Here is a 71933-nt window from a genome sequence, read left to right as displayed (position 1 = left end):
CCTCCTCAGGGCAACGTTGCCATATGGATGTTGTGGACAATATAAGTTAGGCTTGGTTAACAGCATGTTTCAGTGTGTAGGTCACTCCAAATCAGCAACCTCATTAAACAACTTGCATCCTGTTCCTGCAGCAAAGCGGTTGTAATCTTGGAAAGTTGATGTACCTGTTTAATACATTGTCGAAAGGTGCCGTACTTTTTCTGCAAAAACCATTGAGCAGCCTGGAGATTGGAATAGCAACAAGGTGATAAGCCTTAGACATCTCATTGGGATCTGAACGACCATGTTGAACCACATGCCTGAGTAACTTTCACAGTGAACTCCATATCAGAAGAAAAAATTAAAAATTGGGTAACTTCAGATTTCCTATTTGGAGCATATCTCCAATGTCCATATTCATATTTGTGAGATGGGGCCGAGGGAGTAGAAAATGATTTAGGAACCATGGCAAACTGTGCATGGTCCATTTCAGGCATTCGTGGGACCCAGAGTGGAACGAACTGGAGGGACAGTCAAGGAAGGGAATGGAGGCAATTCACTCAACCCTAGAAGGAGCTCAGCGTTCCCTATGCCAGCATGAACTGCCTGACTGCCCACTTGGTTCTAGTCCAATAACCCAACAGAGCTTGAAGACGGCTATATAAGAAAGGCAGAGAGCTCCATCCCTGGCAGAGAAGAGACAAGTGACAACTCTCCTACTCTTCTGTTCCTTTTTGCCAGCTAAATCAGGGCACCCTGAATTTGAAGTCTCGGCTCATCATGAAGTCTTGGCCCATCCTGCTAGCTGTAATGCTGCTGGCTTTGAGTACAAGCACGTTGGGTAATTTTGATGCTGATCTGTTGGACAAGGATGGAAACCAAGTTAAGACACAGTCTCTGGACGAGGACCAGGATGAAGATCATGGCGAGGACATACATGGGTCCAAGTGCAATTTCAGGTCCCTGTTCAATCGCAAGCACAGATCCAAGTGTGGGCTGCGTGACTATATAAAGGAGTGGATTGTGAAGAAGGTCGACAAGCTGATCGAAAAATTGATTCATTCAAAGTTTGGGGATAAATTACGCAATCTCAATGACCCTGAAATGAAGAATATATTCAAGAAAGTTTTGAAAACTGTGAGTAAAAATAACACTAATTACATTGTGTGTTACAGATAGGTAGCCGTGTTGGTCTGCCATAGTCAAAACAAAACAAAATTCCTTCCAGTAGCACCTTAAAGACCAACTAAGTTAGTTCTTGGTATGAGCTTTCGTGTGCATGCACACTTCTTCAGATACCAAGATACTTCAGATACTTCAGATACATTGTGTGTGCATGCGTATGTGTGAGTGTATTTGAGAAGGAAGGTGCTGTTTGTCTGAAACCCCACAAGGTGTTCAGTAAAGATCCGCCCCCCCAAATGCCAAACAGATAAGGTTGTGAGTGGCAAAAAGGAGTCTGGGTTGTATCCAAAGTTAGTCATATTCAGAATAGAAACACAGAAATTAATGGACTTTTTAATAATAATAATAATAATAATAATAATAATAATAATAATAATAGTAGTAGTAGTAGTAGTAATATTAGTAATAATTTATATCCCACCCAACTGGTTGGGTTTCCCCAGCCAGTCTGGTTGGCTCCCAACAGAATATTCAAAACTCAATTAAATATCAAACATTAAAAACTCTCATAAACAGGGCTGCTTTCAGATGTCTTCTAAAAGTCAGATAGTTGTTTATTTCCTTGGCATCTGATGGGAGGTCATTTCACAGGGTGGGTGCCACTACTGAGAAGGCTCTATGTCTGGTTCCCTGTAACCTCACTTCTCGTAGTGAGGTAACCACCAGAAGGCCCTTGAAGCTGGACCTCAGCTTATTTAGGGCCAGTTTAACCAGTGGGCCTAATCTGTGGAAATCTACACACACACACACACACACACACACACACACACACACACCTCCTTTCCCAGAGGAGGCACTGACCTCTGTTCTTCTTTCTACAAACAGACTTTAGATATCTTGAAAGATGTCTGGAAGAATCGTGACAAGCCTATTAGTGATATAGTTGCTGCTGCCATCAAAATAATACTGAAAAGATTACAGTCGTCTGGTGAAATATCGGAAAAGCTTGTGGAATCCAACGGAGGAAAGCCTGACCTCGATGAAACTGAATAGAGCACAAATGCACAGCAAATAATAAAACTTTCTTTGTTTTAATTTCTATGGTATACAGACAGTGGTGTAGAAGTTTTGAATAAATGGTGGGTGTTTTCATTTCCTGTATTTAATAAAAATGGGATTCATTCTCAAATCTCTGCTTTCCCTATTTTTGCTGCACAGTACAATGTGAAAATAACAACATGCAAAAGCTGTCTTTGTGAGATCTTTCTCTGAAGACTTGACCCCTGCTTCATTCACAGATAAAGCAAACTGAAATTCACTTCCACAGGAGGCAGGGATGGCCACCAACCTCTGATGAGTTTTAAGGAGAATGAGACAAAGTTAGAGTGGAGAAGGCCATCAATGGATTGTGGAGAATGGTGAAGAATGATGGTTAATGAATGGAGAATTGATGGGGTGTGTGAGTAAGTTGGTTGAGGTATAGCTGTGTAACGAGGGGGTGGAAGTGTATTGTGAAGCAGGGGAAAACTTAGGTTTTAAATGCTGTTAGACCTATCTTATATACGTCACCCTTTTTTTGTTATCTCTCCTGCTTTGAAAACTTCTTTGCCAAGTGTCTCAATGAAAAGTGGTCTATAAGCGCTGGGAATGCAATCAAATGAACCCAAGTAATGCCCCCGCCATGCTAAGGTCCGAATCCTGACTAGGGAGTGTTCATGCTCTATTTTAATTATAAATAAACATATTTCTCCAGTGTCAAACGCCAGGATAAAGAGGTGTCAGGCTTCAAGGAATCAGATCCCTCCCCTGGTGGCAGTAAATAAGCAGATCAAATGAAAGGACCGTTACCAGATAGGTTCTTTAATAATCACAGCAAGAGACAAAGATATACATATCTCTCTTAAAAAATGGTGCTGCTCCCAGTAAAGGTTTACCCCCTCCGTCTCCATTAATCTACTTCACTCCTACATCAGGTAATCTGAGCTTGTTGCCAATAGGCTTTCTGTTCTATTACTTTCTAAGCCTGACTAACCTTGGGCGAATGGGGGGTCAGGAATGCTGTCCAAGGACACTGAACCTCCCAGCTGTCTGTCTCTTGGCATTTCCTCTTCTAGCCGTTCCTCACCCAGTATTTCCCAGCTTCCCCCCCTCTGGACTAATGCCCTTTTGCAAACCACTGTTGTAAAACATTACTGTCTTCCTGCCCTTGGGAAGGCTCAGAAAAAGGGAGGCAGTGGCTCTTACTGTCAGGAAGTACTGTCGAACAGCTCTTACTGTCAGGAAGTTCTTCCTAATATTTAGGTGGAATCTGCTTTCTTGTAGTTTGGATCCATTGCTCCGTGTCCGCTTCTCTGGAGCAGCAGAAAACAACCATTCTCCCTCCTCTATATGACATCCTTTTATATATTTGAACACGGCTATCATATCACTTCCTGACAGTAAGAGCTGTTCGACAGTGGAATTTGCTGCCAAGGAGTGTGGTGGAGTCTCCTTCTTTGGAGGTCTTTAAGCAGAGGCTTGACAACCATATGTCAGGAGTGCTCTGATGGTGTTTCCTGCTTGGCAGGGGGTTGGACTCGATGGCCCTTCTGGTCTATTCCAACTCTATGATTCTATGATCACCCCTTAACCTCCTCTTCTCCAGGCTAACATGCCCAGCTCCCTTAGCCGTTCCTCATAAGGCATCGTTTCCAGGCCTTTGACCAAGAAGAAGAAGAACAAGAAGAACAAGAACAACAATGAAGAAAAGAAGAAAGGTTCTCACAACATAGATGGTGACGATGACAACGATGATATTGATATTTATGTTGATGATGATGACTAGGGTAACCCTCAGTGCAGATGTTTCTCCTTGGCACCTCAAGAAGGATTACAGAATCCCATACAGTTCCAACTTTCTCCTTCCACTGGATCCCCACCATTTCATACATCACCCATGCATCTGAGGCTCTCCATTCTTATTGAGTACACAAACTCTAATTTTGGGTTGTGGATGTAAGTTTTTTCCTACACACACACACACACACACACACACACACACACACACACACGGAGCCACCCGCCCCAGCCCCTGCTTTTATCAATTGGCTCTTCCAGGAATGGCTTTTGCACCTGCTTTGGAAATGGATGGGCATGGCCAGTGCTGCACAACCTGCACCCACATATCACAGTGGTGGTAGAATGAGGGCCTCAATGGAAGCTGTTTAATGTTCACCTATGTACCTGCTCATTTATGTACAATCCTATGTGTGGAAAATCTATCTTTAATATTATTGAATATAACTCGTGTGCAATGCAAATAATGACACATTACTTTTTAAAATTTCTGTTTTACTACCCAATAGCGAAGCAATTTACGCATTTTTCAGAACCACATCAGAGTTGGGGCAGAATTGATCAGATATGGGTTTCAAGAGAACTTTCGATAAGAACAATGAAATGTGAAATAGAACCCAGAACCCTTTCCGATCATAACCCAATTGTTTTGGAAATAAAATGCAAGTCATTAGGACCATATAGGTGGAGAATGAATGAATACTTACTTGAAAATGATGAGATTATTGAGAAGGCTAAAAGTACCCTGAAAGACTATTTCGACTTAAATTTAAACAAAGAAACCAAAATCAATATAGTTTGGGACGCAAGTAAGGCAGTTCTTAGAGGTTTCTTAATCCAACAGAACAGCTATAGAAAGAAACTAAGAGAATCAAAGAAGGAAGAAATAGTCAAACAATTAAGAGATTGTGAGAAAAAATTAATAATAAATCCTGGGGATGAAAGGACTAAACAAATCTCTAAAATGCTGCAAACACAATACTCAACATTAATAAGTCAAGAAGTAGAATGGAGAATAAAATTAATGAAGCAAAAATATTTTGAATCTGCAAACAAAACGGGGAGATTATTGGCATGGCAATTAAGAAAAAGGAAAAAACAAAATGTGATTAACAAAATTAAATCAGAAGAGCAAATAATAGAAGACCCCAATGAAATAAAGGAAAAGTTCCTTCAATTCTATGAAACCTTGTACAAAAAAAAAAAGGATGAAGACATAGTAGAAATAGAAAAATATCTGGAAAGGAATGGAGGTGAACAGTTGACAGATGAAGAAAAAATCCATTTAAATAAATTAATAACAGTAGATGAGGTCAAGGAGGCAATTAAGAAAATGAAGCCAGGGAAAGCACCAGGTCCAGATGGTCTGTCACAAAAATATTACAAAGTCTTAGAGGAATATCTGGCCCCGGTTTTACGTGATGTAATGAATAACATCTTACAAGGAGGGATGATACCTGATTCCCGGAGAGAGGCACACATCACGTTAATACCCAAATCAGACGCGGACAAACTTGATATAAGAAATTATAGACCAATATCACTACTTAATAATGATTATAAAATCTTTGCCGAAATAATGGTGAACAGATTTAAAAAATATTTGATAAAGTCTATCCACAAAGACCAAGCCGGATTCCTCCCTAACAGGCAACTAAAGGACAACGTAAGGCATATAATAGATATCATTGAATAATTGGAATTTAAGAACGACATTCCCGCAGCACTAATCTTTATCGATGCCGAAAAGGCTTTAGACAATGTATCCTGGAGCTTCTTATTAAAATGTATGGAGAGGGTAGGGATAGAGGGGCCCTTGAAAGGTATAAAAACGATTTATTCAAGCCAAAGGGCTAAACTAATTATTAACAATAATTTAACCAATTCGTTTGTGATTTCAAAGGGTACAAGACAGGGGTGCCCTCTGTCCCCTCTCCTATTTATTATGGTATTGGAAGTAATTACAAATAAAATAAGGGAAACTCCGGAAATAAGAGGAATCAGAATTGGAGCAAAAGAATATAAATTAAAGGCATATGCCGATGATTTAGTAATATCACTAGAAGAACCAACAAAAGGTATCGATAAAGTTTTAGAGCTACTTGAAGAATTTGGAAAACTGTCCGGGTTTAAGCTAAACAAAGTTAAAACTAAGATGCTGACAAAGAATTTGGCTGAAGATCTAAGAAATCAGTTAGAGTTGCAAACAGGGATTAAGGTAGTGAAAAGGATGAAATATTTGGGTATTTGGGTTTCCACAAAAAATATAAACTTAGTAGAAGACAACTATACCAGGACCTGGAGGGAGATTAAAAAAGATTTAGACATCTGGAGCAGAATAAAACTCTCCTGGTCGGGTAGAATGGCGGCAGTTAAAATGAGTATTCTCCCAAGACTGCTGTTTCTATTCCCAAACATCCCGGTGATCAGAGGTATGACAATGTTTAAGGATTGGCAGAAGACCCTGTCTTGATTTATTTGGCAGGGCAAAAGAGCAAGAATTAAATTTAAATTACTTACAGACCGAAGAGATAGAGGAGGTTTTGCCGTCCTGAATTTAAGATTATACTATGAGGCCTCGTGCTTGTGTTGGATCAAGGACTGGATAGTTTTGAAAAATACGGATTTGTTGGATTTGGAGGGATTCAACGCCAGATTTGGCTGGCATGCATATCTATGGCATGATAAAGAAAGGGTTCATAAGGGATTCTCCAACCATATTATTAGAGGAGTGTTGCTAGAAGTATGGAACAGAAATAAGAGATTGATAGAAAAAGACACCCCCTGGTGGTTATCACCAATTGATATCCTAACAATTAAAAAACTAAACATGGAAAGTCAAAGGTGGACCTATGAAGACCTCTTGGTAAGATCAGATAAAGGATGGAAAATCAGACCATATGAAGAGTTAAAGGATAAATTAACGGGATGGTTACAGTTTCATCAAATTAATGCCTTATGGAATGAGCATAAAAAAATAGGGATGAATGAGAAAAAATCCAAATATCAGGTGGAAATACTAGAAGGAAACGCCAAACTTTTATCCAAAATGTATAGTCAATTACTAGATTGGGATACCAAGGATGAAGAGGTGAAGGAGGTCATGATCAAGTGGGCCATGGATCTTGGATATAATCTAGATAACGACAGGTGGGTGAAACTTTGGAAAAAGGACATGAAATTCACAGCTTGTGTTGGACTCCGAGAAAATATGGAAAAAATGATGTACCGATGGTACATCACCCCAGTGAAATTGGAAAAAATGTATAAGACCGGGGACAAAACTTGCTGGAAATGCAAAACAAAAGAGGGTGATTTCCATCACATGTGGTGGGCCTGTGAAGAAGTGAAAAGGTTTTGGGGTCTTATTTACGATGAACTAAAAAAGATTTTGAAATATACTTTTCCTAAAAAACCCGAAGCCTTTCTTCTAGGAATGGTCGGAGATGAGATCAGGAAAGAAGACCAAACCATGTTCCAATACGCAATGGTAGCAGCCAGGATATTGCTGGCGCAAAACTGTAAAACACCTAATATCCCAACTATTAGAGAATGGCAAATTAAGTTATTTGAGTATTTAGAATTAGCAAAGATGACACAGAAGATCAGGCATCAAAAAAACGAAAAATTTATTAACGATTGGAATAAATTTATTATATACATGGAAACAAATTTAGGAAACATTAAAATCACAGTAGGTGCAACATAAAACCTGTGATGTATAGATAAAGGTTGTAAAAGGATACTGCAGAAGATAATGTGGGGATATAGCTCAAATCGTGGTGGAGGGAAGTCAATTTAACGTTACGCTATGAATTAATGTTTTCTTTTGTTTATTTATGTACTTCTGTTCTTTTTCTTGGTACGTTCGTGGTTTCGGTTTACTTTATGTTGTTTTTCTCTTTAAAAAAAACAAAAACAGCTTAATAAAAAGAATTTTTTAAAAAATTCTGTATTACTACCAATGATGAGATGATTGATTAATTAACACAACAACGGGGAAATCTTTAAGGGTTACTGTGATGTTTTCATTTCCTGTACTTAATAAAGGGAGGAGACCATTGATTGTCACATCAACTCAATTTTCTCTTCCTCCTTAAGTGTTTCATTCCTGATAATCTTAAAGCCCTTAAAGGATAGAGAAAGGGAAACAAGATAATGCTAAGTCACAATTAAACCAGAAAGTGAAACAATATAATTTGAAGGTTGCATTCTGGGGGTGAGCAGAAACTTGGACAAGAGGAATAAAAGACTCACCAGTTCCCTTCTAAAATCCAGATTCGTGCTGCATCATAGTTGCTAAGGTTGTGTGTTTCTTCTGTAGTATAAATGCTGTTGCTTCACACTTCCACTTGCCCCACCACTTGTACCCAGCCAACTCTAGGAGGCCCTGGCAAGTAGGGCACCAATAACAAAAAAAAATTGTGTGGGCACTCAGCACCCACACCATGGGGCTCCGACACAACCTCCCAGGTAACTTTAAGGCCATGCCAGGCCTCCAAATGCAACATCCAGTATAAACTGGAAGTTGTATCAAAGGTCTCGTGAGGTATCAGACATGACCTTCGAGACCCCACAAGGCCCAAATCAGCGCTCCTGATCCCCAAGAATCAGAACCAAAGTTAACCAGGGTTTCTCTGGATTGATAAATGCTCTGATTTAGTGATAAAGAGCAGATTTTCTTGGGGAAAGCGGTGGGACAAAGGCAAAGCCGCTTGGAATAGTGCCAAGAAGGCGCAGGACAAGCAGGAAGCCACTCAGCCCCATACTTTCTTGGTATGAAACAAGCAGAAGTGTGGATGAGCACTGGCGGAGGAACGGAAGTGGACCACCACCGGCACCACTATTCTGGGAGGGTGCCATCACGGCGGCCCCCCTGACACATGCACCATGCCCCTGGGGCACACCAGCCATGCCCCCGCACGCTCTCCAGCCCTGGTAGTGGAACATGCAGCTTCGCCACTGTGGATAATAACAACAATAACAACAACAACAACAACAACAACAACAACAACAACAACAACAACAATAATAATAATAATTTATACCCCGCCCATCTGGCTGAGTTTCCCCAGCCACTCTGGGCGGCTCCCAATCAAGTGTTAAAAACAGTACAGCGTTAAATATTAAAAACTTCCCTAAACAGGGCTGCCTTCAGATGTCTTTTAAAGATAGGATAGCTGCTTATTTCCTTCACATCTGAAGGGAGGGTGTTCCACAGGGTGGGCGCCACTACCGAGAAGGACCTCTGTCTGGTTCCCTGTAACCTCACTTCTCGCAATGAGGGAACTGCCAGAAGGCCCTCGGCGCTGGATCTCAGTGTCCGGGCTGAATGATGGGGGTGGAGACGCTCCTTCAGGTATACAGGACCGAGGCTGTTTAGGGCTTTAAAGGTGAGCACCAACACTTTGAATTCTGCTCAGAAACGTACTGGGAGCCAATGCAGATCTCTCAGGACAGGTGTTATGTGGTCCCGGCGGCCACTCCCAGTCACCAGTCTAGCTGCCGCATTCTGGATTAATTGCAGTTTCCGGGTCACTTTCAAAGGTAGCCCCACGTAGAGCGTGTTGCAGTAGTCCAAGCGGATGAGCCTTTGGTAGAAAAGCAATAAAGATAGGTTTAAAACCCAGAGTTAGGCTTGGGATTCTGAAGGCATCTCAGCCACTGCAATTTGGTGTCTACTCTTAAATAAATAAATCTGTCACATTGGCATTGTATAAAACAGATTAGAGTTGTGTTACATCAGGCGACAAGGTTAGTTTTATAACAATCTACCCTCCCAATACTGACTGAATAATTGTATTTGTTTTCCTTCATTGTTGGAGCTCCCTAAACATTTTATCATATGCTCAAGATACATTTTCTGTAGTGGCTCCCCAGTTGAGGAATGCTCTCCCTGGGGAGATGTAAGAAGAGCCCTGCAGGATCAAGCTGAAGGCTCAGCCAGTCCAGCATCCTCATGGTCACCAATCAAATGTCCAGCATGGGAAGCCCCAGGGCTGGCTCCATCTTTCTGGGGGCATTTGGGTACAGGGTATCAGTGGGGTCCTTGTCCTAATAACAACATCAGAACACAAGAAGAGCCTGCTGGATTGGGCCAATGGCCCATCTAGTCCATTCACACAGGATGTAAAATAAAGTCCCAGTATATAGTGTTAAAGGACTGTGGCTGTCCTTTACTCTGCAGGAAATAACAGTCTATGGACAATCTTTTCTAAGGCTGCAATGTTCCTAATGTTCTTATACCATTTTTGCAAGGATAGATGGTTCAAAAGTTCCCATTGTTCTACTACTGTTTGCAAGAAGTTCCTTAGAATGGAAGCCCTTGTCTGAGCCCTGAAATAAAGGTAGTATTGATTGATCGAACAGATACCTAATTATCATGTTGCACTGTTATATCAAAGCATCATTGTAAGCCAAAGACAGAATAGTAAATAAGGAGATGTCCTCTTAAGTTAAGATATATAATACATAAGTCCCTCCATTGTTTCAAATCCAGGATTGTGATGCAGCACTACAAATCTTCCAACGGCAATGACGGTCTTAAATTTTTACTATATATAAAAAGATCTTATTCCCCCCATTGTTTCAGCATGTCCAGGAAATGACTATGCCTCTTAAGTCATATGTCTGACAGTGTATCCATGCCAGAGGTCAAACTTAATTTGCAATCTTATGCACTTACCCATTGAACTCAATGAGGGTGCAGATTCTGCTGTGTGTAGCTATGCTCAGGACTGCAGGATGTGTTTCAGGGGCTATCCATTCAGGCTATGCTAACAACCAAGAAATATGTTTACTGTAATGATGATGATGATGTCAGGGACTGGACTGAAGAGGAGAAGGAATGGTGGAGGTCTCCCCACTCTTCGCCTGTAGCTTCTAGAGAGGAGGAAGGCAGTCTTGAATTACAGCAGGGCTTTGAGGAAGATAACAGCTCAGAGACAGGCGGACAGCAGAGTTATGGGGTGTTAGGAGAAGGAGGAGGGGAGGCAGAGCAGCTAGCCAACACATCACTGGACAGCATAACTGACCCTCCTTCTACCAAAACGCTGCGTTTGTTAAGGGTGCAAGAACAAAGGGCACAGAAAAGTTTCTGGTTTTTTAGCAAAGGTATATTTCAACATTTTTTTCAATTCATTATAAATCATTTCCCAGAAACCTTTCATTTTTTTACATTCCCACCACATATGGTAGAATGTTCCTTCTTTCTCCTGACATTTCCAACATTTATTACTCACTTTATACATCTTTCCAAGTTTTACTGGTGTAACATACCATCTATATAACATTTTCATAACATTTTCTTTTATTGTAGTACATGCAGTAAATTTCATTCCTTCTTTCCACAATCTTCATAGAATCATAGAATCATAGAATCATGGAGTTGGAAGAGACCACAAGGGCCATCGAGTCCAACCCCCTGCCAAGCAGGAAACACCATCAGAGCACTCCTGACATATGGTTGTCAAGCATCTGCTTAAAGACCTCCAAAGAAGGAGACTCCACCACACTCCTTGGCAGCAAATTCCACTGTCGAACAGCTCTTACTGTCAGGAAGTTCTTCCTAATGTTTAGGTGGAATCTTCTTTCTTGTAGTTTGGATCCATTGCTCCGTGTCCGCTTCTCTGGAGCAGCAGAAAACAGCCTTTCTCCCTCCTCTATGTGACATCCTTTTATATATTTGAACATGGCTATCATATCACCCCTTAACCTCCTCTTCTCCAGGCTAAACATGCCCAGCTCCCTTAGCCGTTCCTCATAAGGCATCGTTTCCAGGCCTTTGACCATTTTGGTTGCCCTCCTCTGGACACGTTCCAGTTTGTCAGTGTCCTTCTTGAACTGTGGTGCCCAGAACTGGACACAGTACTCCAGGTGAGGTCTGACCAGAGCAGAATACAGTGGCACTATTACTTCTCTTGATCTAGATGCTATACTCCTATTGATGAGGCCCAGAATTGCATTGGCTTTTTTAGCTGCCGCGTCACACTGTTGGCTCATGTCAAGTTTGTGGTCAACCAAGACTCCTAGATCCTTTTCACATGTACTGCTCTCAAGCCAGGTGTCCCCCATCTTGTATTTGTGCCTCTCATTTTTTTTGCCCAAGTGCAATACTTTACATTTCTCCCTGTTAAAATTCATCTTGTTTGTTTTGGCCCAGTTCTCTAATCTGTCAAGGTCGTTTTGAAGTGTGATCCTGTCCTCTGGGGTGTTAGCCACCCCTCCCAGTTTGGTGTCATCTGCAAATTTGATCAGGATGCCCTTGAGTCCATCATCCAAGTCGTTGATAAAGATGTTGAATAAGACCGGGCCCAAGACAGAACCCTGTGGCACCCCACTAGTCACTCTTCTCCAGGATGAAGAGGAACCATTGATGAGCACCCTTTGGGTTCGGTCAGTCAGCCAGTTACAAATCCACTGAGTGGTAGCATAGTCAAGACCGCATTTTACCAGCTTCTTTACAAGAATATCATGGGGCACCTTGTCAAATGCCTTGCTGAAATCAAGGTAGACTACATCCACTGCGTTCCCTTCATCTACCAGGCTTGTAATTCTGTCAAAAAACGAGATCAGGTTAGTCTGACATGACTTATTTTTCAGAAATCCATGCTGACTATTGGTGATCACAGCATTCCTTTCTAGGTGCTCACAGACTGTTTGCTTAATGATCTGCTCCAGAATCTTCCCTGGTATTGATGTCAGACTGACTGGGCGGTAATTATTTGGGTCCTCTCTTTTCCCCTTTTTGAAAATAGGGACAACATTTGCCCTCCTCCAGTCTGCCGGGACTTCGCCTGTTCTCCAGGAATTCTCAAAGATGACTGCCAGTGGTTCTGAAATCACATCTGCCAGTTCTTTTAATACTCTTGGATGCAGTTCATCTGGCCCTGGAGACTTGAATACATCTAGACTAGCCAAGTATTCTTGTACTATCTCCTTAGTTATTCTGGGCTGTGTTTCCTCTGCTGAATCATTTGCTCCAAATTCTTCAGGTCGGGCATTGTTTTCTTTATCGGAGAAGACTGAGGCAAAGAAGGCATTGAGGAGTTCAGCCCTTTCTGTGTCCCCTGTTTGCATTTCACCATCTTCTCCTCTGAGTGACCCCACGGTTTCTTTGTTCTTCCTTTTGCTACGAACATACCCATAAAAGCCTTTTTTGTTGCTTTTAACCTCTCTAGCAAGCCTGAGTTCATTTTGTGCTTTAGCTTTTCTGACTTTGTGTCTACACGTGCTGGCTATTTGTTTGAATTCCTCTTTGGTGGTTTCCCCCCTTTTCCATTTTTTGTACACATCCTTTTTTAATCTTAACTCAGTTAAAAGTTCTTTAGATAGCCACCCTGGCTTCTTTAGGCACCTTCCATGTTTCCGTCTCATTGGTATTGCCTGAAGTTGTGCTTTTACTATCTCCCTCTTAACAAACTCCCAGCCATCTTGAACTCCCTTTCCTTTTAGTATTACTGTCCATGGGATCTCACCCAGCACTTCCCTAAGCTTTATGAAGTCGGCTTTCTTAAAGTCGAGAAATTGAGTCCTAGTATGCTTGGCTGCTCCTTTCCGCTGTATAGTAAACTTCAGAAGAGCATGATCACTCGCGCCTAATGATCCTTCCACTTCTACCCCACTAACCAGGTCATCAACATTGGTTAGGACCAGATCTAAAATGACTGTTCCTCTTGTTGCTTCTCCCACTTTCTGGACAATGAAGTTGTCTGCAAGGGCAGTGAGGAATCTGTTTGACCTTATGCTCTTGGCTGAGTTTGACATCCAACAAATATCCGGGTAATTGAAGTCCCCCATTACTACTATCTCCCTTCCTTTTGCATGCTTGGCCATCTGTTCCAGGAAGGCATCATCTATGTCCTCCGTTTGGCTTGGGGATCTATAGTAAACTCCCACAATGAGGTCACTGTTATTCTTCTCTCCCTTAATTTTGACCCAAATACTCTCACTTTGGCTTTGAGGTTCTAAATCTTGGATCTCTTCACAGGTATACACATCCCTGACATATAACGCCACTCCTCCTCCTTTCTTGTCTGGTCTGTTTCTTTGAAATAGATTGTATCCCTCCATTATTACATTCCAATCGTGGGATTTATCCCACCAGGTTTCAGTGATTCCTATTATGTCATATTTAGTTTGCTGTACCAGGAGCTCAAGCTCATCTTGTTTATTTCCCATGCTTTGCGCATTAGTGTACAGACACTGAAGTCCATTAATCATTCCCCCGTGTCTCTTATTTAAGGATTTTCTCCTCCCACCACTAGGTCTGCATGCTCTTTGCTCCATTCGGTCTATGACATTTGGATGATCATCTTCATCAATTGATAGACTCCTACCTTAAGGAGCACTGTCTCCCTCCCCCACATTAGTCAGTTTAAAGCCCTCCTGATGAGGTTTCTGAGATTTTTTGCAAAAACATTCCTCCCAACCGTTGTGAGGTGCAGCCCATCGCTTGCCAGAAGTCCATCTTCAAGAAACTGCATTCCGTGATCTAAGAATCCAAACCGTTCCTGTTTGCACCATTTGCGAAGCCAGTTGTTCACTTCCACTATTTTTCCCTCTCTCCCTGGGCCACGTCGTTCAACTGGGAGGACAGATGAGATGACAATTTGTGCATTTAATTGCTTCAATTTCCTGCCCAGAGCCTCGTAATCTCTTTTGATCTTCTGGAGGCTATTGCTTGCAGTGTCATTGGTTCCCACATGAACCAAGAGGAAGGGGTATTTGTCAGTGGGTTTTATGATTCCTTGCAGTCGTTCAGTTACATCTTGGATCTTAGCCCCGGGGAGACAGCACACTTCCCGAGACATCTTGTCAGGCCCACAGATCACTGCTTCTGTTCCCCTCAGTAGGGAATCCCCTATCACCACTACACGCCTCCTCTTAGGTCTGGTCGGGGTTCTTCTGTGAGCTGTCGGTTCCAAGGTCGCCTGGACATTCCCAGAGGACTGCCTTTGCTCCTCGTCTTCATATACCTGATCGACTGTAATGAGGGAGAGATCCTCAAATGGAGTCTGCTCTTCGTCTTCCATGCTAGGGGAAAGGACCTCAAAGCGATTGCATATTTCTAAACAATCAGAGCGAACCCTGGGCCTCCTACTTCTTTGAGTCACGTTTCTCCATATATCTGGCTCCTGTGTTGGTGAACTAGCCACCTTCTCAGGGGAGTCCCCTGTCTCTTCCTTGGTGGAGACGGTGTGCTCTGTTGCTTCCAAGAAGAGTTCCAGCTCTCTCATTCTTTGGAGCGTAGCTACACGTTCCTCCAGTTGCTGGACTTTGTCTTTTAAGAGGGCAATCAACATGCAATTGCTGCAGGTAAAGCTGCCTGCAACCTTTGGCAAGATGGCAAACATTGCGCAGGAACCACAGGCGACTGCAGCTGTTCCCTCACCCTCCATCTTGGGAACGTGTCGTTGGGGGTGACTACAGTGGTCCTACAGGAAAACCCTTTTTGTTCCTTCTTCAGCTGCTGCCCTAAAGCTCTGATAAGCTCCTCCCACAGCTAATCACCTACCTCAACAGAAGCCCTGCCCCCTCTGACCTTTGCACAGAGAGAGCAGCTAAACAGCCACAAGAAACTCACACAAGAAAACCCTTTTTGTTCCTTCTTCAGCTGCTGCCCTAAAGCTCTCATTGATTGATCTTATCCAATCATCAAATTGAATATTATACCCAAAGTCTTTGGCCCACTGAATCATTGCAACTTTAACCTCTTCATCCTTAGTATGCCACTCAAGTAATAATTTATACATTTTTGATAAAATTTTAACATCATTATTCACAATTTCTTTTTGAAATCTAGATTTTTCATCTTGAAAACCTCTTTCCAGCATCTCTTTTTTAAACATCGCATTCAGTTGGAAATAGTGTAACCAATCAAACACATATTCTTTAACTTCATCATATGGCTTCAGTTTCCATTTATTTCCTTCTTTTATAATTAAATTCTCATATGTAATCCAACTCCCCGTCATATTGATCTTCTTGACACTCATTACCTCCAGTGGCGACAGCCAAAATGGAGTTTTAAACTCTAATAAATTTTTGCACCTATTCCATACTTCAATCAGCAGACCTCGGAAAATATGGTTTTCAAAACCTTTATGCACTCTTTTTTTCTCATACCATAAATGTGCGTGCCAACCAAATCTATTAACATATCCTTCTAAATCCAAAAGTTCTGAATTTTCCAACTTTATCCATTCTTTCACCCAGCAAAGACATGCAGCCTCAAAATATAACTTTAGGTCTGGCAGAGCAAAGCCTCCTCTATCTTTTGCATCCGTTAAAATCTTAAATTTTATTCTAGGTTTCTTGCCCTGCCAGACATATCTTGATAATGCTCTTTGCCATTCTTTAAATATCGTAACACCTTTAATTATTGGTATTGATTGAAATAAAAACAACATTTTTGGTAGCACATTCATTTTTACTGTTGCAATTCTTCCCCAAAATGACAACTTCATTCTTCCCCACACTTCCAGGTCCTTCCTAATTTTGTTCCAGACTGGTACATAATTATTTTGAAAAAGATCGATACACTTGGGAGTTAATATAATCCCAAGATATTTAACTTTCTTAACCACTTCCATATCTGTTTGTTGCTGAATTCTTTCTATTATCTCTTGGTCCATATTTTTAACCATTATTTTCGTTTTGCTCTTATTTAATTTGAATCCGGCAACTTGTCCAAATTGCTCTATCTCTTCTAACACTTCACTAATACTTTTAATAGGGTCTTCTATTGTTATAACCAAATCATCAGCGAAGGCTTTTACCTTATATTCCTTACAACCAACTGTCACACCTTTTATCAAATCATTACTTCTTAACGCTCTCAACAAGACTTCCAGGACCGATATGAATAACAATGGTGATAAGGGACACCCTTGTCTTGTACCCTTGGTTATAGCAATATCGTCTGTCAGTACATTATTAACAATTAATTTTGCTCTTTGTTCAGAGTATATTACCTTTACACCATTTACAAATGAATGACCCATCTCCATAAATTCTAGATTCTTTAACATAAATCCCCAAGAAATATTATCAAATGCCTTTTCCGCATCAACAAATATCAACATTGCTTGCTTATCTTTCTTATTAGTCAGGTATTCTATTATATTTATTATGTTTCTTATGTTATCTTTCATCTGCCTCCCTGGCAGGAATCCTGTTTGGTCCTTGTGTATCAATTCCCTTAATGTCTTTTTCATTCTCTGTTAGGAATTTTCTGTTAGGAATACTAAGAAACGACATAAAAAAGAAGGATGAGAAGTTGTTTTTATATGCAGTAACAGCAGCAAGAATTTTGGTGGCACAAAAATAGAAACAGGAAGAAATCCCGACAAAAGAAGAATGGAGAATGAAGTTGATGGAATACGCAGAACTAGACAAGCTAACGGGGAGAATTTGGAACCGGCGAAACCAGAGATTTACCGAGGACTGGAATAAATTTACAGAGTATATTAAGAATATATGTGATGGTCAATTAACGTTTGTAGGTTTTCAAGAAGCTCTGTGATAATAATGGAAAGAAATATTGTTTTATAATAATTGTTAAGATTAATTTGGTTAAAAACAAAACAAACCATATAGATGCAAGAAATGTGAATAACTGTGATAACATGAAAATTTTCAGATAGACTGAAGGAAGTCTGAAAGTGGAAAGATTAGAATTGGATGTATAATTCAAATGGAATGGGTTTTTTTTTTAATTGTTAAATTTGAAAATTTTATAAATTAAATTTTTTTTAAAAAAAGAACAAAGGGCACAGAGATAGTTGTCCATGGACAGATGCCGTAGAAGTAGTTGTTGTTGCTAGAGGGGAAGAGGGAGGAGCTCAGTGTGAGCAACGCCACCATTGAGGAATGACCGCATTTCCTTGTTTTTCACCGTGATGACTGAATAAAATCAGAAGTAAGAACTTTCTTGTTCCTCCCTGCTTCTGGGTGCCATTGGGAGAGGGAGAGAATTCCATGAGCCTGACTAATAATAATAATAATAATAATAATAATAATAATAATAATAAATTTATATGCCACCCATCTGACTGGGTTGCCCTAGCAACTCACAGCAGCTTTCAACAAATTAAAACTAATTTTAAAGGCCAAGACCGTAATGAAGACTTTTCTGTCTTCATCAGGAGACAGACCACGTGTGTGTGCTCCAGGGAACCTGTGTTTTCCCCCAAATGATTGCATTTTCTGTCTGCATGTCTGGTCTATTATCTGCAATACACCAGCCCTTGGGGCAAATGAAACATCTAAAATGGACAGGGATCTGCTTCTCAGTCATGGAATCCCATCCGTCCAACACTGGCACATTTAAAAGGGCCCCAGAATGAAAAGCAGGCTCTGGGACTTTTCAGTTGGCATCACAGATGCACTGCTTAGTGTCTCAGAGGTGGACACAACAAGCATTTAGGGACAGAAGTGGGTTTATGCCACATTAACTGTTACAGAAGCAAGCCCTGCTGATTCCCATGGTGCTCAATCCCTGATCCTGGCAAGCGGATATGGGATTGGAGCCTCCTAAAACTGCTCCAAAGAATCTTTCAGTCCTGGGGTGAGGGGACTATTTCCACCACATTTCTCCAAGCCCAGCTGCTTGTTCATCTCTGCATCTTCTTTTCAAGAATATGGCAATAAGACGGAAGGATATCAAGTGGGCTAGCATGCAGGAAATAGAGAGTGGGCTAGGAACTGGGGGAGAAAGTCATATCCAGAGTCTGGGGATGAGGGTAGGGTCATGTCCTCAAGCCAAGATAGTGGAGGAATAGGGATACTGAGGACTTCAGAGTAATCTCAGCTCAAGTCCTACTCAGGGCAACATTGTAATGTGGATGTTAAGGTAAAGGACCCCTGACAGTTAAGTCCAGTCGCGAATGACTCTGGGGTTGCGGCACTCATCTCGCTTTACTGGCCAAGTTTACTGGCCATTTGTCCACAGACAGTTTTCGGGTCATGTGGTCAGCAGGACTAAGCCGCTTCTGGTGAAACCAGAGCAGTGCACGGAAACGCCGTTTACCTTCCCACTGGAGCAGTACCTATTTATCTACTTGCACTTTGACGTGCTTTCAAACTGCTAGGTTGGTAGGAGCTGGAACCGAGCAACGGGAGCTCACCCCATTGCAGGGATTTGAACTGCTGACCTTCTGATCGGAAAGTCCTAGGCTCAGTGGTACAGACATAATAAACCAGGCTTGGTCCATTGCATGTGTCAGTGTGCTGATCAGCCCACACCAGTAAACAACCAAGCTCATCATGCAACGTCCATGTTCTCCCTACTAATGGGTTACTGAACCTATTAATGGTACCGTTGAAACATTAATGCACCTCTTAAATACACAGGGGAAGGTATATTCCTCTTTTCAAAAGTCGTTGTACAGCCAGGAAGTTGGAGCAATAATGAGGTGATAAGCGTCAAAGGGACGCGGGTGGCGCTGTGGGTTAAACCACAGAGCCTAGGACTTGCCAATCAGAAGGTTGGCCGTTCGAATCCCCGCGACGGGGTGAGCTCCTGTTGTTTGGTCCCAGCTCCTGCCAACCTAGCAGTTCGAAAGCACAAAGTGCAAGTAGATAAATAGGTATCACTCCAGTGGGAAGGTAAGCAGCATTTCCATGTGCTGCTCTGGTTCACCAGAAGCGGCTTAGGCATGCTGGCCACATGACCCGGAAGCTGTCTGCGGATAAACGCAGGCTCCCTCGGTCAATAAAGCGAGATGAGCGCCGCAACCCCAGAGTCGGTCACAACTGGACCTAATGGTCAGGCAGGGGCCACTTTACTTTACTTTAAGCATCAAAGGTCTCATTGGGATCTGAAAAGCTGCCACACAGCTCATGACTTAGTGCAGAGGTTCCCAAACTTTGGGGCGGGGGCACCCACTGTTGGCTTCATTCCCTAAACACATACCCAGTCTCCCCCACTCTATGAAAAGCCTTTGTGCCTACAGCACTTCTTTGTAGCTGAACCTGCACTAGCTATTCCCACTGTCCTTCAGTGAACAGTACTGTCCACTTTGGGAATCATTCCGTTAGTGACTACAGGACTGGACTCTCATAATGCTCCAAAACTTTTTTTAAAAAATTGTGGGTAACTTCAGTGGGTCCAACATATGTATTCTTATGGAGGTCTTTCTCCAGTGCACAAATTGGTATTTGTGAGGTGGAGCAGGGAGAAGAAAATGACGGGGGAGTTGTGGATTATGCGATTCAGGCATGGATATAAGAAATTGTGAAATTCAGGAAGGGTACGACGCAGAACAGAATGAACCGGAGGAACAGTCAAGGAAGAGAACAGAGGAAAGACCACTCTGCCTTGGGAAGGAGCACACTGTTCTCCACGTCAGCACAAGATGGCTAATTGTCCTCCCAAATGACACTTGGTCTTAGTCCAGGAATACAAGACAACAAATCATACCCACAAATCAGACCACTTGGCTATTTAAACCAGCCCAATGTGGGTTCTTCTGCACAGGACTTCGGTTGGCTTCTCCAAGAGCGAACGTCTTCTCATTGCTGGAGACAAAGACCACTAGCTTGGTAAGAACATCATTTTCTTCTTGACTGCAGCAGTTAGATCAAGCCCAGTGCTGTTCTGACTATTACCCAGAAATATCTGGGGAATGAAATTGCAGTTAAAAATGATCAAAGGGAAGAGAAAATGTTGGTCAAAAACTCCAGGATTCTAGGGCACCGAAGGGGTGTTTGCGAGTGTCCTTACTTTAATTCTGCAAAGGATTTTAATGTGCGACTTTATATATAATTGTCTTTAAATGTTATATTTCTATTTAAATATATGCAAGCATCTTTTTAAAGTTTGCTTTTCTTGATCCTTTTTAACGAATGGTTTTAGATGGTCCATTATTAACAGCTTCCATGTGTTCTGTGGAGTCAATGGTATTTAAATCAAAGTGGTGGTCTGCACTCTGCAGCCTTTTCGTTTTCCTTTACTTCCTCCAATCTCCTGCCTTACATTCCCCTTGTAAGCAGGGCAAGGTGGGGGGGGGGGCAGTCACTTGGGGACTGTTCATCACTTAATTATTTCAGTGAAGAAACTCTATGTTCCTGAGAACAAGGCAGAAACAAAGAGAACCCTCTTTCTCAGGGAGGTGGGGAGATGTTCCTATTCGGGTTTGGAGGGACAGCTTAGAGACAGCATCAAGGACACTTGCCAGAACACCAGGAAGAGGGGTCAAGACAACCACAGGTGGATAAATTGGTAATATTTAATAAATATAACAACTTGAGGATCTGCAAAACAAACTAGTTAGTCAGATTCAACCAATGTAAACAAATCTAATAAAGTCTGGGCAGATGTCCATTAATAGATGGGGGTCACACAGCACATACTGCCTCTCCCACGGAGGACCTTAAGGTCCATAAATAGCAACACCCTAGAGGTCCCAGGCCCTAAGGAAGTTAAATTAGCCTCAACCAGAGCCAGGGCTTTCCCAACACTGGCTCCAGCCTGGTGAAACGCTCTGTCTCATGAGACCAGGGCCCTGCAGGATCTGATTTCTTTCCGCAGGGGCCTGTAAGACAGAGTTGTTCCACCTGGCCTTTGGATTGGAGTCAATTTGATTCCCTCCCCCTCTCAGAACACCGGTTCTGAGAGACCTGCATTGGCTTCCAGTACGTTTCCGAGCACGATTCAAAGTGTTGGTGCTGACCTTTAAAGCCCTAAACGGCCTCGGTCCTGTATACCTGAAGGAGCGTCTCCACCCCCATCATTCAGCCCGGACACTGAGATCCAACGCCGAGGGCCTTCTGGCGGTTCCCTCATTGCGAGAAGTGAGGCTACAGGGAACCACACAGAGGGCCTTCTCGGTAGTGGCGCCCGCCCTGTGGAACGCCCTCCCATTTGATGTCAAAGAGATAAATAATTACCTGATATTCAGAAGACATCTTAAGGCAGCCCTGTTCAGGGAAGTTTTTAATATGTAACGCTGTATTGTTTTTAACACTGATTGGGAGCCGCCCAGAGTGGCTGGGGAAACTCAGCCAGATGGGCGGGGTATAAATAATAAATTATTATTATTATTATTATTATTATTATTATTATTATTATTATTATTATTATTTTGTATTTTAATCTTGTTTTTAAGTTGTATTTATTCAACTTGTTTTTATTATTGCTTATTAGCCGCCCTGAACCCGGCCTTGGCTGGGGAAGGCGGGGGTATAAATAAAAATTATTATTATTATTATTATATTGTGCATGCAGTGAGGTTTCCTGTGATTCCTTCCTTCCTGCTGCAAGGACCTTTGGTTTAAAAACCAAAGAGTCATACCATGGCCCCATTGGGCAACTTACACCCCAATGTGTCCATCAAGCCAAAGGGCACCGGCAGCACCCACAGACCATGTCTGACAACAGTGCCTAAAGGATGCCCACAACCCAACACTGTCTCAAGTAAGTGTTTCTTTCTTTCTGAAATCTTCTCACCTGCCCAGACTACATGCCAATTAGCCCACATTCTGCCCATATATAAGGAATAATAATAATAATAATAATAATAATAATAATAATAATAATAATAATTTCCCCAGCCACTCTGTGCGGCTCCTAACAGAATATTAAAAACATGATAAAACATCAAACATTAAAAACTTCCTTAAACAGGGCTGCTTTCAGATGCCTTCTAAAAGTCAGATAGTTGTTCATTTCCTTGACAACTGATGGGAGGGCATTCCACAGGGCGGGCGCCACTATCAAGAAGGCCCTCTGCCTGGTTCCCTGTTACTTTGCTTCTCGCAGTGAGGGAACCACCAGAAATCCCTTGGAGCTGGACCTCAGTGTCTGGGCTTAATGATGGGGGTGGAGACACTCCTTCAGGTATATAGGGTTGAGGCCTTTTAGGGCATATGCTCTAAGTTTTATTCTAAATCACTTCCTCATATGTTCTGTGACATTAACCTTTTGTCAAAACAAAAAATATTCCTTCCAGTAGCACCTTAAAGACCAACTAAGTTAGTTCTAGGTATGAGCTTTCGTGTGCATGCACACTTCTTCAGATACACAGTGTATCTGAAGAAGTGTGCATGCACACGAAAGCTCATACCTAGAACTAACTTAGTTGGTCTTTAAGGTGCTACTGGAAGGAATATTTTTTGTTTTGACTATGGCAGACCAACACGGCTACCTATCTGTAACATTAACCTTTTGTGATATGACTCTAAATGTTGTTGTAGATATTTGCTCTCATTGCCTCTGTTGTTCCATGTTTATTGAATGTTTTCTAAAGTTCAGAAAAAATATAATCATGGTCCCCCCTTTTCCTTTCTGTCTATCCAAAGCGAGCACCAGTTCCAGCTCCATCCATCATGAAGCATCTTCTGATCTTGCTGTCTCTTCTGGCTCTCATGAGCTGCACAAGGGCCGGACGCGTGGAATGCACGGGCCCAGTTACCTGTTCTGAGAGTGCTGTAAGTATCCTGCTGTTCAAACAACCATTCCCAGGATTCAGAGGCAATAGGAGAGAGTGGAATAGCTGTTCAATTGTTTTTAAAAATGTACTGGAGATACATTGTCAAGAGGTTAAACCGCATCCCTTTTTACTTCTAGGGCAGAAAAATATGTCGTTGTCAGAGCTCAATTGGCTACATAGATACTGTCAGCGCGGGTAAAAGAGGTTGGTATGGACTTTTCTGTTCATCCCAAGTGCTCCTGTTCTTTTAACTGTGGTGCAGTGGACAAGAATTGAGCAGCTGTAGCTTCCCTAGCAAGGAAGTATCCATGATGGGACGTTAATGACCTGCTAGATGTCTTTTGCTCAGATATTAGAGAGCATGAATGTTGTTCTAGGAAGATGAGAAGGCAATCAGTAGAGAACCCGGAAGGGTTTTGGAGGAGGGCAATGAGGATGAGCAGAGACCTCAGAAACATGCCCTAGGAGGAAAGGTTATAGCAATGAAAGGTTATGTTCAAGGAAGTTCTACTCTGAGCCATTGGAATTAATGGACCTAACTTAGGCATGTTCTTTAATTTCAATGGGCCGACTTGAAGTAGGTCTAACATTGGATACACCACAGAGTTGGTTTAGGCTGGAGAAGGGACGACTGAAGGGAGAGAGGAGAGCACTCTTTACATCCATGGAGGGCTGTCAATTGGAAGATGGCAAAGAATCATCCTTTGCTGCCCCAGAGGGGAGGAGTGGGTCTTGAGGCTTAAGTTGCACTAGGGTAGATTTGGATAGAACACTGGGAGGCAATTCCTGATGGCAAAAACAGGGGGAGAATGGACCCAATCCCAACAGAGTGGTATTTTGGAGTGAGAGAAAGTCTGCCCCTTTAGATAGCCACATGCTGGGGACACTTTAGTTTCAAGTTGCTGGACTAAATGACTTCCAGTCTCTCTCAGCTCTCAAATTCTGTGATTCCTGCCTTCTTCATAAAGAAGATCATAGCTGGCCTCTCAGAGGAATGAATCCCCTGCCCTTTTCTTTCTCCTCACAGATGTAGAGGCAGCTACTATGGCCAATAAAAACTGAGACGCAGATTGGGATCAACCCAGATGCTCAGCAGGTTCACCAAATGATCTCAATGGCTTACCTTCACTGCTTGATACCTCCACTCTGCTCCCGTAGTCCTTAAGCCCTGAATCCAGATTTCATGGGCAGCCCAGAATTCAGGAAGAATTCAGCAACTGCAAATAAATCTTAGCATTCTAGCCTCTTGTTTGGTCTCTTGAATGTGAACCTACAAGATATCTGTCCAGGAGTGTAACAGAACATTCTGGGGTCCAGTATGTGGGTGGGGCCCTCCAACACACTCTCAGAAGAGGACACAGATCTGCAGAGAATTTGCATTTGCTTCCTGTGATATTCAAAGTTGTATCTTATTTTTCAGGCGATGTAGCAGACTCAGAACTAAATCCATGACTGTCCATACTGATAGTATAATACTTGGTGAAAAAAGATTTTCACATTCCCCCCCCCCCAAAAAAAACCCCTGTATTTCCAGAGAAGGAAAAGCCTAACCTGTTGAATTTCTGCCAGACACACACAACTCTTAAAGCCACAAGAAACCTCTATTTCCCCAGTTCCAGTGCAAGCCTATATCCCCAGACCTGGGAGGAAGCCCCATTATCCACAAAGAGACCTACTTTCTAACTATACTGTGAGTTCTCATTGAGTGCCCAGTCCTTAGCTCCTGTATAGCAGGAGGCTTGTCTAAGCCTCATTGCAAAGTTATTACATTTTGCATTTGTTATTTGGGCGCAGGGATCCTCTTACACCCACCCACACTTATTGGAAAAGATCACTTCTAGGGAGTACCTGATTGCAGACAAACCCACCCCTGGAAAGAAGTGTACTTCTTGCTGGTAAAAAACAGAAAGCCAACGAGTGGTGATTCAAATGGCTACTCTGTGAGGCAGTGTAAGAAAAGGTTTATGAATTGATAGGGGTTTTCGCTTCATAACTTTGTTTCCAGTGGAAGGACAGATGGGGTTTTAAAAGTAATACTGTATTTTTCACTCTATAAGACGCACCAGACCATAAGAAGCACCTAGTTTTTGGAGGAGGAAAACAAGAAAAAAAATATTCTGAATCCCTCTTGCTGTTCTGGCTTCTGGGATAGCTGCGCAGCCTGCATTCGCGCCATAAGACGCACACACATTTCCCCTTACTTTTTAGGAGGGAAAAAGTGAGTCTTATAGAGCAAAAAATACGGTAATATAAAAGCTCAAATCTGGGTACTCTGTTGGCTGTGGGTCCAGGACATTAGTATCGCCCATATCTGTCTCTTGGAGGCACTGTGTCTTTTGCAGGAACATAGGCATTAAAAGTGCCCTTCTGAGCTCACACAGGGTACATTTCTCTCACCACTGCACTGGGTCAGATATTATGGTCAGAAATACTCAAAGAGAAGGGAGTCCAAGATGGATGGTAGTTTCTCAAAGGTTAACTATTGAAGGCACAGATGCAGACAATTCCCAGAAGAAAGAAAGTGGAAGGCATCTCAACAAACTGGTGTGGCTGCATAAGGAGCTTACAGGAAAGCTGAGATTTAAGAGGGGGATGTATAAAAAATGGAAGAAAGGGGAAACCAACACAGGGTTTTGCGAAACCACCTGGGCCCATTGTAGTTCAGTGTCTATATAAGCAGCTTGGAGGAAGGAATTGAGGGGGTTCTCATCAAATTTGCAGATGACATAAAACTGGGAGGGGTAGCCAATGCCACAGAAAACAGAAGGATTCAAGAATACCTTAATGTATTGGGAAACCGGCTCCAAAGTAACGAAATGAACAGCAGCAGCAGCAGCAGCAGCAGCAACAACAACAACAACAACAACAACAACAACAACAACAACAACAACAACAACAACAACATCAACTTTTATTATTTGTATGCCATACTTAATAGGCTTGTTTTGGGGTGAATTTTCTCAATGTTTCAACTACAAAACTATTTGTACATGTACATGTATGTGTGTATGCATAGTTTTCTTCAGAGTAGAAGCGCAACGGAACACTGTGATGGAAGCCAGAGCGCACTGAAAGGCCGTTTACCTTCCCACTGCAGTGGTACCTATTTATCTACTTGTTCTGCCAAACTGGTAGGTTGGCAGAAGCTGCGACAGAGCAATGGGAGCTCATCCTGTCACACAGATTCAAGCTGCCAACCTTCCGTCGGCAAGCCCAAGAGGTTCAGTGGTTTAGACCACAGTGCCATCTGCCACCCGCAGGACAAATACCAATCTTCTGACTATTAAAACAAGCCTTGGGAGGGGGGGGGTTGTTCTTCTGAAGACAACTTGTGGCTTCTCCAAAAGTGAACATCTTCCCATCCATGGTGTGCTGTTGTTCATAAAAATGAAGTCTTTATGAATTAATTCTAAAGAATTTCTCGTGTGCAGGAAAATTGATTTCTTTTTCAGGGGAAGAAACAGGTTCTAGAAATCAAATGGTGGGTTTTGGCACACCATTAATTAAAACTCTGCCAATGGAAAATAGCATTTCCTAATTTACTGAGCAAACAGAACAAAAGCAGTGTATAATTTGAGGAGAAAGAGACATAGAGGTTTTGGGCTGGGCGATGGGGTTTCACGGGGTGGTGAATGCTTCTCTCTGTGAGGGAGCCTTCCCAGACCTGCTGAAAGAGGCAGTTATCAAACCGCTTCTTAAAAAACCATCTTTAGATGCGGCCAATATGGCCAACTATAGCCCAGTCTCAGATCTTCCATCATTGGGCAAGGTGACTGAGCAAGTGGTTGCTGAACAACTCCGGGCATGCCTGGAAGAAGCAGACCATTTGGATCCCTTCCAATCTGGATTCAGGCCTCATCATGGGACTGAAACTCCCTTGGTCGCACTGGTCGATAATCTCCGGCGAGCTAGGGACAAAGGTGAGAGCTGTTTCCTAGTTAGGCTGGATCTCTCAGTGGCTTTTGACACCTTCGACCATAACATCCTCCTGGACCGTCTAGAGAGGCTGGGAGTTGGGGGCACTGTTATACAGTGTTTCTGCTCCTTCCTCCTGGGCCATGTCCAGAAAGTGGGGGGGGGGAATGAGTGTTCAGACCCCTGGGCTCTCACTTGTGTGGTGCCTCAGGGTTCTGTCCTCTCCCACATGCTTTTCAACATCTACATGCAGCCGCTGGGAGAGATCCTCAAGGGGTTTGGGGTGGGTGCTCATCAATATGTGGATGATACCCAGCTCTACCTCTCTTTCAAATCAGAACCAGTGAAGGTGATGAAAGTCCTGTGTGAGTGTGTGGAGGCGGTTGGAGGATGGATGGCAGCTAACAGATTGAGGTTGAATCCTGACAAGACAGAAGTACTGTTTTGGGGGAACAGGAGACAGGCAGGTGTGAAGGATTCCTTGGTCCTGATTGAGGTAACTGTGCCCCTGAAGGACCAGGTGCGCAGCCTGGGAGTCATTTTGGACTCACAGCTGCCCATGGAGGCGCAGGTCAATTCTGTGTCCAGGGCAGCTGTTTATCAGCTCCATCTGGTATGCAGGCTGAAACCCTACCTGCCTATGGACTGTCTTGCCAGAGAGATTCATGCTCTAGTTATCTCTCGCTTGGACTACTGCAATGCGCTCTATGTGGGGCTACCTTTGAAGGTGACCTGGAAACTACAACTAATGCGGCAGCTAGACTGGTGACTGGGAGTGGCCCATGAGACCACATAACACTGGTCTTGAAAGACCTACATTGGCTCCCAGTACGTTTCTGAGCAGAATTCAAAGAGTTGCTGCTGACATTTAAAGCCCTAAACAGCCTTGGTCCAGTATACCTGGAGCGTCTCCACCCCCATTGTTCTACTCGGACACTGAAGTCCAGCACCGAGGGCCTTCTGGCAGCTCCCTCACTGTGAGAAATCAAGTTACAGGGAACCAGGCAGAGGGCCTTCTAGGTAGTGGCAACCACCCTGTGGAACGCCCGCCCACCAGATGTCAAAGAAAAAAACAACTACCAGACTCTTAGAAGACATCTGAAGGCAGCCCTGTTTAGGGAAGCTTTTAATGTTTAATAGACTACTGTATTTTAATATTTTGTTGGAAGCCTCCCAGAGTGGCTGGGGAAACCCAGCAAGATGGGCGGGGTATAGATAAGCAGACGAGGTGCTACCTCCCTGAAGATCATCCCTGGTTTGTTTCCTTTTTTTATTCAACAAAATTTATATACCTCTTGATTGTAGTAAAACCTCTAAGGGGTCTCTCTCTCTCTCTCTCTCTCTCTCTCTCTCTCTCTCTCTCTCTCTGTGTGTGTGTGTGTGTGTATTCATTAGAAACCAGTTGAAAATAATTTATTTTTTTTAAAAGAATAATAAGGTTAACAGGAAAAGACATTCAAACACATCAGTAGCTACATGTCTGGATAGGCTGGCCTAAGGAATGCAATGCCTCCACCACCACCATCTCGGTTTGCTGACTTTACTCATAACAGAGTTAACCCTTAAATTACACACTGAATGAACTCTGCTGCAAACCTCTGACATTTTCCGCAATCACACATCTCTCTGCCAGGCGAGCAGGAGGCATGTTCACAATTCAAGGACGGAAATGACACATTTAAGAAAAAATACATAAGGGAGCGATGTGCCGTGCAATGCCCTCTTTATTAATTATGTGAAAACAAAACATCAATTGAAGTTTTTAAAAAGCTTTTCTCCTCTTGCCACAATTGATTGCTTATACTTTAGAAATTAAAACAAAGAATGTTTTATTCCTTGCATTACACTTGTGTTATATGCGATTATAGCAAAGAGTGCCAAGGCCGAAAAGAAATGAAAACATCAAAGTTATTAATACCCTTTTCCATCATTCTGGTAATCAATCAATACTTTGATCATTGGTTACACAACAGAAATTAAAACAAAGAATGTTTCATTATTTGCAGTTATATTAAGGATAGTTTCCTATGTAGGATTGTACAGTAAGGAGTGTGTAGATTGCTTGATGTCATACAGATTCTGTTAAGCTCCTCTTTCCACCACTATTGTAATGTGTAGGTTCAGGTTATGTGGTTATGGCTATGCATGTTCTTTCCCTGAAATGGGCTCCAATTCAACCCCTCCAGAGCCTTTTGGGATGGGGGGCAGAGTGGACTTGTGCATGAAATCAAGGCTTCCTGCCCAACCCCCAATCCCCCGCCCTAAAAACCTGGAGCTGAACTGAATCCATAAGCATCAAGGTCCTCAGATATGTTGGTGGGTGGGGTCCAAAGGAACTGATTTTTAGATCAATCTGGGATTCTGCATTCTGGGTTGAGGTGCCAAGGAGGAAGATCTGCAATGAGGACTACTCTGTTGTACTGGCTCCTTGTCTTATGTGGCTTCACTGAACGATGGCACGTTTTCCTGCATACCTGTCTGAAGCAGCAGGCCCTATTTGTAGAAAGAAGAGAGGTTAAGGACTCACTGCTACAGAAGTGGCTTTCTACCCTCCCTACATTGATTTGCTTATCAGTGGCGCTGTGGGTTAAAGCCTCAGCGCCTAGGGCTTGCCGATCGAAAGGTCGGCGGTTCGAATCCCCGTGGCGGGGTGCGCTCCCGCTGCTCGGTCCCAGCGCCTGCCAACCTAGCAGTTCGAAAGCACCCCTGGGTGCAAGTAGATAAATAGGGACCGCTTACTAGCGGGAAGGTAAACGGCGTTCCGTGTGCTGCGCTGGCTCGCCAGATGCAGCTTTGTCACACTGGCCACGTGACCCGGAAGTGTCTGCGGACAGCGCTGGCCCCCGGCCTATAGAGTGAGATGGGCGCACAACCCTAGAGTCTGGCAAGACTGGCCCGTATGGGCAGGGGTACCTTTACCTTTACCTTTTTAACTTTCCTCCCCTGAACATCTTTTCGATTTGCTTCAGGAAGCTCAGTGTAGTAGATGGGGAGGGGGGGGACTGCTCATTGTTTTCCTTGGGCTTTATCCAATGCTATGGCCAGGAATGGGCTAATGTCTCAGGATGAATGAGGCACAGTGCCCCATAACCTCAATCAACCTTCACCTCACCTGCCAGCTTCTTAATTACAACAGACCCAAGGGGTGGCACTGCCAGTCAGCTCCCTTCCTCTCATCTTTTGCCCTTGCAGAACTCATCTCTGTGGAGGAAGGGTTCTGCCTGTAATTGGTTCTGGAACTACTTACCCATGGCCATGGGTCCAACAAATGAAATAGGCTCCCCCATTTCCCACATGTCCACTTTGTAGTAAAGAGAGGGCATTCAGCAGAGCTCAGACTGTTCAGCTCTGCTGAATGTCCTCTCTTTACTACAGTGTGACACACTTTCCAGTTCAGTTTGTTTAAGCACCACATGCCAAGGAACATGCACCATTCCAGGCCTAATGAGGCTACAACGACTTTCGTAATAAATGCCCCAGATTGTCCCCATCTGGCCAAGCTCACCCTGACCATTGATTTTACCTGCGTTATGGTTCATCTGTTAAATTGCACTGCTGTTTGGAACGGGACCTCCATAGCAGATTCCATGCCTCATTTGTAGGTACAGCCAATTCAGCTTCTTCCCAAGATTCTGCCTGGCACAGGGGGTTACTTCCCCATGGCACCTAACGTTTCTCACCACCTCATTGGTTCTCCAACGACACAAGACGTTGGTCATGCAACTCCATCCTTAAGTGCAGTGTGAGGGTTCATTTCCCCCATGACTTGTTAATTTTCAAATGCAGCAAGAGTCCCCCTGCCCCAGCAATCTGAACTGCCAGATTGGTGGGGATTTGTGGGTATGATTCCACCCCCCTGTACTTTTATACCACTTTTTGTATCAGGAGGGATTCTGATACGTTTTACAAAGCCTGATAAATTAATAAATCAAATACTACAGTTTATAGAAGAGATTAAACATCAACAACCATAGAACAAGATTATTCTCGCTCAATAAAGACCGAATTGCCTCACCTACTAAAAACACCCCTATACCCCCTTCAACCTGCTCTCCCACACTTGCAAACACGGGCAGGGACAGAGTCTCCCACATCCCCATCCAATTCCATCCCTCCATTCAGAGGCAGGACTTCTCCAGACTGAGTTGAAGAGTGTTTTATGGGATGGATTCCAGCACATCCCAGGAAATTTAGGTATGTGCAATCAATGTGGATTAAAGGGGTTTGTTTCCCTCATGAAATGGGTGGAGAAAGAAGGTCAGATACATTCCACCACAATCCCCAGTGGGCCAAATGTAACAAGTGGTGTGTCTGCCCACCTGTCAATCAACTTATATCAGGAGGTCATCAACTGATGGTTGGAGTCTCAACACTCTGGATTGGGGCTCTTTTCCAACCAAGATCCCTTCATTACATGTGGAAGCTCAGTACTACCTGACACACCTTGTAGCTCAGGTGACTCATGTGTCCCTTATCAGCACTGGGCACAGCTCTTTACCAGAAAGTGCACCTTCTTCCTCACATGCTAGATTTCAATGCGCAGGGAAGGTATGCCAAATTGTCCATGATTCAGCATCATGGACATACTTTGCAAGTATGCCTGCTCTAACCTCTGCTTCCAGTGAGAACCCACAAGGCATCTTGCTTCAAATTTGCAGTGTTTCTGTTGTCGCAATAGAAAACACTTCTCTTTTTGTCGGCAGTCAGTACATGCAACGTTAGGAAATAAAGAAAGTTAAGTGAAAATTAGAGGCATCTGTGTACAGAATACTGTGTAAACAAACATAGGAAGCTGCCTTATACTCGATCTGACTACCTGACCATCTAACCCAGGGATGGGGAGCCTGTGGCTTACCAGATTTTATTGAACTACAAATCCCATCATAATTGATCACTCCCTGTCTATGCTGGCTGAAGTTGATGGGAACAGGACATGGACACCTTCTGGAGGGCTACAGGTTCCCCAACCCTAATCTAGTCCAGTATTTTGACTAGATTTCAGGCAGAAATCTTTTCCATCATCTGATACCAGATGATGTAATCTGGAGGTACCAGGGCCCAAACCTGGGATCTTCGACATGCAGACCCCAGCATGGAATGAAGAGGCCAAAACTGTACGTTTTTGTACTTCATTACCACTGGATCCTATTTTGGATTTTCGCTGTTTTTAATGGCATTTTTATCAGGGCATTTTATCCTCAAAAATAATGGGTTATGCTGACTGAGGATTTGAAACTGGGTTTTCCTCAGCCTTAGTCCAATACACTAACTAACCACTACACCAGGCTGTCTCTTTATGTATCGCATAAGCACAGATCCCAAATGAAGCTAACATAATGTAGCCAATGGAGAGGGATATAGACCAAGGAAATATATACTGCAATATATGTTGATTTGTTTTAAGATACCAACAACTGTTTGCTGTTAAAGCTTCTTTGTGCTTTTTGCTGTTGTTTAGTCATTTAGTCGTGTCCGACTCTTCATGACCCCATGGACCAGAGCACACCAGGCACTCCTGTCTTTCACTGCCTCCCGCAGTTTGGTCAAACTCATGCTGGTAGCTTCGAGAACACTGTCCAACCATCTCGTCCTCTGTCGTCCCCTTCTCCTTGTGCCCTCCATCTTTCCCAACATCAGGGTCTTTTCCAGGGAGTCTTCTCTTCTTATGAGGTGGCCAAAGTATTGGAGCCTCAGCTTCACGATCTGTCCTTCCAGTGAGCACTCAGGGCTGATTTCCTTAAGAATGGAGAGGTTTGATCTTCTTGCAGTCCATGGGACTCTCAAGAGACTCCTCCAAAGCCACTTCCGAGCTGGTGAGGAGGTTGGGTTGCGGGCCCACCCCCTCCCCATGCACGCGGGGCTGTCTCTCAGCCCCCGTGAGAGTAGGGGAATCCTCGGGCGCGTCACCGACCCAGCCAGCCAATCGGCAGGCCGGGGAGGCATGGCCTAGCACATTTAATACTGGCGCACCCAGAGACCACCCTCTCTTCCCCGTTCCAGCTGCTCAGGTTTTGTCGGAACTTTCCCTTTGTTTTGCTGCGGTTTTTGCTTTTGTCTTTGCTTTGGCTTCTTTGAGTAGTCAAAGTTTTTTCACGCTCAACCGTGTGGGAATTCGATCACTGCTACCCTCCTCGCCTGCGCCTGGCCGGAGCAGAAAGAGCTGAAATCACTGTCCAGACCTCGGTCTCGGGCCGAAATCACTGAGCGCTCCGAGCGAATTCGGGCAGAAAACGGCAGGCGTGTGCGCGATCGGAAAGATTTTCTTTAGTGGCAAAGGACCGTAGCCCAGAAGTTAAGAAGGCTCCGTGGAGGCAACGGCCGGCGGCGGACGCATTAGAGGGTGGCCGCGCTGTGTCGTGGAGAGTCTGCTGGGTTCCTCTTTGCGTAACATCTCCAGACGGTAACGTAGCGGTGCGCTGAGGCGCGGTTACTTTGGCGTTCACACTATTAGGTCCTTCTGTCCCAGTTTTCCCTTCCTCCTGGTCGTTTTCACCACCTTCCCCCTTGTTTTTCTACCGCCTTTGTCCTTCCGCCTTGCTTGTCCCCCTCCTTGCCTCCTTGCCTCCTGTCCTAGCGCATTGCTCTGTCCCTGAACAGTTCCACTCTCCTTTCCTGCCAGCGCATTGCTCTGCCCCTGCACAGTTCCACTCTCCTTTCCCGCCAGCCACAGGCTTCCCCCTCCCTCCACAGGCGGCGGGGTGCTCGGGAATGCTGGTGCGGGTTTAACCGCTTGATCAACGGTAGCACGCGCCTGCCGCCCAATCTGGGGGGGCTTAGCGGAGAAGCACTAGAAGCCGGTTTGAGGCAGACTGTAGCTCACGACGGGAAGGCGCTGGGGCACAGCTTTCTTATTTCAAACTGATCAGGGCCAGGATATTTGAAGCTGCGGGTTGCTCTTCTGGCTACAGCTTTGAAACTGCTTCTTACCCGGCAGCTGGCAGTGTAATGAGAAGCCGTGTCTGGCTGTTGCCACGGTTACAGGGTCACGTGACGCCGCCATTTTAGTTAGACCACGTGGCGCACTTCGACGGCCATTTTGAGTAAGGCAGCCCCCAGTGGGAGGGGCGTTCCAGCGTTTAGCCAGACTGCTGGTTTGGGCCGCCTTTCCGATTGGCAACCATAGGGTTTGTTTCAATCCAGATAACCAGGCAGTAGTAGCTGTGCTTGCCAGGCAGTCCGCACATTCCTCCAGAGTGGGTAACCTCCTGCGGTCCTTTGTCCTCCTGTGCCTTGAGCAGAATATATATTTCTTCGCCAAATTCGTTCCTGGTGTTAATAATGACATTGCGGATGCTCTGTCTCGTTTTCAGATGGATTGCTTCTGCTCATTAGCGCCGGATGCTCAACAGTCACCGCTACCTTTCCCGGAGCATCTCTGGAGCCTTGGGAGCGAGAAGTGATGAAGGGAGTATTGGGAGCGGTTGCCCCTTCCACTATGAGATCCTATGAGAAGGCTTGGGCCGATTTCTTAAGGTTTTGCAGTAGTATGCCCAACACAAGACACGGTTCCCCACCTTCGACGAGGGAGGTCCTCCGCTACTTAGTTCACCTAAAAGAATTGGGCAGGGCACCAAAGACCCTTAACATTCAGTCTGCTGGGATTTCTTTCTTTTGTAAAGCCTTGTTTTCTACCGACCCGTGCACCGAATTCATGGTGTGTAAGGCTTTAGAAGGCTGGCGCAGACAACAGCCCCCCAGCACTGATAAGAGGAGGCCCATAACTTATGACATTCTGACCCAGTTACACAAAAGGTTAAGAACGATATGCTGGTCAAAATACGAAGCCCGCCCACTTCTTCCATAGGCGCCCGTCACCTCTCCAGCCGGGAGAGCGTGCGCGGGGCTAAAGAAGCCCCCCGCGACCCTCTCCCAGGTGACGCGCGCCTATGGCAGGAGCCTCCATAGGCGCCCGTCACCTCTCCAGCCGGGAGAGCGCGTGCGGGGCTAAAGAAGCCATAGCCCCGCGACCCTCTCCCAGCTGGAGAAGTGACGCGTGACTATGGCAGCAGCCTCTGAAGGATGCACCGAAGCCTGGCGTGGGGGGGGCGGAGAGACCTCCCCGCGCCAGCCTTCGGATGGCTGTCCTGAAGACTTGGGGTGGGAGAAGGGTTTTCCTTCCCACCGCCAACATTCAGAATGCTGTTCTGAATGTTGGCGGTGGGGAGGAAAAACCCTCCTCCCACGCAAGCCCCGGGAACAGAGGGAAAGCGCTGCGCGCCTTCCCCTCTGTTCCTGTACCTGTGCTGAAGGCTTGCGGTGGGGAGAAAAGCCCTTCTCCGCACCGCCAGCCTGGCAAGCGGTTTCCCTAGGAACGCATTAATTGATTTTCAATGCATTCCTATGGGAAACCGTGCTTCGCAAGACGAAAAACTCGCAAGAAGAAAAAACTTGCGGAACGAATTAATTTCGTCTTGCGAGGCACCACTGTATTTTGCAGATACAGTAGTTATGTTTGGATATCATTATGACAGATTCAAATAGTTACTAGATGGAGAAATAACTAAACAAGTGAGAAAAGTCAAATTTTATATATATATATATATATATATATATATATATATATATATATATACACACACACACACACACACACACACACACACACACACACAATAACTGAAAAACAAACAGAATAGACAACATCAACAAAACAAAAAAGAACAAAAGAGGGGGGAAACAGCCACAAATGAAAAAAGAAAAATATCAATCCATAATGCAAAAGTCCAAATGAAATTACATTAATCTTGACTTCCCTCTACCCGTATATGACATCCTTCTCTCATTTTAAGTTTGATTGTTGTGTTATTAATATTATTTTACCTTTATGCCTCTTGTCACCAATTCCTCCTTATCTTTACCCTGCAAACTTCATTCATTGCATATTGATATATTTATACCTTATATTTAAATATATTTAAATATAAATATTTAAACAATATTTTTTCATATACTCCTTTACACAATCCCACTCCTCTATCAATTTTTGGTCTTTGTCCTCTTATCACTGCCGTAAGTCTTGCCAAAACTATATATTCACAAAGACCAAATAGTTACTATTCACTAAACAAGTGAGAAAAGTCAAATGATTTTTTAATATATATTTTTATTAGTTTTCCAATATAAAACTATGCAAAACAAAACATCCCATTTATCACCATCTTTTTTTTTTACTTCCATCAACATGTCTGATAATTCTCTGTCTTAATCACTTCTTGCACATTTCTTAATTTAATATTGCACTACAATAATATCTTAATTTACCTTATTTTTTAAACAATATTTCTACCATACATTCTCACAGAGCTTCCTGAAAGCTTACAAACGTTATCTGATCATCACATATACTTTTCATATAATCTGTAAATTTAATCCATAGAATAGAATCATGGAATCATAGAGTTGGAAGAGACCACAAGGGCCATCGAGTCCAACCCCCTGCCAAGCAGGAAACACCATCAGAGCACTCCTGACATATGGTTGTCAAGCCTCTGCTTAAAGACCTCCAAAGAAGGAGACTCCACCACACTCCTTGGCAGCAAATTCCACTGTCGAACAGCTCTTACTGTCAGGAAGTTCTTCCTAATGTTTAGGTGGAATCTTCTTTCTTGTAGTTTGGATCCATTGTTCCGTGTCCGCTTCTCTGGAGCAGCAGAAAACAACCTTTCTCCCTCCTCTATGTGACATCCTTTTATATATTTGAACATGGCTATCATATCACCCCTTAACCTCCTCTTCTCCAGGCTAAACATGCCCAGCTCCCTTAGCCGTTCCTCATAAGGCATCGTTTCCAGACCTTTGACCATTTTGGTTGCCCTCCTCTGGACACGTTCCAGTTTGTCAGTGTCCTTCTTGAACTGTGGTGCCCAGAACTGGACACAGTACTCCAGGTGAGGTCTGACCAGAGCAGAATACAGTGGCACTATTACTTCCCTTGATCTAGATGCTATACTCCTATTGATGCAGCCCAGAATTGCATTGGCTTTTTTAGCTGCCGCGTCACACTGTTGGCTCATGTCAAGTTTGTGGTCAACCAAGACTCCTAGATCCTTTTCACATGTACTGCTCTCAAGCCAGGTGTCACCCATCTTGTATTTGTGCCTCTCATTTTTTTTGCCCAAGTGCAATACTTTACATTTCTCCCTGTTAAAGTTCATCTTGTTTGTTTTGGCCCAGTTCTCTAATCTGTCAAGGTCGTTTTGAAGTGTGATCCTGTCCTCTGGGGTGTTAGCCACCCCTCCCAGTTTGGTGTCATCTGCAAATTTGATCAGGATGCCCTTGAGTCCATCATCCAAGTCGTTGATAAAGATGTTGAATAAGACCGGGCCCAAGACAGAACCCTGTGGCACCCCACTAGTCACTCTTCTCCAGGATGAAGAGGAACCATTGATGAGCACCCTTTGGGTTCGGTCAGTCAGCCAGTTACAAATCCACTGAGTGGTAGCATAGTCAAGACCGCATTTTACCAGCTTCTTTACAAGAATATCAGGGGGCACCTTTTCAAATGCCTTGCTGAAATCAAGGCTACATCCTTGCTGAAATGCCTTGCTGAAATCAAGGCTACATCCACTGCGTTCCCTTCAACTACCAGGCTTGTAATTCTGTCAAAAAACGAGATCAGGTTAGTCTGACATGACTTATTTTTCAGAAATCCATGCTGACTATTGGTGATCACAGCATTCCTTTCTAGGTGCTCACAGACTGTTTGCTTAATGATCTGCTCCAGAATCTTCCCTGGTATTGATGTCAGACTGACTGGGCGGTAATTATTTGGGTCCTCTCTTTTCCCCTTTTTGAAAATAGGGACAACATTTGCCCTCCTCCAGTCTGCCGGGACTTCGCCTGTTCTCCAGGAATTCTCAAAGATGACTGCCAGTGGTTCTGAAATCACATCTGCCAGTTCTTTTAATACTCTTGGATGCAGTTCATCTGGCCCTGGAGACTTGAATACATCTAGACTAGCCAAGTATTCTTGTACTATCTCCTTAGTTATTCTGGGCTGTGTTTCCTCTGCTGAATCATTTGCTCCAAATTCTTCAGGTCGGGCATTGTTTTCTTTATCGGAGAAGACTGAGGCAAAGAAGGCATTGAGGAGTTCAGCCCTTTCTGTGTCCCCTGTTTGCATTTCACCATCTTCTCCTCTGAGTGACCCCACGGTTTCTTTGTTCTTCCTTTTGCTACAAACATACCCATTAGAGCCTTTTTTGTTGCTTTTAACCTCTCTAGCAAGCCTGAGTTCATTCTGTGCTTTAGCTTTTCTGACTTTGTGTCTACACGTGCTGGCTATTTGTTTGAATTCCTCTTTGGTGGTTTCCCCCCTTTTCCATTTTTTGTACACATCCTTTTTTAATCTTAACTCAGTTAAAAGTTCTTTAGATAGCCACCCTGGCTTCTTTAGGCACCTTCCATGTTTCCGTCTCATTGGTATTGCCTGAAGTTGTGCTTTTACTATCTCCCTCTTAACAAACTCCCAGCCATCATGAACTCCCTTTCCTTTTAGTATTACTGTCCATGGGATCTCACCCAGCACTTCCCTAAGTTTTATGAAGTCGGCTTTCTTAAAGTCAAGAAATTGAGTCCTAGTATGCTTGGCTGCTCCTTTCCGCTGTATAGTAAACTTCAGAAGAGCATGATCACTCGCGCCTAATGATCCTTCCACTTCTACCCCACTAACCAGGTCCTCAACATTGGTTAGGACCAGATCTAAAATGGCTGTTCCTCTTGTTGCTTCTCCCACTTTCTGGACAATGAAGTTGTCTGCAAGGCCAGTGAGGAATCTGTTGGACCTTATGCTCTTGGCTGAGTTTGACACCCAACAAATATCCGGGTAATTGAAGTCCCCCATTACTACTATCTCCCTTCCTTTTGCATGCTTGGCCATCTGTTCCAGGAAGGCATCATCTATGTCCTCCGTTTGGCTTGGGGATCTATAGTAAACTCCCACAATGAGGTCTCTGTTATTCTTCTCTCCCTTAATTTTGACCCAAATGCTCTCACTTTGGCTTTGAGGTTCTAAATCTTGGATCTCTTCACAGGTATACACATCCCTGACATATAACGCCACTCCTCCTCCTTTCTTGTCTGGTCTGTTTCTCTGAAATAGATTGTATCCCTCCATTATTACATTCCAATCGTGGGACTTATCCCACCAGGTTTCAGTGATGCCTATTATGTCATATTTGGTTTGCTGTACCAAGAGCTCAAGCTCATCTTGTTTATTTCCCATGCTTTGCACATTAGTGTACAGACATTGAAGTCCATTAATCATTCCCCCGTGTCTCTTATTTAAGGATTTTTTCCTCCCACCACTAGGTCTGTGTGCTGTTTGCTCCATTCGGTCTATGACATTTGGATGATCATCTTCATCAATTGATAGACTCCTACCTTCAGGAGCACTGTCTCCCTCCCCCACATTAGTCAGTTTAAAGCCCTCCTGATGAGGTTTCTGAGATTTTTGGCAAAAACATTCCTCCCAACCGTTGTGAGGTGCAGCCCATCGCTTGCCAGAAGTCCATCTTTAAGAAACTGCAGCCCATGATCTAAGAATCCAAACCGTTCCTGTTTACACCATTTGCGAAGCCAGTTGTTCACTTCCACTATTTTTCCCTCTCTCCCTGGGCCACGTCGTTCAACTGGGAGGACAGATGAGATGACAATTTGTGCATTTAATTGCTTCAATTTCCTGCCCAGAGCCTCGTAGTCTCTTTTGATCCTCTGGAGGCTATTGCTTGCAGTGTCATTGGTTCCCACATGAACCAAGAGGAAGGGGTATTTGTCAGTGGGTTTTATGATTCCTTGCAGTCGTTCAGTTACATCTTGGATCTTAGCCCCGGGGAGACAGCACACTTCCCGAGACATCTTGTCAGGCCCACAGATCACTGCTTCTGTTCCCCTCAGTAGGGAATCCCCTATAACCACTACACGCCTCCTCTTAGGTCTGGTCGGGGTTCTTCCATGAGCTGTCCGTTCCAAGGTCGCCTGCACATTCCCTGAGGACTGACTTTGCTGCTCGTCTTCATATACCTGATCGACTGTAATGAGAGAGAGATCCTCAAATGGAGTCTGCTCTTAGTCTTCCATGTTAGGGGAGAGGACCTCAAAGTGATTGTGTATTTCTAAACAATCAGAGTGAACCCTGGGCCTCCTACTTCTTTGAGTCACGTTTCTCCATATATCTGGCTCCTGTGTTGGTGAACTAGCCTCCTTCTCAGGGGAGTCCCCTGTCTCCTCCTTGGTGGAGACGGTGTGCTCTGTTGCTTCCAAGAAGAGCTCTAGCTCTCTAATTCTTTGGAGCGTAGCTACACGTTCCTCCAGTTGCTGGACTTTGTCTTGTAAGAGTGCAATCAACATGCAATTGCTGCAAGTAAAGCTGCCTGCAACCATGAAGTAAAAGAATATGTAAATGATTGGTTGCATTATTTTCAGATTAATGAAATGTTTAAAAAAGATGTATTAGAAAGAGGTTTTACCGACAAGGAATCAAAATATCAATTGGAAGTATTGAATAATGACATAAAAATTCTGTCTAAAATGTATAAATTATTATTGGAATGGTATACAAAGGATGCGGAGGTTAAATCGGTTATGATCCATTGGGCCAAAGATTTTGGATATAATATACAATTTAAAGACTGGGTTAAATTGTGAAATGAAGGAATGAAATTTACTGCGTGTACTACAATAAAGGAAAATGTGATGAAAATGTGATATATAGATGGTACGTAACACCAGTAAAATTAGCAAAAATGTATGAAATAAGCAATAAATGTTGGAAGTGTAAAGGAGCAGCCAAGCATACTAGGACTCAACTTCTTGACTTTAAGAAAGCCGACTTCATAAAACTTAGGGAAGTGCTGGGTGAGATCCCATGGACAGTAATACTAAAAGGAAAGGGAGTTCATGATGGCTGGGAGTTTGTTAAGAGGGAGATAGTAAAAGCACAACTTCAGGCAATACCAATGAGACGGAAACATGGAAGGTGCCTAAAGAAGCCAGGGTGGCTATCTAAAGAACTTTTAACTGAGTTAAGATTAAAAAAGGATGTGTACAAAAAATGGAAAAGGGGGGAAACCACCAAAGAGGAATTCAAACAAATAGCCAGCACGTGTAGACACAAAGTCAGAAAAGCTAAAGCACAGAATGAACTCAGGCTTGCTAGAGAGGTTAAAAGCAACAAAAAAGGCTCTAATGGGTATGTTTGTAGCAAAAGGAAGAACAAAGAAACCGTGGGGTCACTCAGAGGAGAAGATGGTGAAATGCAAACAGGGGACACAGAAAGGGCTGAACTCCTCAATGCCTTCTTTGCCTCAGTCTTCTCCGATAAAGAAAACAATGCCCGACCTGAAGAATTTGGAGCAAATGATTCAGCAGAGGAAACACAGCCCAGAATAACTAAGGAGATAGTACAAGAATACTTGGCTAGTCTAGATGTATTCAAGTCTCCAGGGCCAGATGAACTGCATCCAAGAGTATTAAAAGAACTGGCAGATGTGATTTCAGAACCACTGGCAGTCATCTTTGAGAATTCCTGGAGAACAGGCGAAGTCCCGGCAGACTGGAGGAGGGCAAATGTTGTCCCTATTTTCAAAAAGGGGAAAAGAGAGGACCCAAATAATTACCACCCAGTCAGTCTGACATCAATACCAGGGAAGATTCTGGAGCAGATCATTAAGCAAACAGTCTGTGAGCACCTAGAAAGGAATGCTGTGATCACTAATAGTCAGCATGGATTTCTGAAAAATAAGTCATGTCAGACTAACCTGATCTCGTTTTTTGACAGAATTACAAGCCTGGTAGATGAAGGGAACGCAGTGGATGTAGCCTACCTTGATTTCAGCAAGGCATTTGAAAAGGTGCCCCGTGATATTCTTGTAAAGAAGCTGGTAAAATGGTCACAAATGTTTACTTGCCACCTGGGGGTTCTTCCCTCGAACTGGGCTCTAAATGGGACTCGCTAGAAGAGCATTTGCTCTCATGTTATGTTAAGTTTCCTAACACCCCGGCCATAATAGGTGGCAATTTTAATGCCCGCACAGCAGCAAACTGGGACTCGCTGACCAAAGCCAAATGGTGGGTTACCCCAAACCTTGATAATTATGATCTGGAACATATCATGAGGAGAACTTCTAAAGACCACAGAGTAAATGAGGCTGGAGTACTCCTCTATCAAATGGCCATCCGTTTAAATCTGGCCCCTTTAAATGGTGCATGTCTCCCTGATATTCCAGGGGATTTCACTCACCTGAGCGTTAAATCAAACAGCGTCCTCGATTACCTGTTGGTCTCCAGGGATCTACTTAAGTGTATTTCCACCTTTGAGATCGAGAATGTACAATCCAGTGATCATCTTCCCCTTGTAGCCAAGCTTTCCCTGAACTGGCAGCCGGAGGCCCATAGACATGCGACCCAGATGGTAACCAACGAATCTCTCCAAGTAAGAGGAATCAAATGGTCGGAGACCCAGGCTCAAAGGTATCAGGAATTCTTTCAAAAAGAAATCCTCGGGCCCCATCCCAACATAGGCTCTGCCTCAGACGAGCATAGCATAGTGTTGAATCGCTTCCACCATCATACGACTGATCTTACGTCCTTCTTCAGGTTACCACCCAAAAATTTAAATCGAAACGAGTATACTTACGGTGCCCCCTGGTATAATTCTCAGTGCAAACAAGCAAGACAGCGCCTTCGTGCTATATATAATGTATATAAGACCTCTGATGCATCTACTCTGCCAGCTAGCTACGCACAAGCCAAGCAAGTTTACAAACGCACGCAAAAAATTGCCAAACGTGAGTGGCAACATAATCGTCGGCAGGCTTTGATTACTGCTTCAAAACCACACAGATCCAGGGAATTCTGGTCTTTGATTAATAGAAGGGCGAGGAAATACCCAAGGGCAGTCATCCCTGCACCGACATGGGAATTGTTCCTGAAGAAATGTTTCTCACAAGCAGATGCTCCCTCCGACCATCTGATGCACCTGTTTACCCACCTACCCATTTGGCCTCCCACCGATCCTGACAAAATAGTCAAGCTAATAGCTCAGCTGAAACCGGGCAAAGCCCCAGGGCCCGACCTGATCCCTGCTGAAGCCATCAAACTACACCCAAAATGGTGGGCTGGCATCTTGGCCAAAACCTTCGATGCAATCAACGCCTCCGGTCTCATCCCCAAAATATGGAAGGAGGCCATTATAGTACCAATTCATAAAAAAGGTTCTCCAATGGAGCCGGAAAACTACCGTAACATCAGCCTCCTTTCGATCATAGGGAAAATTTATGCCAGCTTTTTGCTGACTAAACTATTGCGATGGGTAGATGAGACTAACCAGATTGGCCACGAACAAGCAGGGTTCAGAATTAAATGTTCTACAACCGATCATGCGATAGTTCTTTATCATCTGGCATGGAAGTACTCCTCCCCTCCCCGGGGCTACCTCTGTGCTGCCTTCTTAGATCTAAGGGCAGCCTTTGACAGCGTTCCTAGAAATATTCTTTGGGAGAAACTTGCGAAACAGGGCATTGATAGAAGACTCTTATGGCTTATAAGTCAACTCCACGAAGGTACCCTTGCCAGAGTGAGACTTACTCCTGCGGGCGACCTCACAAATTCGATACCAATAAACAAGGGAGTGCGCCAATGATGTATATTGGCTCCCTGCCTATTCAACCTATTCATCAGCGACATGCGAGCACCCCTAGTTAACTCATCTCCAAGTACACACGCGCCTAGACTAGCGGATTACCGTTGCCCACTCCTTTTATATGCGGACGACGCGGTAATTCTATCTTATACACGTGTTGGACTAACCAGAGCTCTGAAGATCTTTGCCACGTATTGTCAACTCAACCAATTAACCATCAACCATGTTAAATCCAAGATTCTGATTTTCTCCAGAAGCCGGAGATTATATAAATGGAAGCTTGGTGGAGCAAAAATAGAGCAAGTCCTAAAATTTCAATACCTAGGAGTTATTTTTCAATACAATTTGGGGTGGAAAGCTCAAATTCAACACCTACTTAATAAGGCCAAAACTCTGTCATATGCGCTCCTCCGATTTTTCTTTTCGGATGGAGCTTTGCATGTTCCCTCGGCCCTAAAGGTGTTCAAGGCAAAAGTGGTTGCCGTGCTCGCTTATGCTGCCCCGCTCTGGGCCGTGATGACAGATCTTGCTCCCCTTGAGACTCTGCAAAACCAATTCCTACATCGGCTCCTAATGCTCCCCCTGTGCGTAAGCAACGCAGCCATGCGACTAGAATTGAAGATTGCATCCTTAGAAACTTGTCTGTGGAAGCAAGTCTTCAATTATTGGTTATCATTGTGGCATAGATTACCAAACCATTACCTTGTCCAATGCTTATGGCGAGATGAATTCTCTAGCCTTTGGACTAGCAGAATTCATGCCAAACTCCTGAGTTATGGAATCTCTCCCTCAGATTCCCTAAAACTAGATCAAATCACTGCTCAAAGACTGATCCGCCAAAGACTGGATGATATCGACTTACAGCGAAATTATATGCTGGGGGGAGGTGTTTGTTCGCCCCAGAACATTGGTATTACTTTAACTTACTGCGTTCCATCATACCTCTCTGCCCTTTCGACTGTTGCCCATAGACTGGCCTTCACCAAAGCGAGGTTTAACGTTTTTCCCTCCAATGTCCTGAGACATAGATTCTCAAAGGGCCAAGCCCCCGCCATGTGCGAATGTGATAAGGAGACGCCGGAGTCGCTCCAGCACATTATGTTCACTTGCCCCTTGTTCAATGTGCCACGGGCAAATTTGTTGGGATCAATCATACAGAAACTAGAGGGTACCCCACCAAAATTCCACCTTGCCCAAATCTTGCAGGATAAGGATACCCATACGACCCTGAAAGTGGCTAGGTTCCTGGTCGCGGTCCTTACCCAAAAGCGACGCCAAGGAGCACTACAAGCTAATTAAGGTGTAGTATGCCATTCCATCATATAGTATTTTATTGTTATAGTGGCGTTTTAGCGGTTGTTTTTTTTTTTCCCCATGTGCACAAGCTGTTATTTATGTTTTTACCTGTATGGGCCCATGGCCGTAATAAATAAATTGATTGATGTGATTGATGCGGACTTGACTATGCTACCACTCAGTGGATTTGTAACTGGCTGACTGACCGAACCCAAAGGGTGCTCATCAATGGTTCCTCTTCATCCTGGAGAAGAGTGACTAGTGGGGTGCCACAGGGTTCTGTCTTGGGCCGGGTCTTATTCAACATCTTTATCAACGACTTGGATGATGGACTCAAGGGCATCCTGATCAAATTTGCAGATGACACCAAACTGGGAGGGGTGGCTAACACCCCAGAGGACAGGATCACACTTCAAAACGACCTTGACAGATTAGAGAACTGGGCCAAAACAAACAAGATGAACTTTAACAGGGAGAAATGTAAAGTATTGCACTTGGGCAAAAAAATTGAGAGGCACAAATACAAGATGGGTGACACCTGGCTTGAGAGCAGTACATGTGAAAAGGATCTAGGAGTCTTGGTTGACCACAAACTTGACATGAGCCAACAGTGCGACGCGGCAGCTAAAAAAGCCAATGCAATTCTGGGCTGCATCAATAGGAGTATAGCATCTAGATCAAGGGAAGTAATAGTGCCACTGTATTCTGCTCTGGTCAGACCTCACCTGGAGTACTGTGTCCAGTTCTGGGCACCACAGTTCAAGAAGGACACTGACAAACTGGAACGTGTCCAGAGGAGGGCAACCAAAATGGTCAAAGGCCTGGAAACAATGACTTATGAGGAACGGCTAAGGGAGCTGGGCATGTTTAGCCTGGAGAAGAGGAGGTTAAGGGATGATATGATAGCCATGTTCAAATATATAAAAGGATGTCACATAGAGGAGGGAGAAAGGTTGTTTTCTGCTGCTCCAGAGAAGCGGACACGGAACAATGGATCCAAACTACAAGAAAGAAGATTCCACCTAAACATTAGGAAGAACTTCCTGACAGTAAGAGCTGTTCGACAGTGGAATTTGCTGCCAAGGAGTGTGGTGGAGTCTCCTTCTTTGGAGGTCTTTAAGCAGAGGCTTGACAACCATATGTCAGGAGTGCTCTGATGGTGTTTCCTGCTTGGCAGGGGGTTGGACTCGATGGCCCTTGTGGTCTCTTCCAACTCTATTATTCTATGATTTTCCTGCGTCACAGAAATTGAAGCAAAAAAGAAGGGAGGGGAATACAGTCGCCAGGAAAAAGAGAAGCACTCTCAAAGTCCCATAAGTCACAAAAATATCAAAAATGACGAAAGAGAACAGCCTCTGTCTTCTAAAAACTTTACCACTTAATCCATCCCTCCACCATAAAAAAATACAAGGCATATCAAAGGTGTTAGAGGCACTAGTTGTCTGTTACGCAGATCTTTTGAAATCGAAAGTAGAAAGTACAAAGGTCCATTCCCCACATTCCCAGAAATTTCACAAAAAAGACAGTCAAACCTTTTTTAATTCCTCATCCCTCTTAGCGTTAATTAAAGGTCCATAAAAAAGATTTCTAATCGCCAAAGTAAAATCCGTTTTAATTAACTTACAGTTTTGTCCTGTTCTGTGAATCCCTCCTGTGTATACTTAGAATTCCAGGCGAGGCTGGCCTCCTTTTTCCCACCTCGTCCTCATCGAATTGTCTCCAATTGTTATTTTGATTTTTTAATCCTTTTAAATTCGAATTCTTAAGTGTTTGAGAGCCGATCGCTTCTGCGCACAAGCTCGGGGCTTCGCTCCTGGAGGATAGTAATGGCTTCCCGCTGCCTGCCTTTCTACCCCGCCACTCTCGTCGCCTCCAAAGGAGGTTACCTCGCGGCCAGGGGAATCGCAAAATGGCTGTGCCAGGATCCTGCCCCCTGGATCTCTTTCCAGGGGTATTTGGGGGGGGCTGCGGTGCCCTTGCAGCACCCCCTTTTTCCTCCCAAGAGCTGGATTCCCTCTCCAGAGAGAAATCCTGCTTGTCTTCACTCCCGCGGTGATTTTTTTTATTAGTTTAAACAGATCTGAGGAGCCAAATTCTCTCTCTCTCTCTCCCCACTTTCCCTTCTGAGTTGATTCCTTCCCTGCTCCATGATTCTCATTCCCTGTCCCCACGCTATCTGTGTCTTAACTCTTTCCCATCTCCTCCTCTCACCCTCTCTATCCCGGACTTTCTGCAAAAAGGTCCTCCATCCTTACCAGGGGAAGGCAGCCATCTTGTTTCCCATCACCTGACTCACCCCCCGCACCTCTCAGGCCACTCACCGCTTCCTCTCCCAGGCAGCCATGATTGAGAAGGGCAAGTGCCAGGACAGCCAGAGGCTCTGCTGCCACCAGAAGCACAGAATCCTGCTGCTTGAGTTCCAAGTCTACAGAGAGCGGCTTTGCCGCCGCTTTGCCCCGTGCTGTAGGCTTGGGACTCGTGCATAGCTGTCAACTTACAGATTTGAAAATAAGGGACCAGCAGCCTTAAAAATAAGGGATTTTCCTGGTACAGGTATGTTCGAGTTCTGAGCTCCTCCGAGCCAAAGGCAGAAAGCCCAGCCAGCAGCCAAATGAAGCCTCAAGCGGTGGTTCCCACATCGCAGCAATTCAGCAAAGGGGATGCAGCAAGGAAAACCACTGTCACGTCTCCGCTGGGAAGCATGGGAAGCACTGAGCAAAGGCGAGTCCCCAGGCAACGCGGCCGATTTGATCAGCACAAGGCATGCAAGCTCCACCCCCCAGTTGTTCTTAGACTCTTTATTGGGTGAGCAACGCTGCCAAGCAACACAGTTGGAGCCTCCCTCCTCTCTGGCAGGCAGGGAGGGAGTGAGAGGAGCTGCTTTCTTTGAAACCCAGGAAATTTAAGGGACATCATCAATAAGGGACAGCAGCGGGACACAGCACTGGGATAAGGGAGTTTCCTGCCAAATAAGGGACTGTTGACAGCTATGGACTCGAGTCGTGGGGGGGGGGGCGAATGTCACCCCTCTTCTGGATGACACCTGGGGCAGCCCCACCACCTTCATACACCCCTGCAGAGTTTCACTATGTACTGCATGGTGAAATACTTTCTTTTATTGGTCCCAAATTTTTAAACTTGCCCAAGTTTGTGTTCCTTACTGCTCTCTTCATTTGGACAAGACTTCAGTTTCTTGAAGGAAGTTTCCTTGCCTCTAATAGCTTCTTCCACGTTGTTTCTTATGCTTGTGTGCTCTTGCCCCTCATTGTACTTACCCTGGTTTGTGGTATAAATTCAAGTTGAGCTTCTAATATTGTATCTTTTAACAACTCCCAAGCATTTTGGAGTTATTTGACCCTCTTGAATTTGCCACAGTTCAAGAAGAAAATTGATGAGCTTAAATGTGTGCAGAAGAGGGTGACCGAGATAATCAAGGGTCTGGAAACCAAGCCATATGAGGAACTGTTGAGAGAGTTGGGTATGTTTAGCCTGAATAAGAGAATGACAGTAGATATGCTAGCCATCTTTAAATATCTAAATGGCTGTCACACGGAGGATGGTGTAAGCTTGTTCTCTCCAGCTCTGGAGGGTAGGTCCAGAACCGATGGCTTGAAGTTACAAGGAAACAGATTCCTACTAAACATTAGGAAGTACTTTATGTTGGTAAGAGCTGTTTGACAGTGGAATGGACTCCTTCAAATGGTGATGAAGCCTCCTTCCTTGCAGGGAGTGCAAAAGCATGCAAAGGCAGGGCTTTGACACTCCAAACATCATGCTGATAACCTTCTGTCAGTTAAATGACAGGTGGCGTCATGAAACACCCCATGCTCCATATCTGCTTCAAGGAGGAGTGCCCAGTGCAGACAAGGGACACATGAGTCACCTGTAGTGGATTAGGTGCAAGGTGTGTCAGGTGTGTCACCTTGCATTAGGTGCAAGGTGTGTCAGGTAGTGCTGAGCTTCCACGTGCAATGATGGGATCTTGAAACGGGACTGGAAAAGAGCCCCAATGCAGGGCTTTGACACTCCAACCATCAGTTGATGACCTCCTGATATATAGTGATTGACAGGTGGAGAGACACACCACTTGTTACATTTGGCCCACTGGGGATTGTGGAGGAAAGTATCTGACCTTTCCCCCCATCCATTTCATGAGGGAAAGGGACCCCTGTAATCCACACTGATTGCAGAAAACCTAAATTTCCTGGGATGTGCTGGAATCCATCCCATAAAACACTCTTCAACTCAGTTTGGAGAAGTCCTGCCTGCGTGGGGTGATGGAATTGGCTGGGGATATGGGATTCTGTGTCCCTGCCCGTGTTTGCAAGTGTGGGAGAGCAGGTTGAAGGGGGTATAGGGGTGTTTTTAGTCGGTGAGGCAATTCGGTGGTTATTGAGCGAGAATAATTTTATTTATTTTATTTATTTATTTATCAGGCTTTGTAAACCATATCAGAATTCCTCCTGATACAAGAAGTGGTATAAAAGTACGGGGGAGAGAATCATACCCACAAATCCTCACTAATCCAGCAGTTCAGATTGCAGGGTCAGGGGGGACTCTTGCTGCATTTGAAATATAACAAGTCATGGGGGAAATAAATTAACAACCCCCACTCTGCGCTTAAGGATAGAGTTGTATGACCAACATCTCGTGTCGTTGGAGAACCAATGAGGTGGTAAGAAAGATTAGGTACCATGGGGAACTACCCCCCTGTGCCAGGCAGAGTCTTGGGAATGAAGTTGAGTTCCAATGGACAGCAGAGGCTCAGTAGGCATGTGGGCAGCTCAAAACTATGTTTGCCTCCAAGGAGTACCTAGTCCATGCCACTCCTCACCAGCTGATGGTTGTAGAAACAGACGCTTCTGACAGGGTTGTGGGGGCAGTACTGCTGCAAGAGGACAGAAATGGCACTCTATGCCCTTTGCCTTCCACTCTAGCAAGTTGACTCCTGCGGAACAGAACTACACCAAATGGGAAAAGGACTTGTTGGCTATCAGACACCTTTGAAACTTGGTGACACTTCCCAGAGGGGGTACACCGACCAAAGGAACCAGGAATATTGCCAGATGACAAGACATCCCAATCAATGGCAGATTCCTTGGGCAGTTTTTTTGGCAGGTTTAACTTTAGAGTACAGTATGTAGTGGGTAGTTGGACTCAACAGGCAGATGCTCTCTCCACAAAGCTGGAGTATCAGGAGGAAGAGCCAGTTCCAGTATATCGGCACATCCTGAAGCCAGAACAGCTGCAGTTATCACCTGTGTCAGTCGCCAAAGTTTCTGAGTTCCAACAGAAGACAGGGAGGATGGCTATGCAAAGGAGCTTTGATGTAATGCAGGCGAAGCTGAGGGGTTTGAGGAAATGGATGGCCTTTTCTACAGTCATACCTTGGGTTGCGAACGTGATTTGTGTGGGAGGCACATTCGCAACCCGCAGTGTTCACAACCCGCAGTGCCGCGTCTGCGCACAAGCGTGACGTGATTTGGCACTTCTGTGATTTGGCTGAGTTTGCGTGGCAATTCCCGCCCCCTCCCACAGTTGGACTAATAAAAAGACCGGACACAGAATTAAGGTTAATGGGCGTAAATGGCCACAACTTTATTGATTACAGGTAAGAGCGGTATTGGCTTTAGGCATTGGCCCTAACAGACTATCCGGTCTAACCGGGAAGGGGTTAAACACCACCAGGGGGAGCCCCCGAGATGCACATCCCTAGGCGCTCCCCGAGGGGTTACCGCTCGGGGGTGCGCTTTAGGCCCTAGCCTCCACAGGTTTCGGACGAGGCGACGCCCCCTGGAGTCCTTTAACAAACTACCCTTCAAGATTTGGGGGAGGTGATGGCGTTCCTCCCTCCGACTTCATTTGCATAACAATACCCCTGCCAATGCCTAACCGCCACACGAGCCAGGCTCGCCGCCAATACCCTCAGACCTGTAACCAATCCCTGATCCCCTGAAAAATGTCAGCCAGCCAAATATCGTTACCAGCATCGGAGAGATGCACGCCATCCCCGCGGTAGAGTGCTTCCTTGCTGAATTGAATGCCTGGGTGCTCAATGACTCGCCCACCAATTGCAGCCACTCTACGCGCCACCGAGCGCTCCAAGATCCTTCTGGCTCTACTCACAGCCACGGGATTAGTGGCATCCCGCCAGCAGCGCCTTTCCAGCAAAGATGACCATATAATTGTAAGCTTTGGATAGGAGGCCCGCAGCTCCTCCAGGTCATTGAAAATGTTCCACATTAAGTCCACCCCCTTTCTGTAAGCCAGGTCGTTCTCGCCCAATTGGATGACGAGTGCCTTGGGTGGGCCCTGCGCTGCAATTTTATTTGATAAAGTTGGGAAAAATTCCTCCCAACGCATTCCCCGACGTGCTATCCAGGAAACTACAACATTGCTCAGGAGCTGGAGATCGCCGCCAAAGCCCCTGGCAACCGCCCGCATTCTTGCCCAGTGGACGATGCTGTGGCCAAAGATCCAGATACGTACAACACCGACACCTGAAAATAAGAGAGAGCAAGAGAGCCGGGTCAGGGTGGGGGCAGATGGAGGGAAGGGGAAGGAAGATTTAGTGAGATTTATGGATGTAACCCTTATATGCATTCGACTTCCACCGCCCTAAGTCCATTATCCTCTCTGCTGCTAAACCCATATGGACGGCAGTGGTGGCTGCCCCTATGTGGAAGGAGTGTGCCGCGTACTCCACTGGTGAGAGCCCGATGGCCGCGATTGCCTTGCGCATGACCCTCGTGAACTGGTGTTTCGTCAGGCGAGAACCATCTGCATGAATGAAAAAAGGGCCACTTGTTTTTGGTCTTAGGCATAGAAACTTTCTTGCGTCCTTAACTGGGCAAGGGCCGGCCTTCTGAGTAGCCTGCAGGCGGACTAGAGCCCCTCTGCCAAGCTGGTCGGTCTTTGAACTGCGGATTTTCAGGATTACCTCAGAGCTGGACAAGGATACATCCTCCAGGAGGAGCCCCCTGCTGTTACTAACCGTTTGGTCGTCACAAACCACCTCACCTATGCATAAGGCACCGAAGAATGCAAAGGAAAATGCTGTGGAAAATAACCTGGCCTCGTACCTGGACCAGCAGATGACCCTGAGCTTCGTACGTATTTGCATAAGTATGTCAAAAGTTATGGGCCTTCTGCTGTTGGAACTAGGGGGCTGAGATCTACGCCAGCCCCCCAGCATTTTCCGCACCACAAAGTGTGCGCAAGGGTCAACTGAGAACAGAGCTTTGGAGAAGAATGATATTGCTGCGGAATGAATATTGAGGGTTTTGGGGGCTCGACCTAGATCGCGGAGCCGTACGAGGTATTCTATAACCTCCGACTTAGTCGGGGGCCTGCCTGGTTTAAACTGCCCTTTCTTCTGGCGAAATAATGTGAAATCTGACCACGCCTTGTTATAGGATCTTAGGGTTGAGGGTGCCACTGCTGACAATACTCCCTTTATTGCTTCTTGTTGCCAATACTCCAAAGGTACTCCAGAAACGGTTGCGGCAGCTGCTGCGCATCTGGCGCCAATGAGCGAAAACGTTCCATTTGGAAACGAGACAGAGCATCCGCAATGTTGTTATCAATTCCCGGTACAAATTTGGCTGAAGCATATAGGTTAAGCGAAGGCAGGAAAGGACGAAATATCGTAACAGGGATGCCACTCTAGGGGAACGAGAAGACTGTTTATTCAGCACAGATACCACCGCTTGGTTGTCTGTCCAGAAACAGACCCTGTGATCTTTAAATCGCTCGGCCCAAAGATGAATTGCCACCACTATAGGGAAGAATTCTAGGAATTACCCTGCCATGAAGAGGGCCATCACTGAGCACACCACTGCCCTCTAAAGTAGACGCTGAAACCAAGGGAACCGGCAGCGTCTGAATGCACCTGGAAGTCGGCCTGCAGGGACATGCTATCTTGCCAAAGCGAAATTCCATTATAAACGTCTAAAAATTGGAGCCAGACCTGGAGATCTGACTTTACCGCCTTCGAAAGGCGCACCCTATGATGTGGAGACCTTAAGCCCGCTGACAGCTTAGCCAGCCGACCGCAAAAGGGGCGCCCCGGGGAGACTACACGGCATGCGAAGTTGAGGTGACCCAAGAGTGATTGAATTTGCCTGAGCGTGATCTTTTTTAGAGGCAGAAGCTGTGAAATGAGGTCTTTTAGGGCAACCAACTTCTCAGTGGGCAGGCGGGAAGTTTGGGCAACTGTATCCAGCTCAATGCCCAGGTAAGTCATCGTTGTGACCGGGCCCTCCGTCTTCTCATTTGCTAAGGGAACGCCGAGCTCCTCAGCCAAGGACTTGAAGGCCTGTGACAAGGCCAAGCAGTCCTTTGCCTTACTTGCAACCAGGATAAAGTCATCCAAATAATGTCCCACCCCTTCAGAACCAGTTTTAAATTTCAGTGCCCATTCAAGGAAGGTGCTGAAAGTCTCGAAGGCGGCACAGGCGATCGAGTACTCCATGGGCATTGCTTTGTCAATGAAGTAAGAACCCTGGAATTTAAATCCTAGCCAGCGATAATCCTCCAGATGAACCTGAAGGAGGCGAATTGCGGATTCGATGTCACATTTGGCCAGGAACGCACCCCTACCGAAGCCCCTGACCAACTTCACTGCCTGATCAAAAGATGTGTACAGTGGTGCCTCGCAAGACGAAATTAATTCGTTCCGCGAATTTTTTCGTCTAGCGAATTTTTCGTCTTGCGAATCACGAATTCCCATAGGAATGCATTGAAAATCAATTAATGCGTTCCTATGGTCAAAAAAAGTCCAAACAAAGCCAAATTTGGTACAACAAGAGTTTATTAAGTGCTCTTTAAAGTCACACATACTGTAAAAAGCATTTCAAAAATTGAAGGAACAATAATTTAAGTTTCTAAACATGACAGAAAAACATTTTAAAATCAACAAAGTGTACAGTACATTTTCTAAGACTCTGGGGGACAACTCGAAGAAGGTTCCTCTTCCACTCTTTGTTTCTTGCTGAAGAACCTGTCCATGGTCTGCTGCTTCATCCGCCTTTTCAGCACCTCCCTGAAACGCGACATGACCCTCGTATCAAAAGTGTTCACAAGGTCATGTGCCACGTGCTTGTCAGGGTGGTGCCGCTGTGCAAAAGCCTGCACATCCTTCCACTTCAGGCAAATGTCCCTCAGTTCTTTGGAGGACAGCCATTCCTCAGTTGCACCAGCGGGGGCACCCCAGTTTCCCTGATGGAGGTGACCCCTTCCGCCTCAAAAGGGCTGCTGTTTATTCTTGTAGCAGTTAACAGCCGGGTGGTTGCCTAAACACTTATCACATTCATGCAAGTACTTACAGGATGTGCGCTGGCAGGCCCCCTTATTGAAATCCCAGCATTGTCTATGACGTTTTGTGTCCACCTTACTGGATTTGGCTTGGTCATGTGTTTTCTTTTCGATGTTAGGCCCCACGTGCTCCATCCAGTAGTTATTGTCCCTCTGATCCCAGCACGTGGAGGACAGCAGCGAGGCATTCCTATGAAAGTCCTCGTCGTATGCGATGGCAGCCTCGTCTCCCGCTAATTCCCGAGCCCTCCTCACGTGCGCCAGATAAGATGCAAGGTGCAAACCACGTTTTGGGTAACATCCTACCACTATTCCCATGAAGACCTGGTAGCCATTGAGCCAGTTCTCAAATGTGCGCTCCGCGCACGGAGACCTATATCATGTGCCGGTGGTAGCAAAGTGAACATGTCTATAAAATCCCCATTCAGTTTCTTATCCCTTTTTCTCTTAGAAAGGTGATTACCCAGGATAAAGTCAGTGGAAGAGTGAGTTGAGACTTTTACATCTTCCACCAACGCCCCATCTTTCCATTCAAGGGTACCATTAAATGTTTTGCGATGTGAGTTGGCCCGCCTCTCATGTACCCACAAAGGAACACCGGTCTGTTCGCCCTCACCCAAATAAGTCTCCATGGGAGCATCACTATCGCCCTCTGAAGAGGTACCTGTGTCATCGTCGGAGTCTGATGGGTCGCTTCGCCTGCTCTTCTTCTGTTTCTTCTTCGCCTTCCGCTTTCTTCCACGGGTACTGTTGTCTTGTGGTGCTGGATCGTTGTCGGATGGAGTTGCCTGCTGCAACGGTAACTCCTCATCCGAAGAAGACCCTTCCGAAGGACTTGGCTGGGTCGGAGAATCCTGAAAAACACTAGGTACGCCAATTCCCTGCTGGCTAGAATTAGTGGTGGACCGCGGTGCTTTGGACTTATGCACAGTGGCCTTAGACTTTTGGGCCCTGGACCTACCCTTCCTCGCAGTAACCTTGGACTTCTGTGCCTGTGCGGTTTGCGAACGTGTTTGGGGCCGATTGCACTGACCCACACCGTGATGCAACGTGCTCGCCGAGGCTGAGGAGGGTCCTGCCTGGCCCTGCTGGCTGGGGAGACATGTCTGGAATGCAATCCTGAGAAACTTCCACAATATTGGGATTCGCGGTCACTGGAGGGCTGCATTGCGCATAAAAGGTTTGGATTGCTGAAAAAAGTTGAGCTAAGGCCTGAGGATTGCAGGGTGCAACGGGTACTAGCGCACCACCCACTTGTGGTAACTGGGGGTTGCCCCTGTTAGCCATGCTATCGATCTACGTGTTATGTATGAATGTATGCGTGTATGTATGTATGTATGTAAAAGCCGGAAGGACCCTATTTAATTATCTGCAAAAGAGCGTATGCTCTATGTCATTAATTACTATTGCAGATATTAGTATTGTTTTTTTGTTTTTAATTTAATTTATTTTATTATTATAATTTATTATTATTATTATTTATTATTATTAATTGTTATCTATGTGTATCTCTATATCTCTATATATCTATTGGCAACTATTCTTAATTAATAAACTATTATTACTAGTATCCAAATGTAAAACTAATTTATTCGCCTACTATTTATATGTTTATTAATAAATGTATACCATGAACTCCCCTACGATGGAACCCTTTGTAGTAATATCGCAGATTAAGTGAAACTGCTGGAAGCAAGCCCCCTAAAATTCAAGCATCAGATTCCGGAATAATAAACTAGCAAGGGCCTGTAGCAACAACACGGTTAAGCGTTCCCAACCCGAGCACCAAACTGTTAGCAGTAGCTCCAAGAGAATTATTAAATAAAAGCAGCAAGGGAGTTATAAGTAAATGAGAAATACTGTTCCTTGTAGCCCTAATTAAATATATATACAGGCAGCAAACTGAACTGCTGAAAGCAGAATGAATTAAAATTGGTAGGTATTTCCTTCGCCACTTGTTGTTGTTGTTTAGTCGTTTAGTTGTGTCCGACTCTTCGTGACCCCATGGACCAGAGCACGCCAGGCACTCCTGTCTTCCACCGCCTCCCGCAGTTTGGTCAGGCTCATACCTGCAGCCTCGAGAACACTATCCAACCATCTCATCCTCTGTCGTCCCCTTCTCCTTGTGCCCTCAATCTTTGCCCACAACAGGGTCTTTTCCAGGGAGTCTTCTCTTCTCATGAGGTGGCCAGAGTATTGGAGCCTCAGCTTCACGATCTGTCCTTCCAGTGAGCACTCAGGTCTGATTTCCTTAAGAATGGATGCGTTTGATCTTCTTGCAGTCCATGGGACTCTCAAGAGTCTCCTCCAGCACCATAATTCAAAAGCATCAATTCTTTGGCGATCAGCCTTCTTTATGGTCCAGCTCTCACAGGTGATGTCTCTGCTTTTTAAGATGCTGTCTACGTTTGTCATTGCTTTCCTCCTAAGAAGCAGGTGTCTTTTAATTTCGTGACTGCTGTCACCATCTGCAGTGATCATGGAGCCCAAGAAAATAAAATCTCTCACTGCCTCCATTTCTTCCCCTTCTATTTGCCAGGAGGTGATGGGACCAGTGGCCATGATCTTCGTTTTTTTGATGTTGAGCTTCAGACCATATTTTGCGCTCTCCTCTTTCACCCTCATTAAAGGGTTCTTTAATTCCTCCTCACTTTCTGCCATCAAGGTTGTGTCATCTGCATATCTGAGGTTGTTGATATTTTTTCCGGTGATCTTAATTCCGGCTTGGGATTCATCCAGCCCAGCCTTTCGCATGATGAATTCTGCATATAAGTTAAATAAGCAGGGGGACAATATACATCCTTGTCGTACTCCTTTCCCAATTTTGAACCAATCAGTTGTTCCATATCCAGTTCTAACTGTAGCTTCTTGTCCCACATAGAGATTTCTCAGGAGACAGATGAGGTGATCAGGCACTCCCATTTCTTTAAGAACTTGCCATAGTTTGCTGTGGTTGACACAGTCAAAGGCTTTTGCATAGTCAATGAAGCAGAAGTAGATGTCTTTCTGGAACTCTCTAGCTTTCTCCATAATCCAGCGCATGTTTGCAATTTGGTCTCTGGTTCCTCTGCCTCTTCTAAATCCAGTTAAAGACTACCAAATAAACTTAAAGCGGAACGTTTCGGTTGCCCCGCGACCGATCACTAAATTTGCCTAAGCAACCGTGGAAGCGTGGTGCCGGAAGTGGTGGTACAACAGCCGCTGCACCCGCTGAAATAAGCAAAGGAAAAGACTTTTCCCAGCAAAAGAACCCTATGTCCTATTTTTGATGCAATGTAGCGGCCGGTAACCCGAGGACCTAGTTGTGCCTCACCTAAAATGGCGGCTGGGGAGACCACGTGGTCTGTTCAAAATGGCGCCTGCCCTCCTTTGTTCCCAAGGCGACCAGCTCAAACAAGGAAAACAAAGTTTAAAGAAAAGGCAACCAACAAGTAACTCACACAAGGCAACCAACTCAAACAAGGAAATCGAAGTTTAAAGAAAAGGCAACCAACAAGTAACTCAGCCAAATAAATCGCAAAAAGGAAACAATGCACCTGAACTGTTCTAAATGCAATCTGTTCCGACCCTGGACGCAGCTCAGAGGATACCCCTGGGGAGCGGGCGCCGCGAGCAGCCACCCAAAGACAGCGTGCGTAGCGAAGGACAGTTTAAATACTCACCGCTGACTCCCGACCGATAAAGGAATAAAGCAGCCCTCGCCAGAAACCGATGTTGCAAAAACAAACCTTTGTGTGCCCTGACGCAGCCCAAGCGCTGCTGTTTGAGGGTCGCAGGAAGCAATATGCGGCAGTGGAGGCTCTGCCGATCTAGCGCTGTTGTAGATCCCTGCGGCTCAAGAGGGTGTCCGCTCGGCGGAGGCTGCTTGTCGGCCGTGTGCACCCAGCTCCCCATGTGGTATCCAACAAGAGCTTGCTAGCCGGTGAATCAGGAAGGAAGGGGGATGAGGGCTGGAAGCGCTGCGCGCCTCTCAAGAGCGGCTTTAGCGCACCAGCAAGTAAGGGGGAGAAATAAGCTGCGGGGAAGAAAGCCCTCTCAGCGGAAGCGAAATAAAAAACGAAGCAATGCAAAAGAAAATCCAAACCGCAGCTAAAAAACCGCAGCTGCTGTGAGAAGGAAAAGGGGCGAGCCGGGGCTGCCCTGACCTTAAGAGCCCCTGGTAAGCCCGCCCCCTAGCGCCAGCCGATTGGCTGGCGCCGAGGGAGATGAATATTGATGAGAGAGGGGGAATCCCTGAGTCCCGCGGGGCTGACGCCAGCCCCGCAACCCCACCCCCTCCTGATATCGGTAGTGGCTTTGCGTACAACAATGCCCTTCACGCAGCAGACTCCCTTTTTGTTCGTCAAAGGCACCATCCACACACCTTTCCTTTGAAGACGGAGAATCTATCAGTACCAGCAGTGGAAGAGTTTGTTGACGAAATGGCCGCTATTCATAGTTTGCTGCAAGAACGCTTGGATTTGGTGAAAGAGTCATACAAAAGGCATCAGATGCCTATAGACACCCAGGTAGAGAGGCAAAAGTAGGGAACAAGGTGTGGCTGTGCACACCAGGTTTGCCCAAGAAAGGTAGATGTAGGAAATTGGATCCTCAGGTAAAGGTAAAGGTAAAGGTACCCCTGCCCGTACGGGCCAGTCTTGACAGACTCTGGGGTTGTGCGCCCATCTCACTTAAGAGGCCAGGGGCCAGCGCTGTCCGGAGACACTTCCGGGTCACGTGGCCAGCGTGACAAAGCTGCATCTGGCGAGCCAGCGCAGCACACGGAAACGCCGTTTACCTTCCCGCCAGTAAGCGGTCCCTATTTATCTACTTGCACCTGGGGGTGCTTTCGAACTGCTAGGTTGGCAGGCGCTGGGACCGAGCGACGGGAGCGCACCCCGCCGCGGGGATTCGAACGGCCGACCTTTCGATCGGCAAGCCCTAGGCGCTGAGGCTTTTACCCACAGCGCCACCCGCGTCCCACTTGGATCCTCAGAGGGTGGGGCAATTTGAAGGAATAGAACAGATTTGATGGACAGATTACTTATCTGATAAAGGGGCCCTGGATGCTTAAGCCTAGTCAACCTTAACGATGGGGTGCAGTGCTCAGCTCGCTTTTCAGGCTAAGGAAGCCGGCGTTTGTCCGCAGAGAGCTTTCTGGGTCATGTGCCCAACATGACTAGACCGCTTCTGGCACAACAGAACACAGTGACGGAAGCCAGAGCGCACGGAAATGTCATTTACCTTCCCACCGCAGCAGTACCTATTTATCTACTCGTGCAGGTGTGCGTTCACATTGCTAGGTTCGCAGAAGCAGGGACGGAGCAACAGGAACTCATCCTGTCATACAGATTCAAACTGCCAAGCTTCTGATTGACAAGCCCAAAGAGGTTCAGTGGTTTAGACCACAGTGCCACCTTCTATCCGCAACTTGTGGCTACTCCAAAAGTGAACCTCTTCCCATTCCTGGTGTGCTGATGCTCATAAAAACAAAGTCTTTATGAATTAATTCTAAAGAATTTCTTGTGTGCAGGAGAATTGATGCCTCTTTCTCAGGTTAAGAAAAAAGTTCTAGAAATCAGATGGTGAGTTTTGGTACACCATTAATTAAAACTCTGCCAATGCAAAATAACATTTCCTAATTTACTGAGCAAACAGAACAAAAGCAGCGTATAATTTGAGGAGAAAGAGACATAGAGGTTGTGGTCATTCTTAAGCCAGCACTTGCACTGGGGAGGGAGACACGCAAGCAAACATACAGTGGAAAAATTCCCTTTGTACTAAGCAGCCAAGCAGACCATGTGCTACCTCCATGAAGATCATACCTGGTTTGTTTCCTTTTTTATTCAACAAAATTTCAATAGCTCTTGATTGCAGTAAAACCTCTAAGGGTGTGTGAGTGTGTGTGTGTTTGTATTCATTAGAAACCAGTTGAAAAGAATTTTTAAAAAGCATTTAAAATGTCTGGATAGGCTGGCCTAAGGAATGCAATGCCTCCACCACCACCATCTCGGTTTACTGACTTTACTCATAACAGAGTTAACCCTTAAATTACACACTGAATGAACTCTGCTGCAAACCTCTGACATTTTCCGCAATCACACATCTCTCTGCCAGGCGAGCAGGAGGCATGATCACAATTCAAGGACAGAAATGACACATTTAAGAAAAAATACACAAAGGAGCGAAGTGCCGTGCAATGCCCTCTTTATTAATTATGTGAAAACAAAACATCAATTGAAGTTTTTTTTTAAGATTTTCTCCTCTTGCCACAATAGATTGCTTATACTTTAGAAATTAAATTACTTTTCTTATACTTTAGAAATTATACTTTAGATTGCTTATACTTTAGAAATTGCATTACACTTGTGTTATATGTGATTATAGCAAAGAGTGCCAAGGCCGAAAAGAAATGAAAACATCAAAGTTATTAATAGCCTTTTCCATCATTCTGGTAATCAATCAATCAATACTTTGATCATTGGTTACACAACAGAAATTAAAACAAAGAATGTTTCATTATTTGCAGTTATATTAAGGATAGTTTCCTATGTAGGATTGTACAGTAAAGAGTGTGTAGATTGCTTGATGTCATACAGATTCTGTTAAGCTCCTCTTTCCACCACTATTGTAATGTGTAGGTTCAAGTTATGTGGTTATGGCTATGCATGTTCTTTCCCTGAAATGGGCTCCAATTCAACCCCTTCCAGAGCCTTTTGGGATGGGGGGCAGAGTGGACTTGTGCATGAAATCAAGACTTCCTGCCCAACCCCCAATCCCCCTCCCTAAAAACCTGGAGCTGAACCGAATCCATAAGCATCAAGGTCCTCAGATATGTTGGTGGGTGGGGTCCAAAGGAACTGATTTTTAGATCAATCTGGGATTCTGCATTCTGGCTTGAGGTGCCAAGAAGGAAGATCTGCGATGAGGACTACTCTGTTGCACTGGCTCCTTGTCTTATGTGGCTTCACTGAACGATGGCACGTTTTCCTGCATACCTGTCTGAAGCAGCAGACCCTATTTGTAGAAAGAAGAGAGGTTAAGGCCTCACTGCTGCAGAAGTGGCTTTCTACCCTCCCTACATTGATTTGCTTATCAGTAACTTTCCTTGAACATCTTTTCAATTTGCTTCAGGAAGGTCAGTATGGTAGATGGGGGGGGCGGGGACTGCTCATCGTTTTCCTTGGACTGTATCCAATGCTATGGGCAGGAATTGGCTAATGCCTCAGGACGAATGAGGCCCAGGACTCCATAACCTCAATCAACCTTCACCTCACCTGCCAGCTTCTTAATTACCACAGACCCAAGGGGTCAGTCAGCTCCCTTCCTCTCATCTTTTGCCCTTGCAGAACTCATCTCTGTAGAGGAAGGCTTCTGTCTGTAATTGGCTCTGGAACTACTTACCCATCGCCATGGGTCCAACAAATGAAATAGGCTCCCCCACCCCCACCCCTTAATCATATGCTGTTCAAATGATCATGAAATCATAGAACCGTACAGTTGGGACACAATGGGTCATCTCGTCTAAACTCCTACAATGCAGGCATGTAGCAAGTCACTTGGAGATCTCTTTTTTTCCTAACAAGCAATGAATAAAATTAATTAAACTATCACCATCATGTGTGCTTTTCTCATAGGGTGACTCAAAGTGGAGTACATTAAAAGGAACCTGGAAGATCCAATTTAAAGTAAAAATACAGCTTCCCAGATCCCTCCCCACTGAAACAGGTCACAGTGCCACCCTTAAGAAGCCAAATGTTTCTGCCTGGCACCAAAAAACAGGTAAAGATTATGCCTCCTTCGGGAGAGCATTCCACACGGTGGTGGGGGAGAGTCACTCCTGAAAAAGCTCAAAGAAGAGATCTCAGAATTTATTGAAGAAGCCAAACTGATTTTCACCAGGACTACGGATTATTTATTGGGAGTTCCAAAAAATAATACACAGGGGTTCAACATGTGGAGCCATATGTGACTCCTGCTATTCCTACTTAGAGCATGTCTGTTGGGTTTTTTCCAATGATAGTCAAAACCACTGCTAACCCTGTGCAGGTGCGGCCTTAGAGACCAAAAAACAGGTAAAGACGGCCAGACATGCCTCCTGGGGAGAGCATTCCACACATGGGGGTGGGGGAGAGACACTCCTGAGAAAGCCCAAGCAAGAGATCTCTTTTTTTTTCTAGAAAAAGCCAAACTGATTTTCACCAGGACCATGGATAATTTATTGGGTGTTCCAAAAAAAATACATGTGGAGCCATACATGACTCCTGTTATTCCAACTTAGAATATGTCCATTGGGTTGTATCCAATGATAGTCAAAGCCATAGCTAACCCTGTGCAGGTGTGGCCTTAGAGTATTGAGCATGCTCAGAAGAGCTGCCTGGCCAATCAGGAAGTAAACCCGTTTAACGCAAATAGTTGGTTGAATAATGGCCATTTGCCCTGATAAAATAAAAATAAGATCACACACACACACACACACACACACACACACACACAGACAGACAGACACACAACATTTAGTGTTACACCTACTAATTTCTGTTTCCGTCCTTATCCATCTTGGGCTCATCTGCACCCATGCTGCCTGCACTGTCGGCTCCAGAGCCTCCCGATGCGCTCCTGCTGCTGCCCTTGGTGTTACCGGAGGACGTATGGCGCTTCAAGATGTGCTGGACATTGGCCTGGTAAAATTTAAAAATAGTTTACTTGTTTTCCCGTCTAGAGATTCTTCATCCCTTCCTCCATGTCCTTTGTTTTCTGCCCCTCGAATACCTTTTGAGGGGGCTCAGAGTCTGAATGCAGTTAAAAATAAATAAATGCTGGGCATTTCTCTTGGTAGGGCTAAGTCCTGGTTGCCCTCTTGGACCAGCCTCCACAGTAAGCACCATTACTCAAGACATGGTGGTAGCTTCCAAGTGTCAAGACCTTCTCCCACCCACTGCTTTCAGTGTTAATTCTACTCACATCATCTAGGACGCCAGCCTGGTCCTCAATGTGGCTCTCCTCGTTAGCCAAAATTCTTGTAGCACAAACCAGGATCATTACAGCTAGCAGGATAGACCATTTCATGATGGCTCAGAATCAGGGTGTCTCCCTTTGGTCAGCAGAGAGGAATAGAAGTGAGGAAGAGTTGCCTCTTGTCTTGGCTCTGCTCGAGATGGTCTCTCTGCTTTCTTTATATAACCCTTTTTAGGCTCTGTTGGGTGATAAGATCTATCTCTGGACCAAAACAAAGTGAAGCTTGGAAGAGCAACTAGCTTTTTATGATGGCATGGAGAACACTAAGCTCCTTGCCAGGGTTGAGTGGACTTCCTTCATTCTCCTTCCTTGACTGTTCTGCTGGTTCATTCCGCTCTGGGTCTCACCCTTCCCACATTTGACGATTCCTGATCCCACTGCTGAAATGGAATCACGCACCATTAAGAACATAAGAAGAACTCTGCAGCACCAGGCCAGAATCCCACCTAGTCCAACATCCTGTTCTCAAGACCAAAGAGCAGGATCTGAGCACAAGAGCCCCCTCCCCTCCTGAGCTTTCCAGTAACCAGTATTGCTGCCTCCAACTGTGGTGGCAGAGCATAGCCACTTTTTCTAGTAGCCATCAATAGCCCTCTCTTCCTCCATGAATTTGTCTAAACCTCTTTTATATCAATCTACGTTGGTGGCCGTCATTGTCTCTTACTGGAGCAAGTCCCATAGTTTCACTATGTGCCTCTTGGTGAAATACTTTCTTTTATTGGCCCAAATCTTTCAACTTGCCCGACTTTGTGTCCCTTACTGCTCTCTACCTTTGGACCCTGGTTTGCTGTATAAACACAAGTTGAGGATCTAATATTGTATCTTTAAACAATTCCCAAGCATTTTGGAGTTATTTGACCCTCTTGAATTTGCCTTTCTGCCATTTTCCCCAACCTCCTCATTTTAAGGAACTTTCCCCTTTTTAAATCAGATGAAATCTGTTGATGGTGGTGGTGACCTGGCTTGCCAGTACAACATGTGAAAAGGATCTAGGGGTCTTGGTAGACAACAAGCGAAACATGAGCCAAGAGTGTGACGAAACAGCAAAAAAGAAGCTAATGCTATCCTAGGCTGCATCAACAGAAGTATAGTGTGCAGTTGAAGGGAAGTAATAGTACCATTTTATTCTGCCTTGGTCAGACCACACTTGAAGTATTGTGTCTTATTATGGGTGCCACAGTTGAAGAAGAGTATTGATGAACACGGAGGTGAGTGGGAGGAGTGCCCAGTGCAGACAAGGGACACATGAGTCACCTGTACAAGGTGTGTCAGTTAGTGCTGGGCCTCCATTTGCAATGATGGGATCTTGGAAAGGGACTGGAAAAGAGCCCCAATGCAGGGCTTTGACACTCCAACCATCAGTTTATGACCTTCTGATATGCAGTGGTACCTTGCATTATGTTGGGAAACTGCCAGGGAGATATAGTCCATCATGGCCCCAAGCCGGCTGCCGAACGTCCATCGATCTCCCGTAGCCAGGCAGATCCAGCAGTTAGCGACACAAAACCTCAGAAATAGATTGCCACATTCCAGGCTTGTGCACACTGTTCTTTATCAGCAGAAACCACAGCCAGAAAGCTTGCACCGCAGAAGAGAGCATAATTTACAGACTTTATTTAGCGTTGAACAGAACAAAGGAAAAACATGACCGTTCTGAGTCAGTGACTCCGACCGACTGAAATCGAAAGGAAACAGCAAACATAAACATCCTCAACAGGAAATACGCAGACTCTGTGACTCACAAGCCTGCTCTCTCTTAAGGTGGAACGGAAATATCCTAACATCCTCCCCCTTTCCGTGTAACCTGTAGTACCTGTGGTTCACCCAATTGCAACCTCTGTGTGTAAACCTTAAGTTGTTCTCTGTTAACAACCTTAGACAACAGATCAGCAGGAATTTCATTTCCTGGCATGTAGGACACCCGAATCAGTCCTTTCTGAATACACTCTCTTGCACGATGTAGCTTAATCTGCAAGTACTTGGTTCTCTGCTTGCAACTCTCGGAGTTCAGCAAAGCCAAACACGATCTATTGTCTTGGTACACTTGTATAGGACATTTCACAGAAACCCCGATGTCCTTAAACAGTTGCATCAACCATTCACAATCCATGAGTGAAAATGACAGAGCATTGAGTTCTGCTTCACAGGAACTTAGGCTCACTGTTGTTTGCTTCTTGCACAACCAGTCAAACAGGCAGTGGTTGTACATGTAGCATACTCCAGAAGTGCTTGTACCATCCGTGGTGTCACTTCCAAAACTTGCATCTGCAAAGATTTCAAGACCTCCAGTCTTCTGACTGGTGAACCTCAGCCTGTAGTGCATAGTCCCTTTCAAATAGCGGGCTATGCGCTTCAGAGCTTTCCAATCCTGAACCGTAGGATTGTTGGCATGTCTGCTAAGCAGATTACAGCTTACAGCTATGTCAGGTCTTGAACATCTGGCAATGAAATTCAGCTTGCCTAGAACGCATCTGTATAGCGTTGTGTCAGAAAACGCTTCAGCAGTACTGTCTACCTGGTAACCTGTCACCATCGGTGTGTCTGCTGGGTTTGCATCAACCAAATTCAACCTGGTTAATACATCAGCAATTTTCTGTGTTTGGTGTACCAGAAAATTACCTGCTTGGTCCTTCTCCACCTGCAGAGAAAGATAGTTGGATACCTCACCAAGATCCTTCATGTCAAAGTGCTCCTTCAGCTGAGCTAGGGTGCTTTGGTAAAAAGCCTGATTCTTCCAAAACATCAGAAGATCATCAACAAAACATAAACAATACAGTTTGTTTTGCCCCTCCTCCTTGACAAACACACATGGATCAGCTTTGCCCTGGTGAAAACCTAGAGAAAGCAACGTTTCAGTGAGTTTTGTGTTCCAACACCTAGCACTCTGCTTGAGACCATACAAGGATTTCCGCAATTTACAGACCATTCCCTTCTGTATCTCCATCCCATCTGGTGGAAGCATGAACAGCTCTTCGTTCAAAATCCCGTACAAAAAAGCTGTATTAATGTCGTGGTGGGAAACATGCAGTTTCTCCTCCGCAGCGATCTTGAGCATCAGCCGAATGCTCTCATATTTGACAGTGGGAGAGTAGGTCTCGTGGTAATCCTGTCCTGGTACCTGTGAAAAACCTCTGGCAACCAATCTGGCTTTGTGTCTGACAACCTTGCCATTCTGGTCTGTCTTGGCCTTGAAGACCCATTTGCTGCCAACCAGTCTCATACCTGGGACTACCGGTACCAGTTCCCAAGTTTGGTTCCTGTTCAAGGAATCAACTTCAGCCTTCATGGCATTAAGCCAAGGCTCAGCATCTTTAGAGGTTAACTCCTGAACCTCTTTGAAGCTTGAAGGTTCCCACACCTTCTCTGAGCTACTAAGAACAGCAGTTGCAGTCTTAGCAAACTCATCAGCAAATCTCTTAGGAGGTCTGCCTTTGGTCGCCCTTTCAGACCTGCGAACCAGACGCAAGTCTTCTGGACTCATCTCCTCTTTCTTAGGAGAAAAGTGACCAATGGTGAACAGTGGTTCTTCCAGTTCATTGTCAGACGCATCAGATGGTCTGACTGAGGCCTTTGCACTCTTGTAGTCTGCTGTGTCATCACTCTCACTGACATCAGCAGCAGCGCCGCCCAATGAACTGGAATCCGAACTCTGATCATCATCATCATCATCATCCTCATCATCATCATCCTCAGCAGCTTCCTCAGCTTTAGCTGCTTGCTTGACATCACCTTCATCCTCCTCTGGGTAACTCTGGAAAATTCCCACATTTTCCCCCCACTTAGGATTGTACTCAACACTCCTTGTGAACTTTATGGATTTAGAGTCAGTCATCCATACCCTGTATGCACCTTTTTCGTACCCCATGAACAAACCATGTGCCCCACGCTTCCCAAGCTTGTTGGTTTGTGGTGTGCGTACCCACATGTCAGAACCAAAAATTCTCATGTGTTTGGTGTTGGGTTTCTTGCCAAACATCTTCTCATAGGGGGTACAACCAATGGGTGATGACAATCTGCGATTAACGGAGTAAACCAGATTCCCCAAAGCCTCCCCCCAAAACTTATCAGGGAGATTGGCATCATGCAACAAGGTTTTCATTCCTTGCAGCAATGTTTGATTTGCTCTCTCCGCAAGCCCATTCATCCATGGCCATCTGGGGGTTGACATGTCATGCTGGATTCCCTTCTCAGTCAGGAAAGCTTCAAACTGCTGAGAAGTGAATTCCCCGCCCCGATCGGTAAAAAGACAGGAAATACGTTTACCGTGAGCATTCTCCAACCAAGCACAGAATGCCTTAAACTTCGGAAACGCTTGCGATTTCTGTTCGAGCAAAAACACATGAATGTACCTAGAAAAAGAATCAATTAGAACCATGAAGAACCTTGCTCCTCCTAAAGAGGGCGTAAGTGGCCCAACTAGGTCTGCGTGCACTAGCTGGTAGGGCTTGGAAGCCTGCCTGCTAGACTCTTTGCCTTTTGGAGCAACCTTCACCTTGTTCTCTGCACAAGATACACATTTCATGTGATACTTACAAGGTTTGATGTTCAAACCCTCAACCACCTCTGGCATCTTGGCCAGTGCCTTCCAAGAGAGGTGACCAAACCTTCGATGCGCTTCATGAATGCAACCTGCATGAAGAACTTTGTTAGTTTGTGCAACACAACAAGAATCAGCATTAGATACAACAGCAGTGTCATCATAAGTTATATGGAACAAACCATCCATAAACTTTGCATGCAAATAGTCCTCTTTGCCTTTACTGATGACACAGACGCTCCTCTTGAAGGAAATCTGAAAACCACGCCCAGTAAGCTGCGGGACGCTCAACAAATTGCTTGCAGCTCCAGGAACATACAGTACATTACTGATGGTTGTATGCAAACTTGCAAGTTTCACAGTCCCTTCTCCTGCAATTTGCAACGTCCTTCCATCAGCCAGGTGGATCTCACCTTCCTGAGGCTTGAAGGAGATAAAGAGGTGCCGATCCTTCGAGATGTGGCGGGTACAGCCTGAATCAACAACAAAACTGCCTTTGGCTGTTGGAGCAGCCTTCACAGCAAGCAAACCCTTGTTTTCCACTGGCTTGGGCTTTTGCAGCTTGCCCCCCTGCTGCTCCTGGCCAGCAGACGTGACTTTAGCCTTTGGTGAAGCTGTGCCAGCAGACATAGCCTTGTCTTCCACTGGCGTGGGCTTTTGCAGCTTGCCCCCCTGCTTCTGGTCAGCAGACGTGCCTTTAGCCTTTGGTGAAGCTGTGCCAGCAAACATAGCTTTGTTTTTCCCTGGCGCGGGCTCTTCACCCTCCCTTCGCTCCTGGCCATCTGCAGACGCCTGTTTACCTTTGCATTTCCGGCCTCTGCAAAGGCGATGACCTTGGTTCTCACGAGAAACAGAGCTCTCAGCTGCCGACTCCTTGGCTCCCTCTGGAGGCTGGAATGCTGCCTGGGATGACGTGACGGTCAGCTCCCCCTGCAGCTTGCAACCGGTGCCCTCAGCATCCCTGCATACACTCGCATTCTGGGAAACAGCTTGGACCTCCGATGCAGTCAAACTCTGGGCTGGGATGACTGGCTTGTGAGCTTTCATCAAAGCATACCACATTCCACGTGCAGTGGTGTTGCCAGCCAGCGTCTTAATTTCCTCAAGAGATACGGATAAGACTATTACGTCAATCGCCTTCGAATCATCGGCTTTCCATCTCTCTGTCAGAGGAACTGGGGGGGCCTCACTCACGGTATGCCACACCCTAAACTGACGCAGCAAACTCTCACACCATTTTGCCCAGGTTTCATAATTCTGCCCATGTAACTTAAGGCATTCAGCATTTGCCTCAGAAGCTTGGAAAAACTCCATTTCCAGCTTTCTGCTTTAGCCGTGAGTCTTTTTTCTGCTGCAGAGACTCCTTATCTTGGCAGCCATTAATCACGATGCCTTTTGGCTCGGCTCCCAGGCCAATTAAGCCTTGCCGGACATCAAAGGCTCCTTGTTGAGGTAAACAGAAAAGCCTCCCTTCTCGCTGCTTTCGCTTTTCACATACCTCTCAAACGCAGTCTGTTGCAGCTTTACTCTCCTGTAGGTGCTGTGAATCTGGGCCCGAAACCTTGTTGTTGGGAAACTGCCAGGGAGATATAGTCCATCATGGCCCCAAGCCGGCTGCCGAACGTCCATCGATCTCCCGTAGCCAGGCAGATCCAGCAGTTAGCGACACAAAACCTCAGAAATAGATTGCCACATTCCAGGCTTGTGCACACTGTTCTTTATCAGCAGAAACCACAGCCAGAAAGCTTGCACCGCAGAAGAGAGCATAATTTACAGACTTTATTTAGCGTTGAACAGAACAAAGGAAAAACATGACCGTTCTGAGTCAGTGACTCCGACCGACTGAAATCGAAAGGAAACAGCAAACATAAACATCCTCAACAGGAAATACGCAGACTCTGTGACTCACAAGCCTGCTCTCTCTTAAGGTGGAACGGAAATATCCTAACACATTACACACACTTCCGGTTACATACACTTCAGGTTACAGACTTCGCTAACCCAGAAATAGTACCTCGGGTTAAGAACTTTGCTTCAGGATGAGAACAGAAATCGTGTGGTGGCACAGCAGCAGCAGGAGGCCCCATTAGCCAAAGTAGTATCTCAGGTTAAGAACAGTTTCAGGTTAAGAACAGACCTCCAGAACAAATTAAGTTCTTAACCCGAGGTAACACTGTAAGTTGATTGACAGGTGGGCAGACACACCACTTATTACATTTGGCCCACCGGGGATTGTGGAGAAAAGTATCTGACCTTTCCCCCCACCCATTTCATCAGTGGCGTAGCGTGGGTTGTCAGCAAGTAATTTGCGCCCCCTAACCCTAACCCCCAGATGTTGCGCCCGGTGCGGCCGGGCCCCCCTGCACCCCCCACGCTACGCCACTGCATTTCATGAGGGAAGCAGACCCCTTTAATCCCCATTGATTGCAGAAAACCTAAATTTCCTGGGATGTGCTTGAATCCATCCCATAAAACACTCTTCCACTCAGTCTGGAGAAGTCCTGCCTCTGAATGGAGGGATGGAATTGGATGGGGATGTGGGATACAGTGGTACCCCGCAAGACGAATGCCTCGCAAGACGGAAAACCCGCAAGACGAAAGGGTTTTCTGTTTTGGAGGCGCTTCGCAAGACGAATTTCCCTATGGGCTTGCATCGCAAGACGAAAGCCCATAGGGAAATGCTGGCGGTCGGGAGCAAAGACTTTCGCCCACAGCCGGCCTTCAGAAGAGGACCTCTTCTGAAGGCCGGCGGGGGGCAAAAGTCTTTGCTCCCCCCCGCCTGCCTTCCCCCCGCCTGCCGGGGGCGATCTTAAAATGCTGGCGGGCGGGAGCGAAGCGTTCGCTGCCGACCCCCAGCATTTTAAAATCTCCAAGGGACAGCAGAGAAGTCTCTGTCCCGGGGAGGTTTTAAAATGCTGGGGGTCGGGAGCGCTTCGCTCCCGACCCCCAGCATTTTAAAACGCTGTTCCGAAGGGGGGGGGGACACCTGCCCCAGCCGCCCCACTTCGGAAAGCTGTTCCGAAGCGGGGAGGGAGGGCGGGGACATCTGCCCCAGCCGCCCCACTTCGGAAAGCTGTTCCGAAGTGGGGAGGGGGGCGGGGACATCTGCCCCAGCCGCCCCACTTCGGAAAGCTGTTCCGAAGCGGGGAGGGGGGGCGGGGACACCTGCCCCAGCCGCCCCACTTCGGAAAGCTGTTCCGAAGTGGGGGGGGGCGGGGACATCTGCCCCAGCCGCCCCACTTCGGAAAGCTGTTCCGAAGCGGGGAGGGGGGGCGGGGACATCTGCCCCAGCCGCCCCACTTCGGAAAGCTGTTCCGAAGCGGGGAGGGGGGGCGGGGACACCTGCCCCAGCCGCCCCACTTCGGAAAGCTGTTCCGAAGCGGGGAGGGGGGGCGGGGACATCTGCCCCAGCCGCCCCACTTCGGAAAGCTGTTCCGAAGCGGGGAGGGGGGGCGGGGACATCTGCCCCAGCCGCCCCACTTCGGAAAGCTGTTCCGAAGCGGGGAGGGGGGGCGGGGACATCTGCCCCAGCCGCCCCACTTCGGAAAGCTGTTCCGAAGTGGGGAGGGGGGACGGGGACATCTGCCCCAGCCGCCCCACTTCGGAAAGCTGTTCCGAAGTGGGGAGGGGGGGCGGGGACATCTGCCCCAGCCGCCCCACTTTGGAAAGCTGTTCCGAAGTGGGGAGGGGGGGCGGGGACACCTGCCCCAGCCGCCCCACTTCGGAAAGCTGTTCCGAAGCGGGGCGGGGGCGGGAACACCTTCTGAAGGCGGGCGGGGGGCGAAAGTCTTTGTCCCCCCTGCCTGCCTTCCCAGGGGCTTTTAAATCGCCTCGGAGAGCGGAGAAGTCCTCCGCTGTCCCG

General features: G+C 45.6%; 1 protein-coding gene and 1 long non-coding RNA gene across 5 annotated transcripts; one reads left to right on the top strand and one right to left on the bottom strand.

Moving 5' to 3' along the window:
• The first annotated feature begins 20256 nt into the window (after window positions 1-20256).
• Window positions 20257-24499, top strand: LOC114602443 (uncharacterized). The gene is made up of 4 exons (XR_003707909.2): window positions 20257-20484; window positions 23242-23370; window positions 23510-23576; window positions 24400-24499. It is a non-coding gene; the product is annotated as an uncharacterized LOC114602443 (long non-coding RNA).
• Window positions 24500-28993: 4494 nt separating this feature from the next.
• LOC114602446 (uncharacterized) lies at window positions 28994-58793 on the bottom strand. Of its 4 annotated transcripts, XM_028740667.2 has the most exons (3): window positions 58200-58748; window positions 51207-51722; window positions 28994-29780 (listed from the first exon to the last, which is right to left on the bottom strand). In XM_028740667.2, exons 1-3 carry the CDS (start codon window positions 58429-58431, stop codon window positions 29731-29733), a joined length of 798 nt encoding a protein of 265 aa, XP_028596500.2. In that variant the 5' UTR covers window positions 58432-58748; the 3' UTR covers window positions 28994-29730. The 4 variants fall into 4 exon arrangements, 1 of the variants encoding a protein (XP_028596500.2); XR_003707912.2 differs by lacking the exon at window positions 51207-51722 and having other exon boundaries at window positions 58200-58793; XR_003707911.2 differs by lacking the exon at window positions 51207-51722 and having other exon boundaries at window positions 58266-58793.
• Between the last annotated feature and the right edge of the window lie 13140 nt (window positions 58794-71933).

The sequence above is a fragment of the Podarcis muralis genome, chromosome 7 (genome assembly GCF_964188315.1).
Source record: "Podarcis muralis chromosome 7, rPodMur119.hap1.1, whole genome shotgun sequence".
NCBI classification, from domain to species: domain Eukaryota; kingdom Metazoa; phylum Chordata; class Lepidosauria; order Squamata; family Lacertidae; genus Podarcis; species Podarcis muralis.
Note: the sequence above shows the minus strand (reverse complement) of the source record. Positions and strands in the feature narration are given on the sequence as shown.

Excerpts from the sequence above, each read along its gene's own strand:
- LOC114602446 (XM_028740667.2), bottom strand. The coding sequence starts at position 58,431 with ATGGGGAGCTGGGTGCACACGGCCGACAAGCAGCCTCCGCCGAGCGGA. Across the intron at positions 51,723-58,199 it reads TTATCGGTCGGGAGTCAGCG|GTGTCGGTGTTGTACGTATC; the intron begins GTGAGTATTTAA and ends TCTTATTTTCAG. Across the intron at positions 29,781-51,206 it reads CGTGCATCTCTCCGATGCTG|GGCCTGCTGCTTCAGACAGG; the intron begins GTAACGATATTT and ends TTCTACAAATAG.